The sequence below is a fragment of the Bufo bufo genome, chromosome 3 (genome assembly GCF_905171765.1).
Source record: "Bufo bufo chromosome 3, aBufBuf1.1, whole genome shotgun sequence".
NCBI classification, from domain to species: domain Eukaryota; kingdom Metazoa; phylum Chordata; class Amphibia; order Anura; family Bufonidae; genus Bufo; species Bufo bufo.
The window spans coordinates 45,523,505-45,595,593 of NC_053391.1; the positions used below are offsets into that span (position 1 = coordinate 45,523,505).

General features: G+C 46.2%; 1 long non-coding RNA gene across 1 annotated transcript; it reads right to left on the minus strand.

The window, feature by feature from the left end:
• Nucleotides 1–31,090: 31,090 nt before the first annotated feature.
• Nucleotides 31,091–53,827, minus strand: LOC120993207. Its single transcript, XR_005777164.1, has 3 exons — nt 53,817–53,827; nt 47,750–47,755; nt 31,091–31,262 (listed from the first exon to the last, which is right to left on the minus strand). It is a non-coding gene; the product is annotated as an uncharacterized LOC120993207 (long non-coding RNA).
• Between the last annotated feature and the right edge of the window lie 18,262 nt (nt 53,828–72,089).

Below are 72,089 nucleotides of genomic sequence, written 5' to 3' on the forward strand. Positions count from 1 at the left end.
ATCCCTCTTCCTCCTCCTCTTCCTCCAGTGAGGCTGGACACTTGAGGGGGGCCGACATGAGGGCTTTTGGGTGCCAGGGCCGGAAAAGAAGGGGTTACTGCGGTGTTAGTGGGGCAGGCGTTTAGGAGGGCGGGGTATAGTTTATAAAAGGGGGCGTGCGCATGCAGGGCGGCGCCATTTTGCAGGGGAGAGAAAGAAGTGCAGACATCTCCCGCCCACCCTCCCTCTTGTTTGCTATAAGGAGGTGATTGGTGTTTTTTGAGATGTCGCGGCAGTCGAGGCGGGGGAAGGTCATAGAAGCTGGTGGTCTTGGATGGTGTGGAAAATGGGAGGGCCTCCAGGAGGGGGGCTGGACTCTCATAGTTGGGGAATTTTTTGGTTCGTTCAGAGAGGTGTCCATCAGTTGGTGTCTCCGAGCTGGAGTTTTGTGGCTGGAGGCAAGATGGAAGTGCCGGGTTGGCGTGTTTATACATATATGTTGAGGAATTTGGGGCTTCTATGACCTCCCTCGTCAGGGGGTATCAATGTCATTGTTATATATATATTTATATATGTTATGTATTTATTTATTTTATTAATAAAACGGCTGCCGTGGCCGATTTAATCCAACCCAGTCTGTGAGTGTTCCTTTTGGGTAAGAAGGGGTTGGGGTATAGGTTATCTTCTTAAGTGGGGCAGTAGGCCCTGGCGAATAACCAATAACCCAGTCATGTGCCACATCCTCTTCCATCATCGCCTGAAGTGTTTTTTTCAAGGAGACATAGAAGTGGGATAGTAACGCTGAGGACTGCGTCATCGGCACTGGCTATATTGGTGGGGTACTCGAAACAGCGCAACACGGCACATACATCCCGCATGGAGGCCCACTCGGTGGTGAAGTGGTGCTGTTCCGCAGAGCGACTCACCTGTGTGTGCTGCAGCTGAAACTCCATTATCGCCTGCTGCTGCTCGCACAGTCTCTCCAGCATGTGCAAGGTGGAGTTCCACCTTGTGGGTACGTTGCATATAAGGCGGTGACTGGGAAGGCCAAAGTTATGCTGCAGGGCAGATAGGCGAGCAGCAGCAGGGTGAGAATGCCGAAAGCGCGCACAGACGGCCCACACTTTCTGCTGCAGCTCTGACATGTCGGGATAATTTTTCAGGAACTTCTACACCACCAAATTCAGCACATGCGCCACACAAGGGATGTGCGTCATAACGGCTAGCTCCAGAGCTGCTACGAGATTTCGCCCGTTATCGCACACAACCAGGCTAGGCTTGAGGCTAAGCAGCACCAACCACTCATCGGTCTGTTGTTCCATGCCCGTCCACAGCTCCTGCGCGGTGTGTTTTTTTTCCCCACAAACAGATGAGTTTCAAAACAGCCTGCTGTAGTTTCCCCCCGGCTGTGCTGAAGTTGGTGGTGCAGGTGTTACGCTGTCCGGATGAGGAGGTAGTAGAGGAGGAAGCAGAGTAGGAGGAGGAGGCAACGAGAAATCTCCTGCAATCCACGGTGGCGGTAAGACATGCACCAAACTGCTATCCGCGCAGGCCCAGCCGCCACTGCATTTACCCAGTCTGCAGTTAGGGAGATATAAAGTCTCTGCCCATGCTTACTGGTCCACGTATCGGTAGTTATGTGGACCTTGCCACAGATGGCGTTGCGCAGTGCACACCTGATTTTGTCCGCCATTTGGTTGGGCAGGGACGGCTCGCCTGAAAAAGTAGTGGCAGCTGGGAACCACGTACTGTGGGACAGCCACTGCCATAAGGTTTTTAAAAGTCTCTGTCTCCACCAGATGGAATGAGAGCATTTCAAAGGCCAGGAATTTTGAAATGCTTGCATTCAGGGCCAGGGATCGCGGGTGGGTAGGGGGGTACTTCCTCTTTCTCTCTAGTATTTGGGGAATAGACAGCTGAACGCTTCCATGGGACAGTGTGGACATGCTGGGTGACGGTGGTGGAGGTGTTGCTGCCACATCATCTGTTTGCAGGGTGGCAGGTGCCACTGTCACTCCAGAGGGGGAGTAAGAGGCCGAGACTTCAGCAGAAGAGGGAGCAAGAGGAGCCTGGGATCTTTTGAGTTTTTTTTAGGTGTGTACTCCACTGCAGCTCGTGCTTTGCATTTAGATGCCTGATCATGCAGGTGGTGCTCAGGTTTAGAACATTTATAACGTCCATATTAAAATTCCAGCTTACCTTTTGTAGATTCAATCAACCCCTGGTGCACGGAACAGGTAAAGGAGTCCTTTGGTAGCAAAACAATAATAAATGATGTTCCAGCACTGTAAAGTAATTATTGTGTTGCTTGTCTCTTTATTCGTGTTAGCTATCACGATGCGCTCTGTGCGTGGTTCCAGGGGGCGGAGACATCAGCGCACCCGGCGTCGCCCATTCCCATGGGAACCACACTGGGGCTGTATGGGCTGCATTGGAACTCAGGAGTCATGTGACGCTGGCCACGTCACATGACTCCACTAGTGCACTATTTAAACAGGCAATCTGCTGGCCACAGATTGCCTGTTATCGAGGTCCTTCCTGCATGATACTCACCTGGTTTGTTTGTTCCTGCTTGGCTTCTGATTTCCCGTCTGTCTCATACTCTGGTCTTGACGTGCTCTCCTGGTTTGACTTTGGCTTGTTCTGACGATTCTCTGCTTGCTCCTCCGGTACCTTTTCTGCTCTCTTGGTTTTGACGCAGCTTGTTTGACCTTTCTGTTTATTTGTAGTTTGTCTTCCTTGCACTATCCTAGCTAAGGGTTTGTCGACCAGTTGATTCTTGTCGCTAGGACTTGCGAGGCAAGTAGGCAGGGACAGGGGTGAGGGTGGAGTTCAGTGGTCACTACCCCACCCCCTGTGTGTGTGACAGTAGCAAAATTACAGCATGTGGATCAAACCTCACACTCAAACACCAGTTGACGCGTTTCAGACACCTAGTCAGTTATGGAGTGTGAGGTTTGATCCACATGCTGTAATTTTGCTACCTCGAATAAAGAGACAAGCGACACAACAATTACTTTGCAGTGCAGGAACTTCATTTATTATTGTTTCAGAACATTTATGCCTCACTTCAGGCTCTGAGTGCAAACCACTCGCGTCTTGTCGTCAGCACATTATCTGAAGAACTGCCACACCAGGGAACTCCTTGGAGCTGGCTTTGGTGTGCTCCATCCCTGGGTGCGGTGGGCAGTAGCAGGCATACTGACTAGGGGACGGCCACTCTGCTTTTGCACCCTGCTCCCTCTTTTGCTGTGCGGCTGGTGCTGTGTGACCACCACCTCTTCCTCCGAACTGCACACGTCACTCACATGACCTTGATTCCATGTGGGGTCTAGGACCTCATCATCTTCCACCCACTCTTCACCCCTGCCTTCCTTGCCGGTCTGCACATGGCAGAAAGACGTAGCAGTTGGCACCTATTTTTCGTCATCATCATCAGAGACGTGCTGCGGTGGTCCTCCCATGTCCACCTCCTGAAACATAAGTGATTGGGCATCAGTACACTCAATCTCTTCCACTTCTGGGGCAGGGCTAGGTGGATGGCCCACGGAAACCCTGCCAGCAGAGTCATCAAAAAGCATAAGAGACTGCTGCATGACTTGGGGCTCAGACTGCTTGGCTGATTTGCAAGGGGGTGAGGTGAAAGACAGATGCTCATGGGCTGCAGGTGCCAACTCTGCACTTTCAGCAGGGGACCGGGTGGGAGACAATGTGAAGGAACTGGAGGCACTGTCAGCCATCCAATCTACTACCGCCTCTACATGTTCTGGCCTCACCATTCGCACACTGGTAATCAGGTCTACAAAATGACGCTGAACGTTCTGTCGCCTACGTGCATCTGAGGAAGGTGTTTCATTTGGGCGTGTAGCTGGCACAGATTGACCACGTCCTCTCCCTGCAACAGGAGCACCAGCAGCACCACGACCAGGGTCACATCCCTTATTCTATGCTCTCCTCATTCTTTGAGGTCACCCACTGAACTAACAGACAGACCTCAGATCTGAACCCCAATCTTCATCACACCCCAAATCAGACCACAAATCTTCATCAGACCTCAGATCAGGACCCCGATGCTCATCAGACCACAAATCTTCATCAGACCCCCAGTCTGACCTCAGATCGGACACACAATCTTCATCATACCTCATATCAGACCTCAGATAAGACCCCCAGTCTTCATCAGACCTCAGATCAGACCCCCAGTCTTCATCAGACCTCAGATCAGACCCCCAATCTTCATCAAATCTCAGATCTGAACCCCAATCCTTATCACACACCCAAATCAGACCTCAGTTCAAAACCCCACTCCTCATCAAACCCCCAAATCAGACCACAAATCTTCATCAGGCCCCCAGTCTGACCTCAGATCAGACCCGTAATCTTCATCAGACCTCAGACCCTCAATTTTCATCAGACCCCCAAATAAAACACCCAATCTTCATCAGACCTCAGAATTCGCGGAAATCTAGAATATAGTGCCATATATTAGTAATCGTGAATATTCTAGATTTTTTTTTCATCAGTAACCTCCCTTCTTGCTTGTGGGCCAATGAGAAGGCTGCGATATCTTTGTCAGAGCTTAGCAACATCCCTAGCAACCAATAGGAAAGTTGCCTACCCCTTACTGTATAAGAACCTCCCCAGCAGTCATTTTCTGCAGTTTTCTTGCAGTTCTGAGAGAGCAGTGACATTGCTGTGCTCTGTGCTTTCATCTGGTTCCTATTCCTTATCCAATTACATTAGATAGTTAGTTAGCTCATATATATATAATGCAGATAGTTAGTGTGAGATAGTCAGTGTAGGTTAGATAGTGATATAGTGTAATATCTACTCAGACCTAATAAAATGTGAAGTTGCATGTATTGCACAAAAAATATGCGCATCATTAGTGCCGATTTGCGCAATTGCTAAAATAATGACTGGAGATCACGAATTCTAGAATTTGCGAACTTATTGCGAATATTATGCAAAGAATTAGCGAAATATCACGAAAACGAATATTGACTATGCCGCTCTTCACTACCTCAGATCAGACCCGTCAATTTTCATCAAACTATAGATCAGACCCCCAGTCTTCATCAAACCCTCAAACCAGACCAGAAATCTTCATCAGACCTCAGGTCAGACAAAAAATAAAACAGCCTACCTCTCCTGCTCCTGATGTCACCACCACTCAAGAGATCCATCGTGCTCCTCCTGCTGCCCTGCACTGTGACCTGATGCTTTATGCAGTCAGGACACAGCACAACATAGCGCCAGGCAGAAGACCAGGGAGTGGCCAGCACTAGCGGCGCAACACTCCCCACACCTTCTGTGTACTAATGGGCACTTCCAAAATGGAAGTACTCATGAACATTCACTTCATAAGATGAACTGCTATTTTCCCCCTTTTGGGGGAAAAATTGCACCATATAAAACGAATGCGGTATATTTTTTCTTAATATATGTATGTTCTCCACCAATACACATTTAGGGCTCATTCACACAACCGTATCCGTTTTGTAAATTACGTGATGTACTTTGGTTGATATACATAAAAAAATGAGTGGTATAGCTTTAAATGCTGCTGCAGAACTGATTGAATGTGACAGTGACTCCTGTCCTGTCCCTCTCTGTCTGTCAATTAACCACTTCCCGTCCGCCCATAGGATATAAACGTCCTATGGGTGGACGTCTATCTCCTAATGCACGTTTTAAAACGTCTTTTTAGAAACAGCAGCTGCACGCTAATCGTGCAGCTGCTGATCGGGTTGCCCGCTGTCAGTGACAGCAGGGCAACCCTAAGACAAGGCAGGGACAGTTCCCAGGTGTCCCTGCCTTCCGGATCGCTGCAGACACAGCGCTCACCGAGCGCTGTGTCTGCAGAGAAGGAAGCGCTGTGCGCTTCCTGTTCCGGCCCGGCGGTCATGTGACCGCCGTGACCGGAGTGTGCAGGAGCTGTGTGAGGTCTCTCAGAGACCTCGATCAGCCCTGCACTGAGGCTGTACAGCGCTGGATTGCTGCTGTACAGCCTCTCTAGGGGTGCATTTGTCCTGTAACTGGGGCTACTATGTCAGCCCCAGTTACAGGAGAAATCAACTGTGAAAAAAAAATGAAAAAGTGAAGTAAATGTCCCCCAGAGGTCTTGTATGACCTTATGGGGGACGAAAAGTGTAAAATAAAATAAAAATAAAATAAAGGGTTGAAAAAATAAAATAAAAAAAAGTTTCACATGTAAAAAAAAATAAAATTCCCAAGTAAGGAATAAAAAAAAAAATTAAAAATAGAAAAAATAAAATAGACATATTTAGTATTGCCGCGTCCGTAAAAACCAGCTCTATAAAAATATCACATGACCTAACCCCTCCGGTGAACACCGTAAAAAAAAAAAAAAAAAAACTGTGTCAAAACAAGCAACTTTTGTCACCTTGCACCACAAAAGGTGCAACACCAAGTGATCAAAAACGCGTATGTCCCACAAAATAGTACCAATAAAACCGTCACCTCATCCCGCAAAAAATGAGCCCCTACATAATAAAATCTCTCAAAAAATAAAAAAACTATAGCTCTTAGAACATGGAGACACTAAAACATCATTTTTTTGGTTTCAAAAATGCTATTATTGTGTTAAAGTGAAACAAATTTAAAAAAGTATATATATTAGGTATTGCCGCATCCGTAAAAACCAGCTCTAGAAAAATATCACATGACCTAACCCCTCGGGTGAACACCGTAAAAAAAATAAAAAAAAAAACGGTGTCAAAACAAGCAATTTTTGTCACCTTGCATCACAAAAGGTGCAACACCAAGTGATCAAAAACGCGTATGTCCCACAAAATAGTACCAATAAAACCGTCACCTCATCCCGCAAAAAATGAGCCCCTACATAATAAAATCTCTCAAAAAATAAAAAAACTATAGCTCTTAGAACATGGAGACACTAAAACATCATTTTTTTGGTTTCAAAAATGCTATTATTGTGTTAAAGTGAAACAAATTTAAAAAAGTATATATATTAGGTATTGCCGCATCCGTAAAAACCAGCTCTAGAAAAATATCACATGACCTAACCCCTCGGGTGAACACCGTAAAAAAAAAAAAAAAAAAAACGGTGTCAAAACAAGCAATTTTTGTCACCTTGCATCACAAAAGGTGCAACACCAAGTGATCAAAAACGCGTATGTCCCACAAAATGGTACCAATAAAACCGTCACCTCATCCCGCAAAAAATGAGCCCCTACATAAGAAAATCTCTCAAAAAATAAAAAAACTATAGCTCTCAGAACATGGACACATTAAAACATATTTTTTTGGTTTCAAAAATGCTATTATTGTGTAAAACTTTAATAAATGAGAAAAAGTATACATATTAGGTATCGCCACGTCCGTAACAATCTGCTCTATAAAAATGTCACTTGACTGAACCCCTCAGGTGAACGCTGTAAAAATAAATAAATAGAAACTGTGCTAAAACAACCAATTTTTTGGTCACCTTGCCCCATAAAGTGTTATAATGAATGATCAAAAAATCATATGTACCCAAAAATAGTACTAATAAAACTGGCACCTTATCCCCTAGTTTCCAAAATGGGGTCACTTCTTGGGAGTTTCTACTGTAAGGGTGCATCAGGGGGCTTCAAATGGGACATGGCATCTAAAAACCATGTGGAGTTCCTTTTCTTCTGCGCCCTGCCGTGTGCCCATACAGCAGTTTATGACCACATGTGGGGTGTTTCTGTAAACCGCAGAATCTGGGTAATAAATATTGAGTTTTGTTTGGCTGTTAACCATCGATGTGTTAAAGAAAAAAATTGATTAAAATGGAAAATCTGCCAAAAAAGGGAAATTTAAAAATTTGATCTCCATTTTCCTTTAATTCTTGTGGAACGCCTAAAGGGTTAACAAAGTTTGTAAAATCGGTTTTGAATACCTTGAGGGGTGTAGTTTCTACAATGGGGTCATTTATGGGGGTATCCACTATGTAGGCCCCACAAAGTGACTTCACACCTGAACTGGTCCTTAAAAAGTGGGTTTTGGCAATTTTCTTAAAAATTTGAAGAATTGCTTCTAAACTTCTAAGCCTTCTAATGTCCTAAAAAAATAAAATGACATTTCCAAAATGATGCCAACATAAAGTAGACATATGGGGAATGTTAAATAATAAATATTTTATGAGGTATCACTTTCTGTTTTAAAAGCAGAGAAATTGAAATTTAGAAAATTGCGAATTTTTCAAATTTTTGGGTAAATTTGGGATTTTTTCATAAATAAAGGTGAAATATTTTGACTCAAATTTATGACTATCATGAAGTACAATGTGTCACGAGAAAACAATCTCTGAATGACTTGGATAAATAAAGGCGTTCCAAAGTTATTACCACATAAAGTGAGATATGTCAGTTTTGCAAAATTTGGCCTGGTCAGGAAGGGGGCAAAGGGCCCAGATGGGAAGTGGTTAATGAACCCCTTCAGGACCAGGCCATTTTCATTTTTTTTGTTTTGGTTTTTAAACTCCCAGACTTCCCAGAGCCATAGGTTTTTTTTATTTTTCCATTCACATATCCATATGAGGGCTTGTTTTTTTTTGGTACAAGTTGTACTTTCTACTTGCACTATTTACGATGTAGTGGAAAAAAATGAAAATGGGGTGGAAAAAAATAAATAAAAAATTCTGACCCATTTATATAGTTTTTACTTCATTTTAATACTGGAAAGAAAAAAAAAACTTTGGAAATTTGTTTTTCTTTGCATCCCAACATTAGGACCCCCATTTTATTTTGATGTGTACAGAGATGTGTAAGAGCTCATTTATTGCGGGACAATCTGTAGTTTTTATTGATACCATTTTGGAGTGTTTATGACTTTTTGATCACCTTTTTTCATTTTTTTGGGGAAGGTGAATTGGAAATTTTGGTTATTTTTTGCTGTATGGGAAAAATATTTTGATATATTAATAGTATGGGCGTTTTCACACGTGGCGATGCCTATGATTTTTATTTTTTTATTTTAAATAAAGGGGGGTGTTTTACTAGCAGAAGAACCCGGCGTCGCACGGGTATATTTCATCTATTTCATACTGTATAATGTTTGTGTGTGTCATTAAAAGGTATCGACAGTATCCACTATAACAGTGACATCTACAGTACCTCGCCCCCTTTAACAGTGACCTCCACAGCGGCTTGCCCCCTTAACAGTAACATCCACAGTACCCCATCTCGTTAATAGTGATTTCCACAAAAACCCGCCCCCTTAACAGTGACCTACACAGAGCTCCATTCCCTTAAAATGTGACCTCCACAACACCCCACCCCCTTAACAGTGACCTCTACAGCACTCCGCCCCTTAACAGAGACCTCCACAGCGCCTGCCCCCTTAACAGTGACCTCCACAGCAGCCTGCCACTTTAACAGTGACCTCCACAGCGCCCGCCCCCTTAACAGTGACCTCCACAGCAGCCTGCCACTTTAACAGTGACCTCCACAGCCTCCTGCCTCTTAACAGTGACCTCCAGAGTAGCCCGCCCCTTTAACAGTGGCCTCTACAGCAATCTGCACCTTAACACTGACCTCCACAGCGGGCCGTCCCCTTAACTGTGAACTCCACAGCAGCCTGCCCCTAGGGTGGACAGAGGTCCGGTTTTAGGCCGGACAGTCCGGCTTTCAGACTCCCTGTCCTCCATCCGGCGCAGGACCTGGACGGACACAGGGATGTCCTTTTGACCAGCTCACTCTCAGACAGCAACACTGTATTGTCTGAGTGTGAGCTGCAGGGAGAAAGTCACCCTCCCTCCCACCCCTGCAGCTGACAGAAGTTGATTTTTACCTTCATTTTTTCAATCCCCTTTGGCTGCGGAGTGGGAGGGCGTGTGGCCTCACCGGATCGGGCGTGGCTTAGCGGGACCTGGGGGCGCCATGAACTGTGACCTCCACAGCACTCCGCTTCCTTAACAGTGTCATCCACAGCGCCCTGCCCCTTTTAAAGCTGACCTATAGCAGTTAAGAAAAATTGCTGGGTTTTTATGGAAACCTGGTGTAAAACTGTGTGTATGTGGAGACTAAGGGCCTGCGAGCTTCTATTGGCTGATAAGGGTCATGTGACCAGGCTTCTATTGGCTAATGCATTTTTTGGGAATATCTCAGGATCGGTATGTGCTAGAGAGCTGAGACCTGTGTGCCAAATTTCGTGATTGTAAATGCGATGGTGCGGATTCCTTTAGCGGACATACACACACACATACATATTCTCAGCTTTATATTATATATATATATATATATATATATATATATATATATATATATACATATACAGGGATTTTTTTCTGGCGGAACGCACCGGAACGGCGTTCCGCCACCTTTTGACATCGCAGCCTGCCATGCTCCAGCATGGCAGGCTGCGATGTATCAGCGGGGAGGGACTGGGAGGAGGAGCTGGGGGTCGGTGTGTTCACTGTGCTCCGGCTCCGCTGCTCCAGTACAGTTATAAAATGTGTAATTCAATTAATAATGATTCATGCTGCCCCCTCTGTAGTATAACATTCAATATATTGTACTCACAGGGCTACTGTTATATCGTAATGCAGGCCGGCCGGGCAGATCAGCGGCAGAGTGACTGACTGACGTCACGTGCCTGCCCGGCCTACTTTATGAATGAAGCAGACGCAGGCAGCGCAGGCACGTGACGTCAGTCAGTGACGCTGCCGCTCGTCTGCCCGGCCGGCCTGCATTACGATATAACAGTAGCCCTGTGAGTACAATATATTGAATGTTATACTACAGAGGGGGCAGCATGAATCATTATTAATTTAATTACACATTTTAGAACTGTACTGGAGCGGCAATGGGGGGTCTGTGGATGACACTGTTAAGGGGTGGGGGGGTCTGTGGATGGCACTCTTAAGGGGGGGGGGTCTGTGGATGGCAGTATTATGGGGGGGGTCTGTGGATGGCACTGTTATGGGGTGGGGGAGTCTGTGGATGGCACTGTTATGGGGTGGGGGGGTCTGTGGATGGCACTGTTATGGGGTGGGGGGGTCTGTGGATGGCACTGTTAAGGGGTGGGGGGGTCTGTGGATGGCACTCTTAAGGGGGGGGTCTGTGGATGGCACTATTATGGGGGGGGTCTGTAGATGGCACTGTTATGGGGTGGGGGGGTCTGTAGATGGCACTGTTATGGGGTGGGGGGGTCTGTGGATGGCACTGTTATGGGGTGGGGGGGTCTGTGGATGGCACTGTTATGGGGTGGGGGGGGGTCTGTGGATGGCACTGTTAAGGGGGGGTCTGTGGACGGCACTGTTATGGGGTGGGGGGGGTCTGTGGATGGCACTGTTATAGGATGGGGGGGGGGTCTGTGGATGGCACTGTTATAGGATGAGGGATTTGTGGATGCCATCCACAGATCCCCCATAATAGTGCCATCCACAGATCCCCCATTAACAGTGCCATCCCCATCTGGGGGGTTTCTTTGCTGAGCTGGACTTTTATAGCCCATCCAAATTTTACTTGCATCCCTGTTCTCTAAAGGGGCGGTTTTAGGGGGTGGTCCTAGGGGTGGGTAGGGGCGTGGCCAAGGGAGGGGGGGGGTGAGTTCCACCACCTTCTCTCTGAGAAAAAAAGCCCTGTATATATATATCCAGAAAATCACAGGGCAGCACTCCTAGCTTCAAGCAGTTCAGGTGCCAGCGTTATCCCCTTGGTCCTGGGGTCCAAACACAATCCAGATAAATATAACACAGCACTCCTTGGATAAAAAAGTGAAAATATGTGATATTTATTCAACACATGTTACAGGCAACGTTTCAGCTCTCTCACAGAGCCATTATCAAGCCAAGTGAAACATACAATAAAGTGACATCTATAGAGACATTGCAGGAAGTAATCAGTGCTAATTTCCTGATTAGTTACACACTGGTGCATATAAAAACTAAGTAAAAAGACTATTCATTCTCATGTGACAATTCATGGTGTAGCAGCCTTCTGACGCTCTCAGGTAAAGTGAATCACATATCCGTGATTATCTTCAATTTCTTAGTGCTTCATGTAAAGTGCAATCGTGCTTCACCCAATAGTGATAGTAGTTAAAACATCCATGGCTCGCTCAATCACAATTCACACCTGTAAGAAAACCGCAGATCACAGGAGTCCATAAGCTTCAGTTACCTTGTGCTCTCGCTCCATCTCGGCATGTCACTCTGCTTACTGCGCCTGCGTTACCCTCGTGGCGTAGTGCACCATAACCCCGGCGCTCGGGGCGGGTCAGTATCGCAACATGCGAATGTTTGACTCCGCCTCCCACCCTGTGTGTTTCTGTGTATCACAGGACGAATCATTAGAGAGGCATTATAGTCGCCGCCTGTGGACATCTGGCCAATTGCCAGTGTCCCATCCTGTAGCGACTCCATGCCATCCATCACTGTATACATTAAATCCACGCAGCCAGGCGCTACTTGCACTGAAGACAACAGTAACTACTTTGCAAAGACACAAGCCTAGGGTATGAAATCATTGTAATCGTTACCTATATTCTATTGAGGACTAAAAATAATCGTAATCACTATCTATATCGCCCACCCGGATTATTTCCCAGTGTATTTAGCAAATAGGCACTTGCATCCATATACTCACACATTAAAGTCGCTCTGTAATAATGGTGACAATTAATATTATAAGGTAACTGAAAAGGATAAAACCTGGGTAAGCGATCTCTCCTGTAGGTGTCCACAACTCACCATGAGTAACTGCGGAATATAAAAAATACCAAAATGAAGTAACACAATCCTTATATCATAAGTATCATGTACACTAACTCTAATGTCGCCAGAAGCCTGGGTCGCGGCATATTGCGGGCCACCTCCTGCATCCCTCAATTTATCATTCCAGAGGTCATCCTAAATTCTAGATTTAACCCTTTGGGTTTAAGTGTTTCCAAACGATGGATCCACCTAAGTTCGCATTTCTTTAGGAGGGAGACTCTATCTCCCCCCCTCCTCGGCATGGCAACATGATCAAGTATCATAAACCTCAGTTCTTGTTCTTTATGTTTATACTCACTGAAATGTTTGGATACCGGAAGGTCTTTCCTCTCATTTCTAATACTGAATCTGTGGTTGTTCAAAGAGTTTACAAAGAATGGTGTGAAAAGGGAAAAACATCCAGTATGCGGCAGTCCTGTGGGCACAAATGCCTTGTGGATGCTAGAGGTCAGAGGAGAATGGGCCGACTGATTCAAGCTGATAGAAGAGCAACGTTGACTGAAATAGCCACTCGTTACAACCGAGGTATGCAGCAAAGCATTTGTGAAGCCACAACACGCACAACCTTGAGGCGAATGGGCTACAACAGCAGAAGACCCCACCGGGTACCACTCATCTCCACTACAAATAGGAAAAAAAGGCTACAATTTGCACGAGCTCACCAAAATTGGACTGTTGAAGACTGGAAAAATGTTGCCTGGTCTGATGAGTCTCGATTTCTGTTGAGACATTCAAATGGTAGAGTCCGAATTTGGCGTAAACAGAATGAGAACATGTATCCATCCTCTGATGGCTACTTCCAGCAGGATAATGTGCAGCACGCCAGACCTGCAGGGTATAGCAACAGTGAGGTCATGGTATGGGCAATCGAGGGTTACTCACTTTTCTGAGGAGAACCCTGGGCAGGCCTGCAACAGTGAAAGGGGAGGCAGACACTAGTTCCTCTAGGGCACACTCTGTAGATAGGGACCAGGCCTGATGGTGTGTGAGGTGCCCTGGATGTTGTAGGTGTTTTGAGTGCCTTAGGCAAGGTCCCTTTAAGATTCGTGATGCCAGTGCCTGTAACGGTGGCACACCGATTTGTAGGAGGGTTGATAGAGTACGCAGTTGGTAAACCAAACGTTGCTTTACTTGGTGAAACAGTCCAACTTTTTACATACAGTTGCAGTGGTATATAATGCAGTCCTTTACAATATAAAATGCACAGCAGGTTTACTTCACAGCAGGTTTAAATCTTGCAAGATACTTGGAGGGCAAACAATTAATACTTTGCAGTGCAATGCTGCTCTATCCCCTCAGCTATTCTAGCTGGCTGGATCCCAAGGCCCGGATGCCTAAGTGCTGGCTTAAATCCTTGGTATAAAATCCTTCCTCCAGTATTGGCACTTGCTTAAGGTTACAATACCTTCTTTTCCTAGCTGTCTTCACTGCTGCATTTGAAAGGTGGCTGCTGGTTTCTCCCAGGAGGTGCTGTCCTACTACTGGGGTATCTCATCTGTGTTGGTTGGATTACTGATCTCCAGGCAGGCTGTACTCTTCCTAGCCTCCTAGTGCAACTAGAAACCAGGACTGTCTAGCTGCATGTCAGGAGGAGGCCCTCAGCATATCTCGGGCTGGTGCCTTCTCACTTTTGTCTCCACAGACTCCTGACTATGACCTAACTCCTCCCTGTCTGGGCCTGAACATTTATACTAGGGGCTCCCTATCTCCCTCTAGTGTCTAGGATGCCTAACTACACCCTAATAGGCCTGCTATGCATAACACAGGGGAAACATTGCATGTAAAAACACATAGAAAAATACATTAAATGCATAGTCAAATATAATATTACTGTCCCTTGTGAGCAGAAGTAACACGTGAACCAATTGACCCTTGTGTAGTGCCCACGCCTACCTAGTGGGACACTACATACCTCCACGCTATGACGTTGCCCGTCCTCGGCGCAACATGAAGGGGCCCTGCCCAGCTGGATACTGCATCTGAAAGACAATAACAATGCAAAGCAGGAAAATACATCTACATTTGCAAAATACATTATGTATACATCAGGCAGTTCCACTGGCTCAGGAGCAAGTACGGTGAAAAGGGGGGGCCTTCTCTTCTCTCAGGATAATGTAAGGGAACAGGGCGCTGACTTGGTGCAGCATATCAATAATACCAGGATAGTCCATATTAATATTTTAAGTGCAAATTGTCCATAATAAAACAGTAGAAAAATGCAAAACAATTAAAAGTTCTTGGAGGCTCAAAGAACAAACATGAGTCCGTACCCAGGTTCCTTTCTTATTCATAGCAAGTGTTTCAAATCCAGCAGTGGCGAAGGTATAAGATCACAGAGGCTCGCATACAGTGGAGGCACATTTCTTTTAAATAGCAATATCTCAGAGGCTCATGTGCATTTGAGTCTATCCCTGGGCACATTTCCTTGGACTTTATGTTGCATAATAAAATGACAGCACATAAAAATAGTCCACATTATTCCAATGGCATATATAAAAATAAATGCTGCAATACCCCTTAATCAACCTGAAAAGGGGGTTAAAAAGGGTTAAAGGTGCAAACAGAAATGAGCACAACTTGGCTTGCAGAATACTTGAAGCAGGCAGGAGGTCCTGTAAACAATATGGCCTTGCTGCATTTGGGATTTCAGTGGTTTACCGCCTCCACTGAGCCGTGGTGTCACGGAACCATGAACCAGACTTACAACAAGGGATAAGTGAAAATAAGAAGGCTTAATTGAAAATAAAGCTGTAAAGCAAAAGTCCAAACGGATGGCGAAACCGAAGCAGAGTCTTTGCGAAGCCAGAGTTCAGGAACCAGAAGGGTAGTCAGACGAAGCCAGGATCAGGAACCAGCAGGGTAGTCGGACGAAACCAGGATCAGGAACCAGCAGGGTAGTCGGACGAAACCAGGATCAGGAACCAGAAGCAGCAGCAGTCTAGAAGCATGTGAACACAGGAGGACCAAGCAGGGAACTGAAGCCACAGACCTCCTATATATATGAGCTAGGCATCCAGCTCCTCCCAGTGGGAAGGAGGAGCCGCAGGGTGGGAGGCTACAAGAAACCCAGAAACCAAGATGGCCGCCAGCACATGTCAAACGAAGGAGAACAGCAAGAAGGTAAGACCATGACAGTACCTCCCCCTCAAGGGCCCCTCCTCCGCGGAGTAAAGAACGGTTTCTGAGGGAAGCGTGCGTGGAAGGCTCGGAGCAAGGCAGGAGCATGGACATCTGCGGAGGGAACCCAGGAACGCTCCTCTGGACCATAACCACGCCAATGGACCAAAAACTGCACCCGACCGCGGACCAGGCGTGAGTCCAGGATATTGCTCACCTCATACTCCTCATGATTACCCACTTGGACCGGACGAGGCCGAGGAACCGAGGAAGTGAAACGATTACACACCAGTGGCTTCAACAGGGAGACATGAAACACGTTGGAGATCCGCATGCCAGGAGGAAGCGCAAGGGCATAGGCTACCGGGTTTACCCTGCGAAGCACTCGGAAGGGACCAACAAAGCGAGGCGCCAGCTTGGGAGTGGGCACTCGAAGGTTGAGGGTGCGGGTGGACAACCATACACGGTCTCCGACCTGGTAGGAAGGAGCAGGCGCTCGTCTGCGATCAGCCTGGAGTCTCTGGCGCTGCGCAGAGACCTCAAGGGACTTCTGGATCAGTACCCAAGAAGCACGTAGGACGGAAAGGTGATCCTCCACAGCCGGAATATCCTGGGGAGAGAATACCTCGGGTAACACGGCAGGTTGGAACCCATAATTGGCCATGAAGGGAGACGTCCCAGAGGAAGAGTTCACCGCCGTGTTCCTGGCAAACTCAGCCCAAGGCAGGAGGTCAACCCAATTGTCTTGGTGATCGGAGACATAGCAACGAAGGAATTGCTCCAAGGCCTGATTGGATCGTTCTGCGGCCCCATTGGACTGAGGGTGGTAGGCCGAGGAGAAGGAGAGATGAATCCCCAACTGGGAGCAAAAGGCGCGCCAGAACCTGGACACAAACTGACTCCCCCGATCCGACACAATCTCCTTGGGCAAACCGTGCAACCGGAAGACCTCCCTGGCAAAAATCGTGGCCAACTCTTGTGCAGAGGGTAACTTCTTGAGAGGAACACAGTGGCACATTTTGGAAAACCGATCCACAATCATGAGAATGACCGTATGGCCTCGGGATGCAGGGAGGTCCACAATGAAATCCATCCCCAGGTGTGACCATGGGCGCTCCCCGGTGGCTATGGGTTGCAGAAGGCCCAACGGAAGGTGCCGAGGGGACTTACTCTGGGCACAAACGGAGCATGCCGCTACATATGTCGGAACGTAGGGAAGGCCACCAGAACAGACGTGAAACAGCCCAGGACAGCTGATTCTTTCCAGGATGCCCCGCGGTCTTGGAGTTATGGTAGGTTCGCAACAACCGAGTGCGCAACTCCTCAGGCACAAAACATCTGCCGTTGGGTCTCCCAGAGGGAGCACCAGATTGAGCCGCCAAAATCTGCTCACCCAGGGGAGAGGTCAGGCTGGTGCGAATGGCGGCCAAGATCTGATTCGGAGGTATGACCGAAGTCGGAATCGACTCCTCCCTGGACAGCTCGGAGTACTGCCGTGATAAGGCATCCGCCCTGATGTTCTTGGAACCGGGTAGGTAGGAGACCACGTAATTAAAACGTGACAAGAACAGAGCCCATCTGGCCTGACGTGGTGTCAATCTCTTGGCCTCAGAAAGGTAGGTCAGATTCTTGTGGTCCGTCAGGATGAGGACCGGAACCACCGAACCCTCGAGCAAGTGCCTCCATTCTTTAAGGGCCTGCACGATGGCCAATAACTCCCTGTCACCAATCTGATAGTTGCACTCCGCGGAAGACAGTTTCCGGGAGTAAAACCCACAAGGAAGCAGAGGACCCTCTGGTGTTCTACGCTGAGACAGAAGGGCGCCTACTCCCGTCTCAGACGCGTCCACCTCGAGGACAAAGGGCAACCCAGGGTTGGGATGCGACAGAATCGGAGCCGACACAAAGGCGGACTTTAGAGCCTCAAAAGCTCGGATGGCCTCGAGCGGCCAGACCTGGGAATTACTGCCCTTCCTGGTCAGATCCGTGAGAGGCTTGGCTAGCATGGAAAAGTCCCTGATGAACTTCCGATAATAATTGGCGAAGCCCAAAAAGCGCTGCAGGGAACGAAGACCACTAGGCTGGGGCCACTGTAAGACAGCCGAAACCTTCTCAGGATCCATGGAGAACCCCTCAGCGGAAATGATGTAACCTAAGAAGGTTACCTGGGATCGGTGAAATTCGCATTTCTCAAGCTTACCGAACAGCTTGTTCTCTCGTAACCGTTGCAACACTCGTCTGACATCCAGAATGTGGGCCTCCATGGATTCAGAATATACCAAGATGTCATCCAAATAGACCACCACACACTGCTGCAACAGGTCACGGAAAACATCGTTGATGAATTCCTGAAAGACTGCGGGCGCATTGCACAACCCAAAGGGCATAACCAAGGATTCATAATGACCGGTCCTGGTGTTAAACGCGGTCTTCCACTCATCGCCCGCCTTGATCCTTACCAGGTTATATGCCGCCCTCAGGTCAAGTTTGGTAAAGACCGTGGCCCCTTTAAGGCGATCGAACAGCTCGGAAATCAAGGGTATCGGGTAAGCGTTCTTGATCGTGATGCGATTGAGACCCCTGTAATCGATGCAAGGCCTCAACTCACCGCCCTTCTTTTTCACAAAGAAAAATCCAGCCCCTGCCGGGGACGAGGATTTGCGAATGTGTCCGCGTGAAAGCGCCTCCCTCACGTACTCCTCCATGGCCTCATTCTCCGCTACCGACAGTGGATAGACTTTGCCACGAGGAGGAACGGCACCAGATTGTAACTCTATGGCACAATCGTATGGGCGGTGCGGAGGTAGGGCAACCGCGCGCACCTTATCGAATACATCCCGGTACTCCTCGTATTCAGGAGGCAACAGAGAGTCCGAGGAAGTACACAGCAACTTGACAGACCCATGGATGCAACTAGCCCCACACTGCGGTGACCACGAGAGGATCTCGGCCGATCTCCAATCGAAAGTCGGATTATGCTTCCGGAGCCAGGGGTACCCCAAGACCACCGAGTAGTGTGGAGACGAAATAACCTGGAGGCAGACCGACTCTCTGTGAACGGCACCAATGGCTATCCCCACTGGAAGGGTCTCATGAGTCACGTGTGGCGGCAGAAGGGGTCTGCCGTCTATCGCCTCAAGAGCCAGTGGGGAACCTCGAGCCTGCAGAGGAATGGAATTGGCGGCAGCGAACACATTATCAATGAACAAACCACCAGCACCAGAGTCAACCAACGCCTGGGTCGTCACCGAGCCCCCGACCCAGGAGAGGACAACAGTGATCAGTGGTTTGTCAACACGGGAAACCGGGGACGAGGAGACTCCACCCAAGATCTGCCCCCGACAGGATCTCAGGTGCGAGCGTTTCCCGGACGGTTCGGACATGCCAACCGAAAATGCCCACCGAGACCACAGTACATGCATCGGCCCTCGCGTCTCCGGAGTACCCTCTCCCCCTCGGACAGGCGAGCAAACCCCAGCTGCATGGGTTCACCCCCAGACAAGTCATCCCCAGGAGGCGTGGGAGGAGAGGGAGGCACGGGTGGGACAGCAAACGTAGGCGCCAATCTGTTAGAAAACCTCCGCAGGCTCTCCTTAAAGGAAGGTCTCTCCCTGAGTCTGGTGTCAATCAAAATCAGGAAAGAAATAAGAGACTCGAGCTCCACTGGTAGGTCCTTAGCTGCAACCTCATCCTTCAAGACATCCGAGAGACCATGAGAGAAAGCAGCGACCAGAGCCTCATTATTCCAGCCCACCTCTGCTGCCAGGGTACGAAACTCAATGGCGTATTCAGCTACGGATCGTGAACCCTGTCTGATGGACATAAGGAGCTTCGCAGCAGAGGCAGCACGAGCCGGCACATCGAATACCTTCCGAAGAGAAGCAACAAAACCGGAAAACTCGGCAACCACCGGATTGTTGTTCTCCCATAAAGGGCTGGCCCAGGCCAAGGCCTTGTCCGAGAGCAGCGAGATCAAGAAGCCCACCTTTGATCTCTCAGTGGGAAAGGCATGTGGCAGCAACTCGAAATAAATGCCCACCTGGTTAAGGAAACCTCGGCACTGAGTTGGCTCTCCCCCAAAGCGCTGTGGAAGAGGGGCAGAACCGGTCATACCCCGAAACACCGCAGGTGCAACAACAGGTGTCGGGGTAGACTCTGGCGCAACAACCGGAGCGGCAGTAGGAGCGGGCCCAGGAGCGACAACCGACCCATCGGCAACGGGAGCGAAATGAGCCGTGCGTTCAAGCAGGGTTTGCAACGCCACAGCGAACCGACCCAACAGGTGATCCTGCTGATCAAGTCTGGCAACCAGCGTGGGTAGCGAGGATGGCCCTGTATCATCAGAATTCATGGCTTGGTCCTAATGTCACGGAACAATGAACCAGACGTACAACAAGGGATAAGTGAAAATAAGAAGGCTTTATTGAAAATAAAGCTGTAAAGCAAAAGTCCAAACGGATGGCGAAACCGAAGCAGAGTCTTTGCGAAGCCAGAGGTCAGGAACCAGAAGGGTAGTCAGACGAAGCCAGGATCAGGAACCAGCAGGGTAGTCGGACGAAACCAGGATCAGGAACCAGCAGGGTAGTCGGACGAAACCAGGATCAGGAACCAGAAGTAGCAGCAGTCTAGAAGCATGTGAACACAGGAGGACCAAGCAAGGAACTGAAGCCACAGACCTCCTATATATATGAGCTAGGCATCCAGCTCCTCCCAGTGGGAAGGAGGAGCCGCAGGGTGGGAGGCTACAAGAAACCCAGAAACCAAGATGGCCGCCAGCACATGTCAAACGAAGGAGAACAGCAAGAAGGTAAGACCATGACACGTGGGTAACTGGCAGCAGCAACAGAGGACCAAAACAATGGACTCCTGTCCTGGAAGGGTTAAATCCTCTTTTAGTAAGGTCCCTTGATGAAAGAAAAACAAATCAATGGCCTAGCAGGCCAATTCACAGGGGCATATCAAATCCACTTGGCATCACAGTGGTGCTCCCTGGCTCCATTTGTAGATTGGGCCTGTAGTGAGCGTCGACAGGCGGATGTGCCCACAACACAGTATTGGGAGGCAACTGCAGCATGAAAGGACCCCTAATTGGTATTGGCCCCATAGGCCTAGGGGTAATCACGGTTGCTGACCGCACCGGTGCAGGCATGACAATTGTGGGCTGCTGCACTGGCCTGGGTACCGCTGCTGCAAGCGGTCCGGTGGGTTCCGGGACAACTGGCTCTGCGCGTCGGTGCACAGCATAGGAGGGCCTCACCGCAGGTGCTGATACTAAAGGTGGCCGGCTGGCAGGGACAGGTACTCTCACCTCAGACCCGGAGACGTCCGAGTCCTTAAGTCCACTTTCCTTCTGGTTAGGTGGAGTCTGGATCCTGGCGGAGGCAATCTGGCGCAGCTCACGTAACTGCTTCTCCAGCCGCACGATCTGGTCGTCCAGGCTTTCGGATTCGGGATCGCTGTCCTCCGATGTCGCCGCCGGCACTTGTGAAATAGAGGGCGCATCCTGCGCAGCCGCTGCAGGTTCAGGTGGGGCGTCCGCTCTCTTTCCTTTTCGGATGTTGTCCAGGGCAGCATGGAATCTTTCCACATCTTCTAATTCTCGGATGGTCTTTTCTCTGCGAGGCAGCTCAGGGGACGGATATGGGCTCACCCACTTCTCCACCACTGTCGGCTGCCAGAAGACGTTTGGGCCAATGAAGGAGCCCCGCTCTTGAAAAGCATTATGGGCAGGTTCTGGAGAGCGCTCAGGTTCGCGCTCGCAACCAGCATAGTCCTCATCGTTTTCCAAGTCCTCCGGTTTTTCCTTTGGCCGGGTCACAGCAGTGGCATATGGGCCTCGCAGGCCCTCGGCAGGGGTGAATTCCACCTCCTCTCCCTCGCGGAGGTTGTGCATATGCTCCGGGAGGTAGCTCCGCTTGACGGACCTCCGGTTAACATAGAGGTCTCTGCCGGTAGTATAGTCTTTGATAATGAAAGCGACGGAATGAGGCGCAGACATAATGGAGTGCGGAATGACTTAGGGGGAAGACCGCAGGATAGTAAAGGGTTAATGTCTGTTTGCTTGGGTAGGGGTTGGTCTAAGGGAGGAAGGGGAGGTTGAGCAGTTTGGCGGGCAGTATATATTGGGAGGAGGAGGGGCGTCAGTCAGTGGCTAGTGTAGAGCAAGTGCTTTTAGGAGTGTGGCAAGATGTCGTCGCTGGAAGATTTATTGGAGGCGGTTAGGGCGGCTGTACAGGTACATGGAGCGGCTCGTTTACAGGAGACCATGCAGTCGGTCCTGAACCCCCCGTCTGCGTCTGTTGAGGCCGTGCGTCCTGGCCGGGCTAGGCGTTCTGTTCCCCCGGAACGCTTGAGCCCTGAGTCGACTCCGAGATTGCGCCGGCGAATGCGGAGCCCTCCCAGAAACCCTCCGCTGCAGCCTGCGATGCCTGTTCCTGACTCTGTTCGCAGACGCAGCGGGAGGACGGCGACAGGAGATGGCAGGCCGGCAGGAGAGGGACAGTCTGGTGCGGGTCCCGTCTCCCGGTCTATGAGAGGAAGAAGGCAGGCGCGTGCGGCTGTCTCCCCGCGGGAGGCCTTGCGGGGGGGTCGAGTCAGGGCAGTCGTACCTGCGGACGGTGGCGGTGTTTCTGCGGTCGGGTCGCTTCGCAGCCTGGGCCTCCTGGACGGCGGTGAGAGGATTTTGCCTGCGTCGCGGTCAGTCTCTTCTGATCGGCGACGTAATCATGGTGGGCCTGAGGCGCGGAGTGATGGGGCTGGAAGGGAGAGTGCGTCGCGACCCCTGGCGGTGGGCCGGCGACATGGTGCATTAGCTGGAGGTGCGGTGGTGGATGAGCCCCCTGAACTACGGCGTGAGACTGCGGCTCACGGTGCCTCTGCTGTGAAGCCTGCTTTACTGGGAGTCGCCGGGAGGAGAGGTGTGCGGCCAGGTGTGAGGGCCTCTGCTTCACAAGGGGCTGCGGATGTCAGCCCTATGCAACCGGAGTCTGAAGAGGAGTTGTCGCAGCTGGAGGAAGGCGAAGTTGATCCAGGAGAAGAGTCTGCGGCTGGCGGTATGGACGACGCTGGGCCATCTGGGAGTGACGTCTCGTTTCTGATACCTGAAGGGAGGTCTGCGGCTGCCGGCGACATCGTCCGGGGACGGCCAGGTGAGAGAACGGCGTGTCAGTTTCCTGTTGGGGGGGTTGGGGATTCAGTGTTACATAGTGGGGGGGGTTCTGAGGCTTTGGTGAGGGATGTGTTGTCGGGTATGCTTGCTTTGCTATCACGGTTGGGCCCGGGTGCTGTGGGGTCCCCGGCGGCTGTGTGGTCTCCGGCTCCGGATTTGGCGCTGGTTCCAGGGGCGGCGCAGGGCTTACTGCGGGAGAGTGGGGGTGTGGCGGCCGGTGGACAGGCATGTGGTTCTGGGCTGGCAGCGGGGGAAAAAGGTGATGTGGGGGACGGTGTTAGGTTGGCGGATTCAGCTAAGGGCGAGATTTACGTATGTTTTGAGGGGCCGTTGGGGGCTCATTTGAAGCAGGAGGTCAGGGAGAAGATATGGAAGGATGAATATGTGGAGATTTTCTCGTTGCTTCCTTTGGAAAAATTTAATTTGGAGAGGGGTAAGCTGGACGAAAGTAAGAAGGAGGAGGAAGAAAGGAGGAGGTTTAGGTTGATTCCGCGCACTTATGGTTGCAGGCCTTTGCAATTTTTGCCAGCGTCATTGGGGAGAAGACGCCAGAGCACTGCTCGGCTCTTTTCTGTTATATGGATGCCATTGGGGAGGCTCATCGGACGTATGGGGGTGTGGCTTGGCTCAGGTACGATGAGCAGTTCCGACAGCGGAAGGCGGTCAGGCCTAGCATTCGTTGGGACCATAAGGATATTGGTCTGTGGATGCGGTTGATGGCGGCACCCCGAGGTGGGGGGTCTCAGCCCTTTCGTGGAGCGGCCGGGGGTGCCTCGGCTGCGGAGTCTCAGGTTGGGGGCAGAAAGGGTTATCGCTGGCAATTCAACGAAGGACATTGCCGGTTCTCGTCCGACTGTAGGTTTAAGCATGAGTGCTCCAGTTGCGGAGGTTCGCATAGCCTGTCCCGGTGCTTCCGGAGGGGGAAGGGTAAGGGATCCGAGGTTATGCAAAAGAGGGGTGACACCGGTGAGGGTGGAAGAGATGGAGCCGTATTTAAGGATGTACCCAAATAGGGAGGCGGCTCGGTTGTTGTTGGAGGGGTTTACCGTGGGATTTGTTATCCCGTGTAGTTTGGTCGGGACGCGGGTTGCTTCCCGGAATTTGACTTCAGCTTTGCGCTACCCTGATGTGGTGAGGGATAAAATTGTGAAGGAGGTTGCGGCTGGGAGAGTGGTCGGCCCCTTTTCGGAGTGTCCTTTGCCGGATTTATGGGTATCCCCGTTGGGTTTAGTTCCTAAGAAGGAGCCCAATAAGTTCAGGCTCATTCATAATTTGTCCTATCCGCTTGGGGGGTCGGTGAATGATGGGATAGCAGACGAGTTATGCTCTGTGTCATACACGTCTTTTGATGAGGCAGTACGTTGGGTGCTTGCTAAGACTGATATTGAGGCTGCGTTTCGATTGTTGCCCATTCACCCTGACAGTTTGCATTTGCTTGGTTTTCAGTGGGAGGGTTGTTTCTATGTTGATTGTTGTCTGCCTATGGGGTGCGCGATCTCGTGCTCTTTGTTTGAATCGTTTAGTTGTTTTTTAGAATGGGTGGTGAAACAGGAGGCGGGATGGAGCTCGGTCTTGCACTACCTGGATGATTTTTTGTTTTTGGGTCCGGCTGGACCTAGGGTGTGCGCGGTTTTGCTGCATACAATGGAAAGGGTGGCGGCGCGTTTTGGAATCCCGTTGGCAGCGGATAAGACGGAAGGCCCGGCCACGGTCATTAAGTTCTTAGGTATTGAGATCGACAGTTTGGCTATGGAGTGTCGTTTGCCTGAGGATAAGGTGCTTGATCTCTTGCAGGAGGTGGTGTTTTTAAGGAAGGCTAAGAAGGTGCAACTTAAGCGGGTTCAATCGGTTTTGGGAAAATTGAATTTTGCTTGTCGCATCTTGCCAATGGGGCGGGTTTTTTGCCGTCGCTTGGCTTTAGCGACTGCTGGCATTACTGCGCCTTTTCATCACTTACGGTTGCCGATGGCCGTGAAGGATGATTTGGTGGTGTGGGAGAATTTTTTGTTGGATTATAATGGTCGGTCGGTGTGGATGGAAGCGGTGGTTAGTAATGTGGACTTGGAGTTGTTTTCAGATGCGTCTGGTTCGTGTGGGTATGGTGTTTTTTGTAGGGGTCAATGGAGTGCAGGGGTTTGGCAGGCTGAATGGAGGCAGGCTGGTTTCCTTTCTAACTTGGTGTTGTTGGAACTTTTTCCTATTGTTCTGGCTACTGAGTTGTGGGGGGGCTGGCTTAGGAATCGGCGGGTGCGTTTTTACTGTGATAACATGGGTGTTGTTCAAGCGATTAACAGTCAGTCGGCGAATTCACCGCCTGTGTTGAATTTGCTGAGGCACTTGGTGTTGAGGGGTTTGCGATTGAATGCTTGTTTTGTTGCGGAGCATGTCCCGGGAGTGGATAACTCACTTGCCGATTCCCTTTCTCGTTTTCAGTGGGAGCGTTTCCGCGGCTTGGCGCCGGGAGCCGAAATTCGGGGGTTGCCCTGTCCTCAGTGGCTCTGGAGCGTGGCCTTGGGGTGTCAGCGGGCCTGATTAGGCAGTCACTTAGTAACGGTACGTGGGCTGCTTACTCTTCTGTGTGGTCTTTGTGGGAGGATTTGATCGAGCAGGTGGGAGGTTGTAGCTCGCTTGAGGATTTTTGGACGTTATTGGTCTTTTGGTTAGGAACGTTTTATGCTGCAGGTTTATCTTTTTCGGTGGCGTCAAAGAGGTTAGCGGCTGTCGCCTTTTGGTTGCGGTTGCGAGCCATGGCCGATGTGTCTCAGTGTTTTATGGTGCGGCAGGCATTGAAGGGCTATCGCCGATGCGGGGTACGGAGGGACACTCGCAGGCCGGTTTCGTTTGCGGTGTTGCAGAAGTTGTGGGCAGAGGCGGGGTCGGTTTGTATGTCGGCATTTGAAGTGTGTTTGTTTAGGGCGGCTTTTTCTCTGGCCTTTTTTGGAGCGTTTCGCATCTCAGAGTTGGTGGCAGCGAGTCGCACGAGCAATGGAGGGTTGTTATGGGAAGATGTTGGTTTGGTGGATGGTGTTTTGCGGTGTTGCATTTTTTTTTTTTTTTTTTTTTCGAATTTCAAATTTTTATTGCGAATATAGGTACTTCGAAAGTTCGCGAATATTTCTAATATAGTGATATATATTCGTAATTTCGAATATTCGTTTTTTTTTTTTGTTTTTTTTTATATTAACAATTTTTATTGTTTTTATTGTAACAAACATACATAGCATTGGTCAGATAAATAGCACAGATGATCTTATTTGTACATTCTCGTTGGACCAAGTAATTAGACCTTCCAGTCTATGTTAAAATAGAGTAGAGCAATTAAAGAACATAAACGAGGATAAAATAACTCATAAAAAGGACCAAGGTCCTAAAGGATAGGTAAAACAAATTCAAGAACCTCTATTTAGGTGTATTGCATAAGTGTCTCTGCATCGGAGGGCGTTAATGTGTAAATAGTTGTAGGTCAGGAGCAGCAAATATGTCATATGATTTATGTACCAAACGTGTGTGAACTAGGTATTGTGGAGTAGGTTTCAGATTTTAAGTGAATTTTCTGTATTTTCTCCAGGGGGCCCAAATTTGGAGAAAGACATTTCTAGTACGTAGTTCCCAGTGTGAGATCTCTTCCAAGCGATATATTTGATCCATTCTATTGATCCAGTGTTCTAGACTAGGGACCTCTGTTGACAACCAGAGTTTGGGAATCAGTAGTCTGGCAGCTACTATCATGAAAGAGAAGAGAGTGTTGTTTTGCGGGATTTGGTTATCCTCATACCTAGGCTAAGTAATGACAATTCAGGGTGCAGGGGAAGGAGGTTTGACATATATGGTTGCTGAGTTTAATGATCTCAGACCACCAAGGCTGAATTAATTCACACGTCCACCAAATGTGGTAGAAAGAGCCCCTTTCTTTACAACATCTCCAACAAGTGTCAGTGTAATGAGGATTATAGAGGCAGGTCTTATCTGGGGTCTTGTACCAACGCATCAGTATTTTGTAGCTGTTCTCTTGAATAAGAATACATCTAGATATCTTATGTGGTGTTATCAAGATCTTTAGTATGTCAGAAGGAGACAATGTACATTGCAAATCCCTTTCCCAGAGCCCAATTGCGGCAGGTTTAATAGCGGAAGGGGGAGATTTAAGTTGCTTGTAAATACTAGATATGGCTTTGGGGGGATAAAGAGAAGCTCCAATCATCTTATCAAACCAAAGAAGATCTTGAGCTGGTGAGGTTTCTTTAGCAATAAGGAGTGATTCCCTTCTAATAAAGCTTAAAAGAAAAGGGTTTTTGGTTGTAACCTTAAGAAGGTCACAGATATCCTGATCCGAAAGGATACCTCCATCTTTGTCAAATAGTTTTGAAACCTCCAATTCTGTTTTTTCAAGAACAGAGGGGCAGCTGTCTCTTAGTTCTTTGGGAGCAAGGGTAATAATATCCTTTATGGAGATGAAAGGAGAAGGTAAAGTCAAAGCCCCCATGTTGGCCGAGAACCACCCCCAGACCTTTAGGGTGTTTCTGATCAAGGGGTTCAGTATGGTGTTGAGGGCCGGGGGGGGGGGGGTCTGTTAGCCAAAATGAGGGCTCTAATAGGGGAAGTTTTGCGGTGTTGCATTCGTAGGTCGAAAACGGATCAGGAGGGAAAAGGGGTTGTTTTGTGGTTGAGGCCGTTAGGAGGGTCAGTGCTTTGTCCTGTGCGTTGTGTGGAGGATTTCTTGGAAGTGCGGCCGAGCGGCAAGGGGACATTGTTGGTTCATCAGGATGGTTCGCGGTTGTCTCGTTTTCAATTTGTCGCTGTTTTCAGGAAGTGCTTGTTGGCTGCTGGTTTGCCCGCTGTGGAGTATGCATCTCACTCTTTTCGTATAGGGGCCGCAACTGAGGCGGCTAGGTGGGGCCTAGGGGAGGAGGTTATTCGGCGTATCGGACGCTGGGAGTCAGATTGTTTTCGGTCATATATACGGCCTCATTTGTTGTGAATGTCTGGTTAGGGGCTGAGTATGGGTGGGATGTTGCTGAATTATCTGACAATTTTGGATGTGGTTTTTTAATTGTGTTTGTTTTGTTGCAGGGTCGGTGCCTTGTTTGGCTTGGATATTCGGGCACTCGTATGTCCATTGGGGGGCCTTGCGTGCGGACGTCAGGCGGAACGGACGCCAGTTGGGTTTTTCGGCGGAGGACATGCAGATTAGGTGGATTGGTTTGCGGGGGCTTCTTTGGGGGAGAGTTTTGCCTGAGATTCATTTGAATGTTCGGTTGGATCGTCCGCCGGATGTGTTGGTTCTTCATGTCGGCGGAAATGATTTGGGGGTCCGTCGGTCTCGGGATGTGATCCGGGATATTAAGCTGGATGTATTGCGTTTGCTGGCGGATTTTCCTGAAATTTTGTTGGTTTGGTCGGAGGTGGTGGCTAGAAGTAGTTGGAGGTTTGCCAGGTCTGTGGAGCGGATTAACAAGGCGCGGTCTAAATTGAACAAGGAGGTTGGGCGCTTTGTTCGCAGGCAAGGTGGGATAGTTGTGCGCCATCGGGAATTGGAGGCGGCATCGCCTCAGTTCTTGAGAGCCGATGGAGTGCACCTTAACGATGTTGGTATTGACATGTGGGCTTTGAGCATTCAGGAGGGTCTGGAGACGGCTCTGAGGGTTTGGCGGGACGCCCACAGGTGAGGTGTCACCTGTGGTCTTCTCGTGGCTGATTGTTATGGGATCCTGGGGGAGCGATTCAATGGTTAAGAGATGCGGGACATGTTGGAGCCTGCATCTCATGTGGTTTGTGAATGCCGAGGATGGGGGCTCCTGTTTGGGCTAAAAGGCCTACAGGAGGAGATACGTGGATACTTCAAGGAGTTGGTGCTCTTGGGTCGGTGAGTGCGGCCGAGGGTAAGCTTGAAGTACAAGGTGAGACGGTTAAGGAAGATGCCGCTGGTTTGGGTTGCCCTCCAGGATCCTTGTTACTGTGCAGTGGGGCATAACGTTAAAGGTTGTGTTAAAGTGTCGGTTGTTATTATTATTGTTATTATTTTATTATTATTATATGTGAATAATAAAGTTCGGCCATCATGGTCAATTTCTCCAAAACAAGAAGGTGTCGGTGTGGTTTATTGAAAGGGCAGGTTAGTGGTATAGACGGAGGAGATTCTTCCATCCTATTAAGTCATGAAAGCGACGGAATGAGGCGCAGACATAATGGAGTGCGGATTGACTTAGGGGGAAGACCGCAGGATAGTAAAGGGTTAATGTCTGTTTGCTTGGGTAGGGGTTGGTCTAAGGGAGGAAGGGGAGGTTGAGCAGTTTGGCGGGCAGTATATATTGGGAGGAGGAGGGGCGTCAGTCAGTGGCTAGTGTAGAGCAAGTGCTTTTCCCACCCTCCCACCCTCTTTTAGGTGGTTTTTTGGATTGCGTCTGGTGGGGCTGATTGTTATGGGATCCTGGGGGAGCGATTCAATGGTTAAGAGATGCGGGACATGTTGGAGCCTGCATCTCATGTGGTTTGTGAATGCCGAGGATGGGGTCTCCTGTTTGGGCTAAAAGGCCTACAGGAGGAGATACGTGGATACTTCAAGGAGTTGGTGCTCTTGGGTCGGTGAGTGCGGCCGAGGGTAAGCTTGAAGTACAAGGTGAGACGGTTAAGGAAGATGCCGCTGGTTTGGGTTGCCCTCCAGGATCCTTGTTACTGTGCAGTGGGGCATAACGTTAAAGGTTGTGTTAAAGTGTCGGTTGTTATTATTATTGTTATTATTTTATTATTATTATATGTGAATAATAAAGTTCGGCCATCATGGTCAATTTCTCCAAAACAAGAAAGTGTCGGTGTGGTTTATTGAAGGGGCAGGTTAGTGGTATAGACGGAGAAGATTCTTCCATCCTATTAAGTCAAGCCGAAGCCTCGTGCCTTGTCAAAAGCCACTACCAACCCCTTTCTCCTTTCCAGGTGGGGTTGGTTGTCCGTGTGGCGCTCATGAACGGTCTTTGCCAGTTCCTCGAAGTAGATCTTAGTCTTAGTTGTCTTCTTGATTGCGGCCTACCGGATCTCTGCCATTAGCGCCGACCATTTGAACGAGGGCTGATAGAAGTCTCTCCATGAGCCGTAATAGGGCTCAGGCTGCATCCTCGGTGGCGGGCAGGTGGGTCTCTCCGGTCCCGGAGAGTAGGCCGGTGGAGCGTCCTCTTGCTCCATAGTATTAGGATCCATTTGTAATCCAACAGGTGCCGACATAATAACAGAGCAGTCCTCACTCTTCAACATGCTTGATCCTTCTCTGGAGAGCGACAGGGCGGCACCAATAATTGAAGACAGATCCTCCCATTGCTCTGAGAGGCCGCCCCCCAGGTACTCCAGTATGGGGGAGGCGGAGTCCATCATGGCAGACATGCAAATGTCCAGACAGGGCTGTGGCGCAGACATATAGCCTTTCCCGCCAGCAAAGTATGAAGATGACGCAGCAGTTAAATCCAAGCAAGCTAAGCGGCCATCTTGAGCAAAACGCTGTCTATTCACTGACAGCAAGCGGTGGCTTTACAACAGCAAAACAGTCCACAAAAAGCACAGTTTCACACCGCAAATTATTACAGTTCTTTGGCCCAGCAATTTTTCAATAAAGCAATAAGGGCTTGGTCACTTTAAGTCAAATAGCGGCACACAGTTTTTGTATCCGCAATGGCGCAGGAATGATCGTATCCTGTTCGTGACGCCAATTTATGCAGCACGTCAGACCTGCAGGGTATAGCGACAGTGAGGTCACGGTATGGGCAATCGAGGGTTACTCACTTTTCTGAGGAGAACCCTGGGCAGGCATGCAATAGTGAAAGGAGAGGCAGACACTAGTTCCTCTGGGGCACACTCTGTAGATAGGGACCAGGCCTGATGGTGTGTGAGGTGCCCTGGATGTTGTAGGTGTTTTGAGTGCCTTAGGTAAGGTCCCTTAAGGATCGTGACGCCAGTGCCTGTAACGGTGGCACACCGATTTGTAGGAGGATTAATAGAGTACGCAGTTGGTAAACCAAACATTGCTTTACTTGGTGAAACAGTCCAACTTTTTATATACAGTTGCAGTGGTATATAATGCAGTCCTTTATCATACAAAATGCACAGCAGGTTTACTTCACAGCAGGTTTAAATCTTGCAAGATACTTGGAGGGCAAACAATTAATACTTTGCAGTGCAATGCTGCTCTATCCCCTCAGCTATTTTAGCTGGCTGGATCCCAAGGCCCGGATGACTAAGTGCTGGCTTAAAATTGGTATAAAATCCTTCCTCCAGTATTGGCACTTGCTTAAGGTTACAATACCTTCTTTTCCTAGCTGTCTTCACTGCTGCATTTGAAAGGTGGCTGCAGGTTTCTCCCAGGAGGTGCTGTCCTACTACTGGGGTATCTCATCTGTGTTGGCTGGATGACTGGTCTCCAGGCAGGCTGTACTCTTCCTAGCCTCCTAGTGCAACTAGAAACCAGGACTATCTAGCTGCATGTCAGGAGGAGGCCCTCAGCATATCTCGGGCTGGTGCCTTCTCACTTCTGTCTCCACAGACTCCTGACTATGACCTAACTCCTCCCTGTCTGGGCCTGAACATTTATACTAGGGGCTCCCTATCTCCCTCTAGTGTCTAGGATGCCTAACTACACCCTAATAGGCCTGCTATGCATAACACAGGGGAAACATTGCATGTAAAAACACATAGAAAAATACATTAAATGCATAGTCAAATATAATATTACTGTCCCTTGCGAGCAGAAGTAACACGTGAACCAATTGACCCTTGTGTAGTGCCCACGCCTACCTAGTGGGACACTACAAATTCACCATGTCACAAAGCTCGAATCATTTCAAATTGGTTTCTTGAACATGACAATGAGTTCACTGTACTAAAATGGCCCCCACAGTCACCAGATCTCAACCCAATAGAGCATCTTTGGGATGTGGTGGAACGGAAGCTTCGTGCCCTGGATGTGCATCCCTCAAATCTCCATCAACTGCAAGATGCTATCCTATCAATATGGGCCAACATTTCTAAAGAATGCCATCAGCACCTTGTTGAATCAATGCCACGTAGAATTAAGGCAGTTCTGAAGGCAAAAGGGGGTCCAACACCGTATTAGTATAGTGTTCCTAATAATTCTTTAGGTGAGTGTATTTACCACCGCGTTATGTGAACTTATTTATTTTTCTGCATTTTGGAAGTCATTTGTCTGTGGACGTTGTGGCTTGTTTCTTCCGGGATCGATGGCGACGACATCCTCCCCTCCTTGTGCGATTTCCGTGGGGGGACAACTTTCCCCTAAAAAAGGAACATCAACCCTTTTGTTGGTAGATGGCTCATTTTCCTCCTGCTGACCCCTTGTATCTCTCCTGGATTCCTGAAACCTCTTATAGGTCTTTTTTGGATATGTCTTTGCATTATTCTTTGCCTCCTCCCATATACAGTACAGACCAAAAGTTTGGACACACCTTCTCATTCAAAGAGTTTTCTTTATTTTCATGACTATGAAGGCATCAAAACTATGAATTAACACATGTGGAATTATATACATAACAAACGAGTGTGAAAAAACTGAAAATATGTCATAGTCTAGGTTCTTCAAAGTAGCCACCTTTTGCTTTGATTACTGCTTTGCACACTCTTGGCATTCTCTTGATGAGCTTCAAGAGGTAGTCCCCTGAAAAGGTCTTCCAACAGTCTTGAAGGAGTTCCCAGAGATGCTTAGCACTTGTTGGCCCTTTTGCCTTCACTCTGCGGTCCAGCTCACCCCAAACCATCTCGATTGGGTTCAGGTCCAGTGACTGTGGAGGCCAGGTCATCTGGCGCAGCACCCCATCACTCTCCTTCATGGTCAAATAGCCCTTACTTTCAAAGTTTTCCCAATTTTTCGGCTGACTTACTGACCTTCATTTCTTAAAGTAATGATGGCCACTCGTTTTTCTTTACTTAGCTTCTTTTTTCTTGACATAATACAAATTCTAACAGTCTATTCAGTAGGACTATCAGCTGTGTATCCACCTGACTTCTCCTCAACCAACTGATGGTCCCAACCCCATTTATAAGGCAAGAAATCCCACTTATTAAACCTGACAGGGCACACCTGTGAAGTGAAAACCATTTCAGGGGACTACCTCTTGAAGCTCATCAAGAGAATGCCAAGAGTATGCAAAGCAGTAATCAAAGCAAAAGGTGGCTACTTTGAATAACCTAGAATATGACATATTTTCAGTTGTTTCCCACTTGTTTGTTATGTATATAATTCCACATGTGTTAATTCATAGTTTTGATGCCTTTAGTATGAATCTACAATTTTCATAGTCATGAAAATAAAGAAAACTCTTTGAATGAGAAGGTGTGTCCAAACTTTTGGTCTGTACTGTATATACTCGTCCGCTCTTGTAATCCTGTTCGTCCCAATACCATTTTGCACGTTTTTTATCCTCCACTTCATTACGCATCTTAGACAGAAAAGACTGTTGCTTTTGCAAAAAGGCCACCCACTCATCTGATGTCATACTGGTTCTCAATGAGTTTTCAAGGTCTTGCATCCTGTCTTTAGATGCCGACACATCTTTCTGCAGGTATTCAATATTAAGGAGAATAATGTCAAGTGCATATTTATTGGATATAGCTTCAAATTTAGCACGAAATTCAGCATCTTGCGTAAACATATTAGGTTTCAACCGAGTCCTTATCCCCCTTGGGATCCGGTTATGCTTATGGTACTGTGCCAATGTTAGTAAATGTAGTTCAAGCGAAAGGTTCTTTTTTGTTACATTTTCATAGTCCCTTTTGGGATTGGTCACCGAGGGGACATTCAAAAAGATGGCCTCACCCTCTACTGCTCCCATAATCCATTCATGGTGTAGCAGCCTTCATGGTGTAACGCAGGCGCAGTAAGCAGAGTGACACGCCGAGATGGAGCGATGCTTCATCTTTGATATAGCGCGGCGAGAGCACAAGGTAACTGAAGCTTATGGACTCCTGTGATCTGCGGTTTTCTTACAGGTGTGAATTGTGATTGAGCGAGCCATGGATGTTTTAACTACTATCACTATTGGGTGAAGCACGATTGCACTTTACATGAAGCACTAAGAAATTGAAGATAATCACGGATATGTGATGCACTTTACCTGAGAGCGTCAGAAGGCTGCTACACCATGAATTGTCACATGAGAATGAATAGTCTTTTTACTGAGTTTTTATATGCACCAGTGTGTAACTAATCAGGAAATTAGCACTGATTACTTCCTGCAATGTCTCTATATATGCACAGTCACTTTATTGTATGTTTCACTTGGCTTGACAATGGCTCTGGAGCGTGGCCTTGGGGTTTCAGCGGACCTGATTAGGCGGTCGCTTAGTAGCGGTACGTGGTCAGCTTACTCTTCAGTGTGGTCTTTGTGGGAGGATTTGATTGAGCAGGTGGGTGGTTGTAGCTCGTTGGATGATTTTCGGACGTTATTGTTTTTTTGGGTGGGCACGTTTTATGCTGCGGGTTTGTCCTTTTCGGTGGCGTCAAAGAGAGTAGCGGCGGTCGCCTTCTGGTTGCGCCTGCGGGGCATTGCCGATGTGTCTAGGTGTTTTATGGTGCGGCAGGCATTAAAGGGTTACCGCCGTTGTGGGATACGGAGGGACACTCGTAGGCCGGTTTCGTTTGCGATGTTGCAGATGTTGTGGACAGAGGCGGGATCGGTTTGTGTGTCAGCATTTGAAGTGTGTCTGTTTAGGGAAGCATTTGCACTAGCCTTTTTCGGAGCATTTCGTATATCAGAGTTGGTGGCAGCGAGTCGCACGGGCGAAGGGGGTTTGTTACGGGAAGACGTAGGGCTGGTGGATGGTGTTTTGCAGTGTTTAATTCGCAGGTCTAAGACTGATCAGGAAGGTAAGGGTGTTGTTTTGTGGCTGAGGCCGATGGGGGGGGGGTCAGTGCTTTGTCCTGTGCGCTGTGTGGAGGAGTTTTTGGAGGTGCGGCCCGGTGGCGTGGGTACATTACTGATTCATCAGGATGGTTTGCGGTTTTCTCGTTTTCAATTTTTCTCTGTTTTCAGGAAGTGCTTGTTGGCCGCAGGTTTGCCCGCTAAGGAGTATGCCTCTTACTCGTTTCGGATTGGGGCCGCAACCGAGGCGGCCAGGTGGGGCCTAGGGGAAGAGGTTATTCGGCGTATCGGGCGCTGGGAGTCGGATTGTTTTCGATCTTATATTAGGCCTCATCTGTTGTGAATGGCGGGGGGAGGGGTTGCGAGGGGTGATGTGAATTATTTGGCGTTGGTGGATGTGGTTTAATTTTGTTTGTTTTGTTTCAGGGGCGGCGCCTTGTTTGGCATGGATATTCGGGCACTCGTACGTTCATTGGGGGCGTTGCGAGCGGACGTCAGGCGGAACGGACGCCAATTGGGCTTCCCGGCGGAGGAGTTGCAGATTAGGTGGATTGGTTTGAGGGGGCTTCTTTGGGGGCGGGTTTTGCCTGAGATTCATTTGAATGTCATGTTAGATCGGCCGCCCGACATTTTAGTGCTTCATGTTGGTGGCAACGATTTGGGGGTTCGTCGGTCCCGTGACGTAATCCGGGATATTAAGTTGGATGTGTTGCGTTTGTTGTCGGATTTTCCTGATCTGTTGTTGGTGTGGTCGGAGGTGGTGGCGAGAAGTAGTTGGAGGTTTGCCAGGTTGGTGGAGCGGATTAACAAGGCTCCGGCGAAATTGAACAAGGAGGTGGGGCGTTTTGTTCGCAGACAAGGTAGTGTAGTTGTGCGTCATCGGGAATTGGAGGCGGCGTCGCCTCAATTCTTGAAAGCCGATGGAGTGCATCTTAATGATGTGGGGATTGACATGTGGGCCTTGGGTATTCAGGAGGGTTTGGAGACGGCCCTGAAGGTGTGGCAGGACGTCCACAGGTGAGGTGTCACCGGTGGTCTTCTGGTGGCTGATTGATATGGGATCCTGGGGAGCAATACAATGGTTAAGAGATGCGGGACATGTTGGAGCCTGCATCTCATGTTTGTGAATGCCGAGGATGGGGCTCCTGTTTGGGCTAAAAGGCCTACAGGAGGAGATACTTGTATACTTCAAGGATTTGGTGCCCTTGGGTCGGTGAGTGCGGCCAAGGGTAAGCTTGAAGTATAAGGTGAGACGGTTAAGGAAGATACCGCTTGTTTGGCTTGCTCTCCAGGATCCTTGTTACGGTGCAGTGGGTCATAACGTTGAAGGTTGTGTTAAAGTGCCTGTTGTTATTATTATTGTTATTATTATTGTGTGTGAATAATAAAGTTTGGCCGTCATGGTCATTTTCACCAAAGCAAGATGGTGTCGGTGTGGTTATTGAAGGGTACGGGTTAGTTGTGAGTAGCCAGAGGAAATTCTTCCATCCTATTAAGTCATTTTCTTGTGTCAAGAAGCAGCTGCAAAGGGATATCTTTTTTATGTTTGCGAAGATGTCCCTCTCCTCTATAGGTCTATGCTATATGTAATTTGACGACGTATAAACCTTTTTTTTGGTCCACCTTTATACCCTTGACTACTAATGGCTTGTTGAGTCTGTAGACAGTATGGCTACGTGATAACCTCAATATACTCATATAGGAAAAGGTTTAGTATCGTATAATCCTTTCTGTTTATCTGGTGTACATCTAATCCTATGGTATATCTCAGTAAACATCTGGTTACATATATTAATGCCTTCTATGACTTTAGTTCTTCCGCTTGGAATGAAAATCTCATGTTAGGATCTTATGACTACTTTATACTAGCACTGCTGTCATTTTCCATTTCAAAAAAGGTTCATATTAATACATTTTTTTATTATTCTTATCAGCAGCTTGTGTCCGCCACTGTCCCCGCACGGACACTGCTCCACTCACCCTTCTCCTCCTGCACTTGTGGCCGGACCCACCAGCCTTCCTCTTCTCCTTTGTGGCGGGCCTGGCTGCCGAAGCCGTATGTTTCTTCTCCCTAGCGGGCCATAGCTTCCTTCTTGCTGACAAGGCCCACCCCTCTTACTATAAGGTGCACGCACATGCTGATCCCAGCTCTCAAAGGACCAGTGAGCCTACGATAGTCCACACCAGCCAATGGTTGGTCACTTTTGGGTACGTAAAGGGGTTATGCTTGACAGCTCAGAGGGCAGGTCCTTTCTGCTGCAGCTCTCTGCAACTGCCACTTCTAAAAGAACATATGGCTGGTGGCAGATTTAAACTGAGCACGTGTGGCAGATTTAAACTGAGCACGTGTGACCAGCTCAGTGAGAAAAAATAAGGAAAACAACAAACAGCAGGTGGCGCTGTACAGATAAATTTTATTGAATAGCTTACTGGCTATACTAAATGTTAAATTATGTGCAATTACAAATGTATTGAGATCCAGGTGCTGGTGCTTGAAAAACGCAGAATATGACACAACCCCTTTAAGATACCTTTCTCTATGGCAGGGTGCCTGAGCAATAGGTTTCCTAGCTTGCTAGTGTCCTGCATGATCTGACCTCTGCCTAACCTCTGTATTGACCCTTCACTACCTGCCCTAACCCAGGACTGTTTATTGGATTGCTTGTACTCTGCGTACCCTGACCTCAGCCTATGGCCTCATGCACACGACCGTTGCCGAGGGTCAGCTGTCAATAACACAAAGACTACTCCAGGAGGTAGTGGTCTGAAGGTTCCGCTGAAGCAAAGTCCAGATCTCTGTATAGAGATTAAAGAGTGAAAACCAGGAGACTGCCTTGATAACACCCTTAGGAGTAGCCCAAAGCCAAATTTTTTGATTGGCACAGTTGTTCCACACAAACTGATCTAACAACATGAATATCCAAAGAGAACAATTTGAGTCGTCTCATTTTGATTAGAGAGTGAGGAATTTATTAAATATAATTGCCCTATTGTACTACCATCAGAGTAGCTAAGACAGGTTAGAAGCTTGTGTGTTTGTGCTGAAAAGAAAGGGATGCAAATGAGCTCTTAACAAGCTTTGGGTCTAATGCCACCAGATGTAAGGCAGCTATCCTAGAAGTCAATGCAAATCAACCCTTTAAATAGGCCTTGAGACATGACTTGGATAGTAACTAAGCCAGCACCTCATCTGCAGACAGCTGTTTCGGGGTGATTGCCCCTCATCAGTGAAGAGCAGAGACTACTGGCTTAACTGGATGAGAGACCTAAGTCAGGATTTGGGAGTTACTATCTCTCCTTGGGGAGAGAACACATGTATGGCCAATATGTCTCCTCACGCAGATTAAGGCGCTGTCTGCAGATGAGGCACTGGCTTATTTAATATCCGAGGATAGCTGCCTCAAAGATTGACTTATAGGATAGCTGCCTTATATCTGGTGGCATTAGAGGCAGAGCTCACTTGCATCACTTTCTTCCCAGAATTCCAGAGGAGCATGTATGGCCTATAAGTCTGCTCACTCTGACTAAGGTTCTCTCTCTTCCCAAGGAGAGATAGTACCCCCCAAATGCCTTGCAATATGCAGTCCCACATGGTTTTAATGAAGCCTGGTAATTACAACCTATTTTAGGACTCTCTTCTATTGACTATAGTAGAGAACTGCTGCAAAGAGTATCTGGAGGACCCAGCACATCTGTGTATTGCATAGGCAACTCACTGGTTTCAGTGGCCTTTGTGTAATGCCTCATTTCGCCTGTAGTGGCGCTGCAGAGAAACTGAACACTTACTGCTGTGTCTCTTCACATAGGGATCCTAGCGATCGGGTTAAAGTCAGAGACACTTTTTGACAATAAAAATGTTCTTAATAGGGTTGTCTGATTTAGAGATTTGTAAAATGCACACTACCCCTTTAAGAACACTACAAGTGTCTCTGTATTACATTTAGGCCAAACTATGAATATGAATGGATGAAATTACATGATTAGTATTTTGCTCTAACATATTCAGGACCATTGACTGTGAAGCATTTTCTGCCGTATCTCCTGCTCACAATAGATTGTAGCCTCGGGTCTTGCTGCAAAAATGATGATAAAAATTCAATGGATTCAATTGATTTGAAGTGCTGCATGTATCTGACATTATCAGGAGCCTTCTGCCGAGATTCTGCTGATGTGAAAATTAATATGATCTGCTGCATACAGCATGGATAATTGAACAGCTAATGGAAATACAATATAGATTTTTTTTACATTTGCGCCTGTAGTGATGATAGCTAAAGCTTTACAGCTGATATGTTTTATTCCTCTCTTTCATGTTGTTTTCCTGCAGTTAAAGGGATTGCCCCACAATTAAATATTCATTTACTCTACTACATCACACAAAATGTAACAATATTTCAACTGGAATCATTTAAAAAAGTTGTTTGTGTTTAGGGATTGCTGTTGGATATCTGTTATGGCGTCTGATGTCTATTTGAATCCCTCCCAGAATGTCCACCTAATGTGTCTAGGTGGTCACTAGGGTTGAGTGAACCCGAACTGTAAAGTTCGGGTTCGTACCAAACTTTAGGATTTTTGGACCCCGGACCCGAACCCGAACATTTCTGCAAAAGTTCAGGTTCGGTCTTCGGCGATTTCCTGGCGCTTTTTGAAAGGCTGCAGAGCAGCCAATCAACAAGTGTTTAACTGTGTGCCCTTAGAAGCCATCACAGCCATGCCTACTAATGGCATGTCTGTGATTGCCCAGAGCAGCATGTGACCCAGCCTCTACAGTATATAAGCTGGAGTCACGTAGCGCCGCACGTCACTCTGCTGTGCTTAGTGTAGGGATAGGATGCTGCTGCTGTGAGGGAGAGAATAGGAAAGAAACTTTAATCAGAACTCCAATTGAACTCAGCGATCTACATAGATTTAGTTTTGTGGGTGCAGTGCACAATCTTTTTACCCTGCCCTGGGCCCAGTGACAGAGAAAAAGAACTTTTATCCGTCTGTTAGTTAGGTGGGCGTCGGCGGCCATTTTATGCAAGCTCAGTGCACCAGCACAGCATATGTGCATTTGTGACATTGAAATCCAAGCTTGAAATACTACAATAATAATCTGGTTTTAAAAAAAACACCCTTTTTGGGAAAAATATACAAATTTACAGCCCTTGCTTTTTTGGCAATATCCTACATCTGGAGCCTTTGCAGCATTAGTTAGTGTGCAATTTAAGCTAGAAATACAGCTATAATTTTCTGGGTTTTAAAAAACACCCTTTTTGGGCAAAATATACAATTTTACAGCCCTTGCTGCATCTGCACGTGTGAAATTTAACCGTTATATATTGCTGTCATATTCTGTTAGTAAAATAACACCCTTTTTGGGCAAAATACTTAATATTGCAGCCTTTTTCATGCATCTGTTATTGTTAAAAACAAGCTTGAAATACTTCAATAATTTTCTGGCTTTGAAAAAAACACCCATTTTTTTGCAACACCCTCCTTTTGTGGCCTTTGCTTCATTAGTCAGTGTGCATTTTAAGCTATAAATACATAAAAAATGAATACACCGCAGCACTTCCAGTAGGTGAAAATAGTGGGATCCTTTTATTCACATGTGCAAAGTTTCGGTCCACTTGCTGGGACCATTTTCAAAATGGTCCCAGCAAGTGGACCGAAACGTTGCACGGGTGAATAAAAGGATCCCACTATTTTCACCTACTGGAAGTGCTGCGGTGTATTCATTTTTTTTATTGATTATCACCTTGGTAAGGTGCAATACCGCTGGCACCCCTTGCTACTGTTTGTTTCACCAGGTGTGCTGCCCTGAACTTTTATATCTTCTAAGCTATAAATACAGCTATAATTTTCTGGGTTTTAAAAAACACCCTTTTTGGGCAAAATACACAATTTTACATCCCTTGCTGCATCTGCACGTGTGAAATTCAAGCGTTATATACAGCTGTCATATTCTGTTAGTAAAAAAACAACCTTTTTGAGCAAAATACTTTATATTGCAGCCTTTGCTGCATCTGTGATTGTTAAAAACAAGTTTGAAATACTTCAATAATTTTCTGGCTTTGAAAAAACACCAATTCTTGGCATTAACCTTCATCTGGGGCCTCTGCCGCATTAGTCAGTGTGCAATTTAAACTAGAAATACAGCTATAATTTTCTGGGTTTTAAAAAACACCCTTTTTGGGCAAAATATACAATTTTACAGCCCTTGCTGCATCTGCACGTGTGAAATTCAAGCGTTATAGACTGCTGTCATATTCTGTTAGTACAAAAACACCCTTTTTGGGCAAAAATCTTAATATTGCAGCCTTTGCTGCATATGTCATTGTGAGATACACCCTTTACATACTGTTGTTCTATTCTGCTATTAAAAAAAAAAACATTTAGGGCAAAAATCTTAAATTATGGCCTAGTCTGCATCTGCACGTGTGAGATACACCCTATAGATACTGTGGTTCTATTCTGCTATTAGAAAAACACCCATTTTTGGCAAAAATCTTAAATTGCAGCCTAGTCTGCATCTGTACGTGTGAGATACACCCTATAGATACTGTGGTTCTATTCTGCTATTAGAAAAACACTCATTTTGGGCAAAAATCTTAAATTGCGGCCTAGTCTACATCTGTACGTGTGAGATACACCATTTAGATACTGTAGATCTATTCTGCTATTAAAAAACACCCATTTTGGGCCAAAAACTTAATTTTGCAGCCTTTGCTGCATATATCATTGTGAGATACACCCTTTAGATACTGTGGTTCTATTCTGCTATTAGAAAAACACCCATTTTGGGCAAAAATCTTAAATTGATGCCTAGTCTGCATCTGTAAGTGTGAGATACACCCTTTAGATGCTGTGGTTCTATTCTGCTATTAGAAAAACACCCATTTTGGGCAAAAATATTAAATTACAGCCTAGTTTGCATCTGTACGTGTGAGATACACCCTATAGATACTGTGGTTCTATTCTGCTATTAGAAAAACACCCATTTTGGGCAAAAATATTAAATTGCAGCCTAGTCTGCATCTGTATGTGTGAGATACACCCTATAGATACTGTGGTTCTATTCTACTATTAAAAAAACACCCATTTTGGGCAAAAATATTAAATTGCAGCCTAGTCTGCATCTGTATGTGTGAGATACACCCTATATATACTGTGGTTCTATTCTGCTATTAGAAAAACACCCATTTTGGGCAAAAATATTAAATTGCAGCCTAGTCTGCATCTGTATGTGTGAGATACACCCTTTAGATACTGTGGTTCTATTCTGCTATTATGAGGAGAGCGTCAAATAAGGGACGTGGCCCCGGTCGTGGTGCTGCTGGTGGAGCTCCTGTTGCAGGGAGATGACGTGGTCGATCTGTGCCAGCTACACGCACAAGTGAAAACCCTTCCTCAGGTGCGAGTAGGCGACAGAACCTGCAGCGGTATTTTGTCGGGCCTAATGCGGCTCTCCGAATGGTGAGGCCAGAACAAGTACAGGCGATAGTAGATTGGGTTGCTGACAGTGCCTCCAGTTCCTTCACATTGTCTCCCACCCAGTCTCCTGCTGAAAGATCAGAGTTGGCACCTGCAGCCGATTTCCATCAGTCTTACACCTCACCCCCTTGCAAATCAGCCAAGCAGTCTGAGCCCCAAGTCATGCAGCAGTCTCTTCTGCTTTTTGATGACTCTGTTAGCAGGGTTTCCCAGGGCCCACCTAGCCCTGCCCCAGAAGTGGAAGAGATTGAGTGCACCGATGCCAAACCACTTATGTTTCAAGATGGGAGGACCATCGCAGCACGTCTCGGATGATGACGAAACACAGGTGCCAACTGCTGGGGCTTTCGAAAGTGTGCAGACTGACAAGGAGGGCAGGGGTGAAGACTGGGTGGAAGATGATGTGGAGGACGATGAGGTCCTCGACCCCACATGGAATCAAGGTCATGCGAGTGACCTGTGTAGTTCGGAGGAAGAGGCGGTGGTCGCACAGAGCCACCAGCACAGCAGAAGAGGGAGCAGGGTGCTAAAAGCAGAGCGGCCATCCTCTAGACAGTACGCTTGCTACTGCCCACCGCAGCAAGTGACCGAGCACACCAAAGCCAGCTCCAAGGAGTTCCCTGCCGTTGTAGTTCTTCAGACAATGTGCTGACGACAAGACACGAGTGGTTTGCATGCTATGCAATCCGAACCTGAAGCGAGGCATAAACGTTCTCAACCTGAGCAACCTGCATGGCAAGGCATTTAAGTGCAAAGCACGAGCTGCAGTGGAGTAGACACCTCAAAAACCAAGAATGGTCTCTGGCTCCTCCTGCTTTCTCTTCTGCCCCAGTCTTGGCCTCTTCATCCACCTCTGGAGTGACAGTGCCACCTGCCACCCCGCAAACAGGGGATCTGCCAGCAACACCACATCTGGGTGTCACCGCCAGCTCTCTGAGAAGGTCTGGCAGACGTTCTTCTGTACCTCTTGCATGATGTTCTTTGTTTTGGTTTCACTTTGTCATCTCCTTTCCTTCTCTCAGCTGTCACCTATTCACACTAATTGCCTCCCTTTATATTCCCTCCCATACTGCCTCACTTTGCGGTTTTTACTACTTCCTGGATTGGTGTTCACTGCTGGAGACTTCTGTTCCTGCCTGTTCAGATAAGTCCTTTCATGTATTGTGTTTTCTTGCTGGCTTGATTCTAGGTGACCCTGACTCCCTCCATATTAAGTGCAGGGAGCCGGTGGTCGTGTCCCCTCCCTATTATAGGGTTTTCAGGTGTCACACAGTCTAGGTACGAGGCCATGCAATCGTCTACCTCTGTATGGGCTTAGCAGTCAGGGTGAGCTCTTAGGGTTTTACTGGGGTCACCATTATGCTCCTTATTTTGGGATCAAGCCAGTCGGATGTTTATCCATACCTTCCAGCTATCTGCAACATCATCCGTGACACTGGGTCACCAAGCATCTCCACAATGTCTCACGGAAGAGTTAAGCTCTCCATCTCCCAAACACTGGAGCGGAAGAGAAAGTACCCCCTTACCCACCCGCAATACCTGGCCCTGAATGCCAGCATTTCAAAATGCTGTCATTCCGTCTGGTGGAGACAGAGAGTTTTAAAAACCTTATGGCGGTGGCTGTCCCACAGTACGTCGTGCCCAGCCGCCACAATTTTTCCAGGCGTGCCTAAAGCGTGAGAAGTAGTTTGGAATCCAAATGCGTAAAAAATGCCCTGTGAAATCGTAAAGATACTCTTTGGAATTTGGGCCCCTTTGCGCACCTAGGCTGCAAAAAAGTGTCACACATGTGGTATCGCCGTACTCAGGAGAAGTAGGGCAATGTGTTTTGGGGTGTCTTTTTACATATACCCATGCTGGGTGAGATAAATATCTCTGTAAAAGACAACTTTTCCCATTTTTTTTTATACAAAGTTGTCATTTTAGAGAGATATTTCTCTCACTCAGCATGGGTATATGTCAAAAGACACCCCAAAACACATTGCCCTACTTCTCCTGAGTACGGCAATACCACATGTGTGACCCTTTTCTGCAGCCTAGGTGCGCAAAGGGGCCCAAATTCCAAAGAGTATCTTTATGATTTCACAGGGCATTTTTTACGCATTTGGATTCCAAACTACTTCTCACGCTTTAGGTCCCCTAAAATGCCAGGGCAGTATAAATACCCCACAAGTGACCCCATTTTGGAAAGAAAACACCCCAAGGTATTCTGTGAGGGACATGGCGAGTTCCTAGAATATTATGTTTTTTGGCACAAGTTAGCGGAAAATTATTATTATTATCATTATTATTATTTTTCTTACAAAGTCTCATATTCCACTAACTTGTGACAAAAAATAAAATTTTACATGAACTCACCATACCCCTCACGGAATACCTTGGGGTGTCTTCTTTCCAAAATGGGGTCACTTGTGGGGTATTTATACTGCCCTGGCATTTTAGGGGACCTAAAGCGTGAGAAGTAGTTTGGAATCCAAATGCGTAATAAATGCCCTGTGAAATCGTAAAGATACTCTTTGGAATTTGGGCCCCTTTGCGCACCTAGGCTGCAAAAAAGTGTCACACATGTGGTATCGCCGTACTCAGGAGAAGTAGGGCAATGTGTTTTGGGGTGTCTTTTTACATATACCCATGCTGGGTGAGATAAATATCTCTGTGAAAGACAACTTTTCCCATTTTTTTTTTATACAAAGTTGTCATTTTAGAGAGATATTTCTCTCACCCAGCATGGGTATATGTCAAAAGACACCCCAAAACACATTGCCCTACTTCTCCTGAGTACGGCAATACCACATGTGTGACCCTTTTCTCCAGCCTAGGTGCGCAAAGGGGCCCAAATTCCAAAGAGTATCTTTATGATTTCACAGGGCATTTTTTACGCATTTGGATTCCAAACTACTTCTCACGCTTTAGGTCCCCTAAAATGCCAGGGCAGTATAAATACCCCACAAGTGACCCCATTTTGGAAAGAAGACACCCCAAGGTATTCTGTGAGGGACATGGAGAGTTCCTAGAATATTATGTTTTTTGGCACAAGTTAGCGGAAAATGATTATTATTATTATTATTTTTCTTACAAAGTCTCATATTCCACTAACTTGTGACAAAAAATTAAATTTTACATGAACTCATCATACCCCTCACGGAATACCTTGGGGTGTCTTCTTTCCAAAATGGGGTCACTTGTGGGGTATTTATACTGCCCTGGCATTTTAGGGGCCCTAAAGCGTGAGAAGAAGTCTGGAATCCAAATGCGTAAAAAATGCCCTGTGAAATTGTAAAGATACTCTTTGGAATGTGGGCCCCTTTGCCCACCTAGGCTGCAAAAAAGTGTCACACATGTGGTATCGCCGTACTCAGGAGAAGTAGGGCAATGTGTTTTGGGGTTTATTTTTACATATACCCATACTGTGTGAGATAAATATCTCAGTAAAAGACAACTTTTCCCATTTTTTTATACAAAGTTGTCATTTTACAGAGATATTTCTCTCACCCAGCATGGGTATATGTAAAAAGACACCCCAAAACACATTGCCCTACTTCTCCTGAGTATGGCGATACCATATGTGTGACACTTTTTTGCAGCCTAGGTGCGCAAAGGGGCCCAAATTCCAATGAGTACCTTTTAGGAGGGCATTTTTAGGCATTTTGATTCCAGACTTCTTCTCACGCTTTAGGGCCCCTAAAATGCCAGGGCAGTATAAATACCCCACAAGTGACCCCATTTTGGAAAGAAGACACCCCAAGGTATTCCGTGAGGGGCATGGCGAGTTCATAGAATTTTTTTTTTTTTGGCACAAGTTAGCGGAAATTGATTTTTTTTTGTTTTTTCTCACAAAGTCTCCCTTTCCGCTAACTTGTGACAAAAAGTTCAATCTTTCATGGACTCAATATGCCCCTCAGCAAATACCTTGGGGTGTCTACTTTCCGAAATGGGGTCATTTGTGGGGTGTGTTTACTGTTCTGGCATTTTGGGCGGGGCTAAATTGTGGGCAACCCTGTAAAGCCTAAAGGTACTCGTTGGACTTTTGGCCCCTTTACGCACCTAGGCTGCAAAAATGAGGGCTCGCAAATGCCCAGGGGCGGCGTTACACTCGGCATCACAGTAACTATTGCGCATGCGCCGGCTAACTGCGCGAAGACGGCGCATGCGCATTAATTACTCTGAAGCCGTACAAGGAATGGGCATCACAGTGCGCATGCGCAGGCTGACGGACTGACTGCGCAGGCACGGGATCTCGGCGAAACAACAAGTTAGTAGATAGGTGGTCAGAGGGAAAGGATGGGCGGGTGGAGGGAAGGAAGGGGCGGGGGGAAGCGAAGAAAAGGCTGAGCTAGCAGGGCACCTATGAGCGTAACGCCGCCCCTGGGCACTTGCGAGCCCTCATTTGCATATGCCACAAAGATGTTTTTTGACGGTTTTATGAGTCCAGGATTGATGCTAAAGGTAAAGTTTTTATTAACTGTAAGCATGCTTGAAAGCTATGGGAAGGGTTACAAACGTGAAATGCTGATGACAGACTCCCTTTAATAACTTGTCCCACATTTCCGCTTCATCCCATTGCAGCCATTCACCTCCCTTGGATGTGGTCGCTCTTTCTCAAGCTCCTTCTCCGGCATGTAACCCTGATTCGCCGATAACCGTGATCAACATGGTAGGCACAGAAAAGAACATCGAAAGTTGATAAAGAAGATATCCAAATGGATGGTGGACGTCACAGGGACGTGCGATCAGGCAGAAGTTATCTAGAGTCAACAAAGCGGCAGCAGGACCTCTCCTGTCTAACGTTTCTAAATCCAAAATACCCCAGTGACATTCCCTATAATTTTTTATTAATCATTCCAATAACAGGGCATCTTAAGAGTCTTGTATTGTTATTTATCATCACTACCTCCCCGAGTCGGGAGTGGGTAATTGCCGCGCGCCCCCTCCTTTCCTTTGATTCTTCTGCTTTAATAACTTTTCCCACATTTCCGCTCGATCACAATTAAATTTCATCTATTGATCTCCCTTGGATGTGGTCTCTCTTTCTCACACTCCCTCTCCGGCCTGGAACCCTGATTCCCCGCCACCCGTGATCACCATGGTAGGCGCTGAAAAGAACATCGAAAGTTGATAGAGCAGTTTTCCAATTGGATTGTGAACATCACGGGGACGTGCGACATGGTGGGGCAGTAAGTTTGCACAAGCCTACACAAACTGACTGACGGGGGTCAGCCCCTGTAACTTCTGGGTCTCCAAATTGGGCACATGGCCTGAGCTTGCCCTTTACCCCTTGGAGGTGCTGTCCTGCCCTGCAGCCGGTGTATTGTCTGAACGTGTTTAGCTGGAGGGGGTTATCACAGGTTATATTTCCCAATGTTTTGGGGTGTACCCTAATTTAAAAAAATAAAAATAAATGTAAAACCAAAAACCATTGTAGGCTACCTCCTCCTACACCGCCACATCCACCGCCTCCTCAACCTCCTACTCCATATGGACCTTGTCCTCCTAGATCAAGATTATTATTTTTTATTTTATGTTATTTAAAGTCATTTCCCTATCCACATTTGTTTGCAGAACAGTTGCCATGCTCTTAACCACATTTTGATGCTATTTGCAGCCCTCTAGCCTTCTCCATGAAATTCTTACAGCCATTTTAGTGCTCAAAAGTTCGGGTCCCCATTGACTTCAATGAGATTCGGGTTCGGGGTCAAGTTCGGGTCCTGAACTCAAACTTTTTTGTGAAATTCGGCCGAACCCGTCGAACCCAAACATCCAGGTGTCCGCTCGACTCTAGTGGTCACACATGCTCAGTTATTGGTCCCACCATTTGGAAGTGGCTTCTTCTTACGGTGCTGGACATTCTCAGTGGGAGTCAAAAGAACAGCAGGGAGCGCCACAAGTATGTAACAGCAATATCTACACAGGATAATATATATATATTTTTTTTAAAGAAAATTCAATTCTGAAATGATGTGTGATCTAATCACACATCTAATCTGTAATCATGGGGAAACCCCTTTAAAGATGAGCTGTCACCCTCCTGACCTGTCTGTCTTGTATTCTCCATGTAATAACAATTCTGGAGCATCTATTCTCATGACTATGTTTTGTCATCCCTCTAGAATTTTATAAATGAATTTCCAGCAGTCTTTTATAAAGCTCCTAGTGGGGGTTACCAGTGTGGGTGTGTCCGTGCCCAGTCTGGCACAGGTAGCTCCGATCGGATAGTGTCAGACTGTACAGGGACCCCCCCCCCCCAACTGGTAACACCCAGCTACAGTCTTGTGAAAAAATTAGGACACCCTTTGAAAGCATGTGGTTTTTTGTAACATTTTTAATAAATGGTTATTTCATCTCCGTTTCAACAATACAGAGAGATTAAAGTAATCCGACTAAACAAAGAAAACTGAAGAAAAGTCTTTTCAAGATCTTCTGTAAATGTCATTCTACAAAAATGCCTATTCTAACTGAGGAAAAAGATAGGACACCCTTGCCCCTAATAGCGAGTGCTACCTCCTTTGGCTGAAATAACTGCAGTGAGACGGTTCTTGTAGCCATCTACCAGTCTTCGACATCGGTCTGAGGAAATTTTACCCCACTCCTCAATGCAGAACTTTTTCAGCTGTGAGATGTTTGAGGGGTTTCTTGCACGTACAGCCCTTTTCAAGTCACCCCACAGCATCTCAATGGGATTCAAATCTGGACTTTGACTTGGCCATTCCAGGACTCTCCATTTCTTCTTTTTCAGCCAATCTTTGGTTGATTTACTAGTATGTTTTGGGTCATTGTCATGTTGCATGGTCCAGTTCCGCTTCAGCTTTAATTTTCTAACTGATGGTCTCACATGTTCTTCAAGCACCTTCTGATACACAGTAGAATTCATCGTGGATTCTATGATGGTGAGCTGACCAGGTCCTGCTGCAGCAAAGCAGCCCCAAACCATGACACTTCCACCTCCATGCTTCACAGTTGGTATGAGGTTCTTTTCTTGGAATGCTGTGTTTGGTTTACGCCAAACATGTCCTCTGCTGTTGTGTCCAAATAATTCAATTTTGGACTCATCTGTCCAAAGAACATTATTCCAGAAGTCCTGGTCTTTGTCAACTTTATCGCTGGCAAATGTCAGTCTGGCCTCGATGTTTCTCTTGGAAAGCAAAGGTTTCCTCCTTGCACACCTCCCATGCAAGTTAAACTTGTACAGTCTCTTTCTGATTGTAGAGGCATGTACTTCTACATCAACAGTAGCCAGAGCCTGCTGTAGTTCTCGAGATGACACTTTAGGGTTTTTGGATACCTCTTTTAGCATCTTGCGGTCTGCTCTTGGGGTGAACTTGCTGGGGCGACCAGTCCTGGGCATGTTGGCAGTTGTTTTGAAAGCCCTCCACTTGTAGACTATCTTCCGGACAGTGGAATGGCTGATTTCAAAATCTTTTGAGATCTTTTTAAATCCCTTCCCAGACTCATAGGCTGCTACAATCTTTTTTTCTGAAGTCCTCTGACAGCTCTTTTGCTCTCACCATGGTGCTCACTCTCACTTCAACAGTCAGGAGCACACCAAACTAAATGTCTGAGGTTTAAATAGGGCAAGCCTCATTCAACATGCAGAGTAACGATCTACTAATTATGTGCACCTGGTGTGATATACCTGTGTGAGATCTGAGCCAATTTAAGAGGGAATACATGTGAGGGTGTCCTATCTTTTTCCTCAGTTAGAATAGGCATTTTTGTAGAATGACATTTACAGAAGATCTTGAAAAGACTTTTCTTCAGTTTTCTTTGTTTAGTTGGATTACTTTAATCTCTCTGTATTGTTGAAACGGAGATGAAATAACCATTTATTAAAAATGTTACAAAAAACCACATGCTTTCAAAGGGTGTCCTAATTTTTTCACATGACTGTAGACTGCTGGCAATTCATTCATAAGCTTCTGGAAGGAATAATAGAAGACATGGCACAACATAGAGTCATAAGAATAGATGCTTCAGAATCTATCTGTCTATCTATCTATCTATCTATCTATCTATCTATCTATCTATCTATCTATCTATCTATCTATCCATCTATTATCTGTCTATCTATCTATTTTATCCATCTATCTATCTCATCTGTTTCTGTTCATATTCTATGTATCTGCTTATCTATATATTATCTATTTGTGTATGTATCAAGCCCATTTAAAGTTTACAACCCTTACTAAGAACATTATTTTAGTTGGCATATTTTTTAATACAAATCTTTTTATACAAATCTGAAAAAGCAGACCTGCAGTATAAAGCATGGTAAAGGGATAAACCAAAAGCCCATGGCTGACCATATGCAATACTGTAATGTCACTTGAACCTACTTGTTTCTTTGGGGCCTCCTGACTCTCCCCTGAAGGCAAATGTTCGGAAAAAGAAAGAATGATCAGTAAGATTTCAACATGCCTGATCCTTTTGTCCTTAAGGAGACAGGTCACCATCAGAGGAGTCTGGAAGCGGCCTACTCGTCTCTTCCCTTTCTGAACACATGCATGGCGGATCTGAGAGAGATACAGTAGCTGTCGGCTGGCTGCTATCTAAAATGTATGGTCATCTTAAAGAGGTTTTAAGCTCATTTCTGCCGGAGTCCAGCACCCAGCACCCAGCACCCCTGCTGATTAGCTCTTTTAACCCCTTCCCAACTGCCCACTGGGTATATACGTCCTATCTGCACATGCCCCGTGCAGACAGCACATATATATAAACGTTCAGGCAGTGTTTGGATTAAAGCTTCTCCAATCTAGCAGGATCAGGTCGGGTCCTGGCTGTGAGACACAGCGGGGACCCTGAGGAGAAGACAGGAGCGGTTTATTACCGGTTCTGCCTTCTCCTGTGCCGGGAGGAGAGCGCTGCACAAGCGCAGGAGGAGAGAGCAGGAGGAGGCAGAGCCGCTTCCACTGTTAGGCCCCTTTCATACGGGCGAGTATTCTGCGCGGATGCGATGCACCCGCACTGAATCCTGACCCATTCATTTCTATGGGGCTGTGCACATGAGCGGTGATTTTCACGCATCACTTGTGCGTTGAGTGAAAATCGCAGCATGCTCCTCTTTGTGCGTTTTTTACGTAACGCAGGCCCCATAGAAATAAATGGGGTTGCGTGAAAATCGCAAGCATCCGCAAGCAAGTGCGGATGCGGTGCGATTTTCACGCACGGTTGCTAGGAGACGATCGGGATGGGGACCCGATCATTATTATTTCCCCTTATAACATGGTTATAAGGGAAAATAATAGCATTCTGAATACAGCGCTGGAGGGGTTAAAAAAAAAATAAAAAAATTTAAACTCACCTTAATCCACTTGTTCGCGCAGCCGGCATCTCCTTCTGTCTTTAACTGTGAGCAATAGGACCTTTGATGACGTCACTACGCTCATCACATGATCCATCACCATGGTCATCAAAGGTCCTATTGCTCACAGTTAAAGACAGAAGAGATGCCGGCTGCGCGAACAAGTGGATTAAGGTGAGTTTAATTTTTTTTTATTTTTTTTTAACCCCTCCAGCGCTATTGTACGATGCATTCTGTATTCAGAATGCTATTATTTTCCCTTATAACCATGTTATAAGGGGAAATAATACAATCTACACTACAACTAACCCAAACCTGAACTTCTGTGAAGAAGTTCGGGTCTGGGTACCACAGTCTGTTTTTTATCACGCGCGTGCAAAACACATTGCACACGCACGATAAAAACTGAACATCGGAACGAAATTGCAGTCAAAACTGACTGCAATTGCATTCCTACTCGCGCGGGTTTGCCGCAATGCACCGGATCGCATCCGGACCTAATCCGGACACGCCCGTGTGAAAGAGGCCTTAGGCTGGGTTCACACCTGAGCGTTTTACAGCGCGTTCTTACGCACTGTAAAACGCTCAACATTCAAAAAACAATGTTTCCCTATGGGCATGGTTCACACCTGAGCGTTTTACAGTGCGTACGAACGCGCTGTAAAACGCCCTACGCCCCAAGAAGTACAGGAGCTTCTTTGGGGCGTATTGTCGCGCGTTCCCGCCCATAGACTTCAGCGGGAACGCGCCTAAATGGGCGTTTGCTTGTTTCCGCCCATTAAAAACGCCCGATACAAACGCCCAATAAAAACGCCTGTAAAAAGCGCTTATCGAATACGCTCAGGTGTGAACCCAGCCTAAGTCCTTGCGGTCATGTGACCACCGGGTGTCTCAGGGCAGGAGCAGAGCTGCTCTGCCTGGGTGTTATGCCCCCACAGGGGGCTGATTTCCCCTATAACTGGGGCTCCTGTGGATGCCCCAATTACAGTGGAAACAGTGAAAAAGTAAAAAAAAAGCCAGTGTCTTCCAGAGGTCTTTTCATGACCTCCTGAGGGACATATTATGTGCCAAAAATAAATTAAAATATAAGTAAAAATAAAATAAAAAATACAAATAAAAAAAATAGAAAATAAAAATAAAAATGAAAATGCAGTCGCTAACAGAAACCATCACCGTAGTTGCCCCGTTCGTTCAAATCTATACATGTTATAGGTTATGTTAAAAATTGCAAAAAAAATTTTGGTAGTAGTCAAACAAATAAAAAAGCTAGGGTCACTAAACCATCACGTGCACGAAATCGCAAAAAGTTACCTGGACATTCAGACCTTTTTTGGGCCCGGTCATGAACGGGTTAAGGAGGACGAGTGCTGCGGCCTCTTCATAGTATACCAAGCGCGGCGCCATACGTCGTATAATGGCTGTGATTGGTACTGCAGCTCAATCCCGTTCAATTGAGCTGCAGAATGGTTGTGACGTCACCGCCCCAGAAAGATGTCTCAGCCCTCATCCTAGCACCATGGCCCCTTCCAACGGCTGATCGGTGGTAGCACCAGGAGTCGGACCCCCCCACTGATCAGATATCGATGACCTATCCTGTGATGACAGTTCCTGATGATGCCTTTCAAATAAAAACAGGATAAAGTGGGATCAGTGAGAAAATACATAGCAAATGGATGTCTGATGTCTATGCCTCCTACATTTCCCTCTCGGATAGATCTGTCTACAGGAGTCTATGGAAGGTGACCTTCCGAAGTTTGGGGATGGCCTCCATGAAATCAGGCTGTTATTTTGTAATATTTAGCATAGTGTCTTCCTCGGTATAGCAGAGGGAATTGTGTTAATAAAACGCGCCTTTAATGATTTTGACCTTGGTTGGCATTGGCTGTGAAATCCCTCCTGTTCAGTTCTATTAGAATTAATTATCCTATAGGGGACTGTGTAATCCATGTGTTAAGCCAAGCTGTCAGATGCAGTCCTGGGCCTTCAGGTGGCACGCTGCTTATACCAGGCATAGGAATGAGATAAGCAGAGACGTCGGCCTCCAGTATCCACTGGAAATGAACTGGTATTATATTCACGAAGCAGGAGGCTCTAGATCCCTGATATTCTCCAGCTGTTGCAAAACTACAACTCCCAGCATGCTTGACATGTGCACAACTGTTTAATTTAATTTAATCTGAACAGGTCCAGGACTGTTACATTTTATAGTGGTCAAAGCTCCTTTTTTTATGATTTTATCATTAGAATTTATCAAGCCTTATTATACTGGTTTCTCCTCTCGCTGATCTGCTGCGGACGATTCTGCAACCTGTGACGTTACATCCATCGGTTGCGTGGCCTTTGTACAGCTCAGTCCTATTCAAGTGAATGTGGTTGAGTTGCAATACCAAACACTGCCACAATATAATATGCAGCGCTGTGCGTGCCTGGTATGCAATGAAGAGGCCACAGTGCTCACCCTTGCTGGGGATTAGGAGAGTTAGACCCCCACCAGTCTGGTATTGATGAACTATTTTAACGATAGGCCATTATTCAATATTTCATTTCTGGAAAACCATTTTAAATGCTAACATTCTTGCTGCCTACAGCCACCACTAGGGGGAGCTGAATAGCCGACCATAAACAGCTTACAGTCAAATAAACATTAATGTGTATTTCCATCTAAGAGTATGATGGCACATAGCTTGGGAGTGTGACCTTCACGGCCCCCATAATGCCTAAAACAAGGGGGCAGTTCTACACAGGCAGAACAGCAGCACAGCATCATTCAATTTCAGGGCGCTCTGTTGTAGTTTCCTACACAGGATGCTCCCCGAGCAGGGAAAATCAGTGGTGTAACAGCGCTTGAGTGAATTCTGAAGATATATGGCAGCCCGGGATCTCATAACTTCCAATATTGCCAGCCAGCATTTTTATCAGCTGGGGAAATTTTGCTACAGCGCCACCACAGGGAGAATGAAGCATTACACAGTCACCACTCAAATCATTCGAATGTGCAGTGTGCCGTCATCAGACTTCATAAGGGTTTAATGAAATGTCAATCTTGCACTATGTATAGTACCCCAGACCTGGGGGGTACTAAAGTATATAGTTTTTTTTATTGTTTTATGTGGCTATAACCACCAAGATATGGATCACAAGGGCTAACCAGGAACAGAGCTAACCACCCTGTTGTTCACCTCTTGGTAGGAGAGTTCCTGTGAGGACTTAGTGGGGAGAGGAAGCATAAGTCAGAGCTCCTGCTCCCGGAGAAGATTGTCGAAAGAGATCAATCATGTTTCTGCCACAAGTGGATCCTTGAGAAGACAGACATCAAATCGAACTGCTATAATCAGCATCTATAGACACTGCTGTGAGGTGAGGGACTACGGCTAAGACACCTATCACCAGACTACCACTATGCCAGTACTACATACTGTTAAACTGCAGCCCTCCAACCTGCCTCCATATCCTTACTGGTGTCACAGAACTTCTCTTGGAAACTGCTACTATTGAATGCATTTGAAGTTCTACGTTGCATTTAGTAAAAAAGACTCTGTTACGTTTGATTCTGGTCTCATCCTTTAATACCACATTTCCACTGCACAAACCCCCAGGGAGCAACAGCCTAAGGCTACTTTCACACTAGCGTTCGGGTGTCCGCTCGTGCGCACCGTTTGAAGGGGCTCACGAGCGGCCCCGAACGCATCCGTCTGGCCCCAATGCATTCTCAGTGGAGGCGGATCCACTGAGAATGCATCCGCCTGCCAGCGTTCAGCCTCCGCTCCGCTCAGTGAGCGGACACCAGAACGCTGCTTGCAGCGTTCGGGTGTCCGCCTGGCCGTGCGGAGGCGAGCGGATCCGTCCAGACTTATAATGTAAGTCAATGGGGACGGATCCGCTTGAAGATGACACTATATGGCTCAATCTTCAAGCGGATCCGTTCCCCATTGACTTTCAATGTAAAGTCTGAACGGATCCGCTCAGGCTACTTTCAGACTTAGAAAATTTTCTAAGTAATAATGCAGACGGATCCGTTCTGAACGGATGCAAACGTCTGCATTATCGGAGCGGATCCGTCTGATGAAACATCAGACGGATCCGCTCCGAACGCTAGTGTGAAAGTAGCCTAAGGGAGTACACTGTGACACAACACTTCATCAGAGCCACTAGCACTCCCATCCTCTGCATTGGCTCCTACGGGGCTCGCTGCATATGTGTGCGGGGAGTAGGCAGTTACCTAGCCGGCCAGCCTCTTGGTTACTTGGTGTAGACTGGCTCCATCCGTTCCTCTTGTGAGAAGCAGTTGAACTGATGTAGGCTGTGTATGCAGCCTTAAAACTAATGTGGGAATTGTCTACAGTACCCGTGAGAGAGTTATTGAGCCTAAAAGAAGGATTAATGGCCATACAAAGGGAAAATGCAGAATACCTGTCAGAAAAAATAAAGTCTGTATTTGGGCTATAGACTTCCCTGCTATATTAAAGGGAGTCTGCCAGCAGATAAACTGCTAACAGCACTAGTTAGTTTCTTGGAAGAGCTGTAGAACCATTCCTTTTGTGGATCTTTCATCATTAAGAGTAGTGTGAATATGAACATGTATTCTGCCAGATTCTACTTCTTCACGTTTCCAGAAGACACAAGATCCATGCTTGAGACGGTTTTGGCGGTTTATAATGTCACGGATGGTGTAACAGAAAACTAGAAGACACAAATGAAGATCCGACTGACTTGATCCAAAACTAAGTAACCAACGGGTAAGCCCTGTAAGCCCTAGCTCTCTCCCTTAGCTGCTCAGCCTATGCAAAAATCTCAATGGTAGAAATTTGCATACCCTCGTTCCTCGAATGTATGACACCTGAACACCGTATAATAGTGAGGGGACACGACCACCGGCTCCCTACACTTAATAGGGAGGGAGTCAGGGTCACCTCGGATCAAGCAAACAGGAAAACAAAGATAAATGAACAGACTTATCTGTAGCAGCATCAGTTGTAGCATCCAGCATGCACACATTCCAGGAAGTTGTATAAACCGCAAAGTGATGCAGTATGGGAGATTTAAAGGGATGCAATCAGTGCAACTAGATAACAGCTGAAAGAGGGAAACGAGATGACAAAACGAAAGCAAAACAAAAGAACCTCAAGCAGGAGGTTCTAAAGAACGTCTGTCAGAGCTTCACAGATGTCTGGCGGTGACACTTTGTTAGCTGCTACTACAGCCATTCAGACTTTACTGCTGTCATGGACACCATTAAGACACCCTTCACACATCCTGACCAGACAAGCCTCTAAAACTCTATATCCTGCAGTGGACATTACAGTCATTATTGTCAAGATACTGTTGCCAGCCATAGGTTTTACTGAAAAAGACGTTAGCAAGATAGTGTACAAAGAGGGTCATAACTCCCATCCTTGTCTACATTCATACATTGCTATCTGGGAGAGAATTGCACTATGTACAAAATTATCCCATATGCCAAGCATTGCACTCCCCCCTGCCTTGCAATCATACAGATACTTAAGATCTCAGGCACCCCAACTACCATCAGGCTGGAGCCCCAGATTGGAAGAGCCACTACCACTACCATCCTCCGCTCTGGCCCCTCATGGGGTGCTGCAGTTACGCATAGCCATCTTCAGTATGTAGTACATGGGCACTTATTGACACTCGGAGTGTTGATAAAAAATATATTACAGGCTGTTTTCTAATAAAAAAAAAAACATTTCCCTAACAAAATATATTACAAAAATGATTAAAATCATTGTCCCTACACAATATTAAAAGAATTGAAATGAGTTTAATGATTGCTGACTCCTGCGGGAGTTCTTAGCCTTTCTGTTTGGTGCTTGTGAATTCAATCAAGAATATTTTTCTCTTTTTTTGCCTTTATTGTTCATTTTAATAGTCATTAAATTTTATTTTAAATTTTAATGAACTTTTCAATGTCATCTTCGAAACAATGAGACCTTTTGTAAGGATCATAGAATTAGATATTTTTTTTCAAAGCTTTTTTTTGCGAAAAGTTCAACGTCTTGATGACGTTTTTTTATTTGTTGTTGCCTTGGATGTGATTGATTCTGTAACTCAGTATGTAAGGGGATTCACGTTTTCAATCAAGTGTGATTTATGTGTTGTGATTAATATGCTAGCCCCATGGAATGTGCCGTCATACATATTAATAATACATATTATCCATGGATAATTTTTGATTTACAGAGTTAATTATTGCCATTTATTAAGCAGTAAATTTACTGATGAGCGACACGTCCCCTGAATTTTACTGTATCTGAAGTTCTCTTTTTAATGACTATCCAGTGGTCAGAAAGACTGGATTTTATCTGATTTTAGGCAGTAGAGGTCATTTACAACAAGAAAGCACACAGTGTAATACAAGTCAGCCTAGGGTTCTTTGGAGCCACCAATGGAAGGATTCTGAAGGTCCATCCTCCATCTATACAAAACTTGTGGACGTACATACATATCATATTTCCCCATTGTAAAACTCAGTGTGGGCCCCCATGCCCACCCAGTCTCCGACAATTGCTCCAAGGCAATGGAAAGAACAACGCTCCAGATTTCTAGAAATTTTTTATTTTGTTTAGTTTTTTTCAAGCAGAAGAATGGCACTCATTCTGACTGCCATATTTCCCAAGGTATTTATATCACACAACAGGCAAAAATACATTGCTGGCTTCTATTACAAAGCTGTCTGTCTGCAGCCACCACTAGGTGGAGCTCAGTGCATTGGAATTTATACAGTTACCATTTCCTGGAATGGAAGATGAAATAATATCTTTCCATTGACCTCCTCCTAGTAGTGAATTCATGAAAGTGATGAAAAGGCAGCATTTCCTTCCCAAGAAAAGAAGTTCGGCGCCACCCCACCCGTCCGCCTGGGCAGCTACGTGGTCTGCCTCCATTAAAGGTACACCTTTGAGAACATGTCATGTTCACTTATCACATTGTTATCCTTGTTCTTTTCACTGTACACACAGGACATATAATGCATACGGTCTAACAGGTTATTTGTGACCCACCCCATAAGAAATAGATCCTAGAGGCAAGTGATTGGCCCCAAAGTCCCCTCCAAATGGGGTTGTCTTCTGCTGGAACTTTAGCACCCATTACTGTGTCAGAACCAGTGGCGTACAAACCAGGCCCTCCACACAGGACAGAAGGGTTTCTGCCTAAACCCCTTCCAATGACCATTGGGCCATTTTTCCACTGCCTCATTTGCTTAAAGTTATTCCTTTAGAGGGTAGAGTCCTGACCAAGTTTTCACCTCCAGTAGAAGAGGAGATAATCCCAACTAAGACTGGGCCGCCTCTTGCCCTGGGCCCCATAGCAGTCGCATAGTCTGCCACTATGGTAGTTACGCCCCTGGTCAGAACCTGTGTCCTGGAGGATTCTCTTACTCCCTGATGAGCCAGTCCAACCATGACCGACTTATTTATATGTATGCACTTTTTAGATAAAAGTTAAAAAAACTATTTGCCCCCTTTTTTGATTTTTGATTTTTTGCATATTTATAAAAGTGTAACATAAGACAAAGAGAACCCAAGAAAACACAAAATACACAGTTTATTTTTTCCCCTTTAACCCTATGTTAAAAAGTTAATTTCTCTCTTTGGTAATGATGGTACTGAAGCAATTCGAAGCTGACCCTAAAGTCACCTTTACATGGCCCAATGTAGCAAGCGATTCTCAAGAAGGAAGCTTTCTTTCCTGACAATCGTCTGCTCGTCAGTGAAGGAGAAAGCTGCATTTATATGCAGTGATCTTCTCCACAGTGTGTGGAGTAGCGATCTCTAAGGCCGTGGCTCGTCCCAATACAGAATGATTGTTTGCCGGCAGCAGAGGCTGTTTAGACGGCACGATCTGCTGCCGACAAACGATGATTTAGAAGGTGACCGCACCAATGATCTATTACCTGATGAACGAGCAAAACGCTCATTCACCGGGTAATCGGCTCCACCTTTACAAAGGCAGATTATCACCAATAAGCGTTCATACAAACGCTCGTTAGTGAAAATCTGCCCGAACATCGGTCAATCTGAAGGGCCCTTTAGATTTCTGCCATAGATTTGCAGTTGGATCTCAATGCAGATTACCCCATTCAGTGCGTTAATCCGTGTGCTGCGATTTCCATGCGGATTTCAAATGGAAATATTTGATACTATACAAGCTTTAGCAGGGATTCCTATAGAAGTCGATGGGATGCAGATTTTGTATCGGAATATGCACTGAAGTCGTGCAAACATGGCCTTAGGTTGAGTTTATACACAATGTGGCTGAAAACTTCAACGTCATGCACTTTTACAGCAAATCAACACAAGTTCAGGTTAATTGATATTAGCGAGAGCAAGACGGACTGAAGACTTGAGATTAATAAAAGATACTCTTACTAGTAGACTATGCAGCTCATCCTCATCTCCTGGAATCGGCTGAGATGCAATACCACACATGGCCCATGTACAGGGGGGGTGCTGTTTGCAGAAAGAAAATGGAAAAACCTATAAAGGAAGACTCCACTCATTCACCTGTATATTTTTGTAGCTCTGACCACCTCAGACTGGGCAAGGTCAGCAGAAACCTTGTTTCAGAAATACATTCATGTCCTGGAGGTAGGACCAGACATATATGCCATCATTTTTTAGATAGAAATAACCTTTTAATTGCAGGTTAGCCCATGGAAACCAATTTTTTTTAAAAATAACTAGCCCCCAATAAGGATCAAAAAGACAGACCAAAAAAGTCATCTATGCATCACAATATATAAATAGACATGGTTGCCATCAGAATCCTACCAGGGACAACATCTTTTTGAAGGCTATATGTTCTCCACATGCTTGTATGAATATAAGCATATTATGGGGCTCTCTCATAACCGTATTTATAGTGTTATTATGTTGGCCATGTATAAAGTGCATGCAGTTACTATTAGTATTAGTAAAATGGCTCATAAAAGATTTTTTTTTCCGTCATTCTGTTCACTTGGATAACTACTTAATCTTTCAGTTAAGAAATTCTCATGTTTTAGCTGAAGACAAATTCAAAAATGTATTTCGCTTTTTATTATTCACTCTAAATGTTTTTATTCTGCCGGCTTTTATTGAGAAGCCCATCGACATGGAACAAAGCCAGCCTACAGAGAAAATACTATTATTTTTCATATGTTCTAGCAGAATCTGTTTCAACCATAACATTACGTTTCTATTTTCCCTTATAATTTCCAACTGCAATAACCTTCGACTCCACAACTGAAAAATGAAAGCCTTCCAGGAATATGCTCAATTATGAATGTGCGGACGTGGACCATTCACATCTAAGTATTTCTATTCACTAGTCATATAACAGAATTTACATGCCCGGGATCGAAAACAACTAAGGTGCTATAAATGCTTCACATTTAGTATGACCTACCAATAGTTATTTGATGAAGAGGATGTATCATCAGGTTAGTGGAGGTCCCTAAGAAAAAATTTGGTTGGGGTCACCATTCTTCTTCTTGCACCCCCAGTTGGGTTTCCAGATTCAGTTGTGATTTTAATTGGCCTGGGCATGGTTGAAGAGTGGATGGTGAAGGTACTCTACGTCTCCTGGGTGGTGAAGAACTGGGGCCCTTCCTATAGTCCAGCTCTGCATATAACAAAGCAAACTTATCTCCAGTTGATGGCTTGCCCATATAAACATCAGGTTCTTGTTCTCCCAAATAGCAGATGGTTATGCCAGTACATATGGCACATGATCCCTTGAGGCCACTGATTGACTGCCAGAGTATTGTACCGATACAACACACCAAGAGAAGTCCCTACATCTGTTCTACTAAATCAGAAATCTTGGACAACCCAACATTTTTGTTGGAAATACAGTTTTTTAGAAACCATGCCCCCACGTTACACCTTTAAGTCACCCTAAGTATAATGCTCTTGAGTCATAAAGACTCCAAAATGAAAATAGTTATCCAGCAGGTAAAAAACTAAACAGGCAGCAGCATGGAAAAAAACAAAAAAACTAATTCTCACCTGTTACATCCCCCACCAGCAGAGATGGTGTGCCATACTCGCTGCTACCATGTAAAGAAACACTAGCGAGGAATGACTAGAGCATCATCCTGGAGCCGAGAAAGATTTAACAGATATATTTTTTAAACTCCTGGACAGTCCCTTTCATTAAGACCCCTTCATCAGACCCAAAAATTTATCCAAGCCCAGTCCCACGCATGTATAGTTTTGCAATATGTGTACTGACAATCTCAGACAAGGTTCCCAACCATCCTGAATGGGCGCATTTTTGGGGGCTTCATACTATGTGGGACATTTATGGTGGCCTCATAATGTATGGGGGCACTACACTGTGTGGAAGGCACTAATGGAGACCTCATACTGTGTGAGGGGCATTATGGGGGCCTTGCACTGTGCAAGGATACTTATGGGGGCATCATACTACTGTATGTGAGTGCATTTATGGAGGCATCACTTTGTGTGGGGGCACAGGCAGCACAAAACACCAGGCTCTGATTGACCCACAGGGGAACAGGTGAATCCCCCGGTGGGCCCCTGAGCAAGGTGTCACATAGCACAGTAGACTTACTGCACTACATACATATACTCAATGTACAGCACCTTGACCAGCCTCTGTTCATATAAAAAAACTTGCTAGATTATTAAAGAAGCTCCCAGTTTAATATTATGGACAGGATCAGAGCTGAGATGACGTCTAGGTAGAGCGGAAAGCTGCCAGTGTCCTCTTCTCTCCAGGACCTACCTTCTCAAAGTTGCTGCAGGGACCCCCATATTCAATCATCTGGTAGCAACTTGCTGTTGTATGAGCAGGTAATATTTGAATGTATCCGTACGGTGGGCCCCTAAAATAAATTTTACTGTTGGGCCCCAGGCACCCCAGTCTGACAATGCGAAACACCATACGTGATACGTGAATGACCTCCCATTTCTGTATCTTGCATCTGGATATTAACTGCAAGTCCACAGCAGTTGCTCTCAAAGTCTATTCCAGGTAGGTAGCCTGGGAACTCACTGCCCTAAAAATCCATATCCCCGTGAAGATACAAAATCTCCGCATCTTAGTTTATCCAACAGCCAAATCCAATAGTGACCCAGAAGATGGAGCCTAGTTGTCCAGTCACATTGTGTTTGTGCCAATGTTATGGTGCAGGTGGCTTGATATATTTCCTGTAGGTTTTATGAAGATACTAACCTTCCCTTGTTGCAATCTAGAAATCATACTGTAACAGGAATGAGGCAAACAATAAAACTTGGTTCCCATCAGCATCAAGGTTCTGTGTTGAGCTTCCACTGCAGATTTGCTGCACTGGTTTCTCCAGTAAAACGTAGGGAACCCTGACAGAACCGTGTGGAACCTGTTGTAGGTCAGTAGGGTCCATCAGGACCTATAATTTCCGTCCTATGATGAATCTGTCACAGAGTTGACAGATTCTATTTTTCTGCTCCTATGACGGAACAGAAAAAACAAAGCTCTCCACAGGTGTGAACCCAGCCCAAGCCTTTGCCTACAAGCACGATGTGATGGTCGATCTTTCATATCATTGACTGAAGGTTAATGTCCAGCAGAAAGTTGATACATGGTTGAAACACGGTATTGGTGAATGGACTGCACACCGTAAGCTAGTGTAAATAAGTGGGATTTCAGTGTGGCCTCATTTTAAGAGCACATGCAATTAGCTTTATACAATTGAGGGACGTTTCAGCCTTTGTTGTTGTAAATCACTCATTAGGAATTGCACGCTCAATGAAATGCTAGTGATTGTTTACTCAGGAGGATTCAGTTCTTGGTTATTTTTTATTTTAGCCCTAAAACAGGACTAGATCCCAAATGAGAAATAACCTTTGGAGATCTTTAACTCTGGAGGTACTTAGTACAGCCCATTGATTTCAATGAGAGTGGTAATGCTGGAGCAAGGGTACTTTGGAGTATGGATCTTTGTAGACATTTGCCCCTATTTCTACTACGCAAAGCCATCAACTCACTAGTTTAGTGCACTTGGAAGGATTAACTTGCACTGTGATTTATGCCATTGTTTACACTTATGCTGTTTTATAATGTTGAACTGCATTTTTGGAATATATCCTGACCATTTGCACTTGCACTATTGCACTGTTTCTCCACTGCACTGTGGAAAGGGTCAATGCACAGCCAGCTCAGCTAATAATGAGAAACTTTGAGAATTTCTACCTATGCACCGAGAAGTTAGAAATCCTCCACGGTTATAGTAAGGAACTATGCAAAGTTTTTGGAGTGGAAAAACAGACACATTGACCTCTTTACTGTCTGGTTTAGTTTTGTTGTTTAGGGCCCTATTACAGGGGCAGATAGAGCAGGTGACTGGAGGGAGGGAAGCGTTCCCTCAATCCATTTTGTGAATCGCCTGATCGTTACAGGAGGAGACCAGGGGCAGATTGGCAACTTAAAGTGGCCCTGGAAAACAAAAACAAAAAAGTGCCCATCCAAATTGACAGAAGGTGGGAGCAATACAAGCTCAGCCATACCATATGCAATACAGGCCACAGACGGGGAGAACATCAGCGGAGCAGGAAGCCATGAGGATCCTGTGCCCAATGCCGTATTGAACTGAATATGTGGGACCCAGCTGGGTATATAAGTACTCGTTCCAATTAATGTTGAGGGCATCAGATTGTTACATACCCAGCAGCCTGAGGGGAGCTTGAGTGGCCCCCATGGGCATCAGCCCACCGAGAAATTTCCCTGTAGGGTCTATGGCCAGCCCCCCCCCCCCCCCCCTCCCCAAGGAAACCGCTGCTATTACATGCAGCGATCTTTTCCTCAATAGAAGGACAAGTGATCGCTAATGCATCACTCATTCCTATACTGTCTCATTGTTTGCCGGCAGCAGAGCGCCTATTACATGCTGCGATCTGCCACTGGCAAATATGTTAAAAGATTTTGATTACCCATTGAACAAGTGTTTGCTCTTTCATCGGGTAATCGGTGACAGTATTACACTCTTAGGCCTCATGCACACGGCCGTTGTTTGGGTCCGAATCCGAGCCGCCATTTTGATGGCTCACATGCGGACCCATTCACTTCAATAGGGCCGCAAAAGATGCGGACAGCACTCCATGTGCTGTCCGCATCCGTTGCTCCATTCCGTGGCCCCGCAAAAAAAATAGAACATGTCCTATTCTTGTCCGTTTTGCGGACAAGAATAGGCATTTCTACAATGGGTCACCAGTTCCATTCCACAAATTGCGGAAGGCACACGGGCGGCTTCCGTTTTTTGCGGATCCGCGGTTTGTGGACCGCAAAAAATGAAATGGTCGCATGCATGAGACCTTAGGCTACTTTCATACCTCTGGTGTGAAACTACGGCATGGCTGTTCTGGCAGACAAGTGGAGAATCAGCCGGACACAAAGCACAGCATACAGATGTCACAGTCTCTCCCTTGACAGGGGTCAGAAGATCTAAGAGACTGGCTGCATGTGATGTGATCTGACAGCCTCTATGGTTTTCACTTGTTTCTGTGTTGTTGCTGGTTATGACCACACCTCTCGTCTCAGGTGTAGCTTAAGTGATCATTCCAACTCCTCTATTTAGTCTGGTCTCACCCATCATGCTATGCAGTTGATAGCTCCTTTCTAGATGTGGAAGCGCTGGTGTTCGGTTCTCCATTAAGTTCCTGCTCGTCCGTGTACTTTGGAGTTAGGTGTCCTTTTCTTTTTTCTACTTTGTTGTTTTCCCCTATCTTTTGGTATTGAGCTGGGAAGGAACAGGTCATCTTTTCCCCTGACACTATTTCCAGGGCCCTTTAGGGTCAGATAGGGCTCTAGGTTCCAGCGTATGAACATTCCTACCATTGAGGTCTGTTCATGCGGATAGCAGTCAGGACTCGGTTTAGGGATTCACTAGGTGGTGACCTTTTCCCCTCTCCCTAGTTTCCAGGCCTAGTACCTCTTCCTTTCTCTCCTGTGTTCAGCAGAGGTTGGTGTCCGGCTGGGTCTCCACTTGTCTGCAGAAATGCGTACAGATCTCCATTAGACCCAATTATACTTAATAAGGCCAGCGGACATTCTATCCACATCTGGCAGCACCGGTTCTGGAGAATTCTGGCAGTCTGTTCTCTGACGCAACAACCTGACGGAATTCAAACTGGAGGCATAAAATTGCCCTTCTCAAAGACTTGTATTGAAACTCTATACAAGTCTATGACAGACTGAAATTGCAACAAAGTTCTTTGCTAGGCTGTTACTCTCCACTCCGCCCCTCCCACTGGAAGGTTCTAGTTCAGTTAGAAACTGTATATAAGGAGGGCAGTTAGAGCTCTTAATTGTCTTCAAATAGGGACCGGTGCTCAGTAGGAGATACTCTGCTAGACTGCACCAGTGACCAGAAGAAGATTCTGGGACTGGGACTGGCATACTATGAGTCACCAGCCTTTTAACCAGTTGGATAATTCAGCCACAGACCCTGGGTCACCTGCACCTTTGGCCAGGGTACCAGCCTTCTGAGAGAAAGAGAGGGACACCTAGTTCAGGCTGTTTCCCAGCACAGAACCTTGTTATACCAGGGAGGAGACTGGAGAAGCCAGCCCTATGTCTTGCCCCCATAAGAATGATTTTCCAGGTGGAAAATTGTTTCTATTCCTGCACAAAGCAGTTACTTGCATTAGTGCATATGTTATTGTCTTAGTAGTATAGCTCATTGAACCATCCGTCATCTGTTCTGATTGATGGCGCTCATTTCTGTTGCTCAGAACTGATTGTTTAATCATTATATATTGAAAAGTTCTGCAGAATTTGAATATACTTTTTGTTTCAGTTCTTTACTATTCACATGATCTCTGCTTGCTGTTAGTGAATGTCCTGGTTTCATTGTCCTCTATAGACTTAATAGCCACACAACTGAGAGATGAAAGTAGCAGGGACGGCAACTGGAGCCCTTTTACATAGAGCAATAAGGTACACATGTGAAGAAGGCACAGAACGTGGGGAAGTCTCTGGAATCCCTTGCTCTTCTTTTGAAAGTTACAACAGCTGGTAAGAAGCTCTGGCTGCTGTAACTTCATCCAGACATCAGCTCTTTTGGAACTGACAGAAGACAGCCATCTGCACGAGAGGTAAGTATATGCAATGTGAGTAATTGTATATATGAAATGTGCATTTATGTGTGTGTATATATATATATATAATGTAAGGGATCGCTCTCTCGGCTTGGGGTGGCGATGACAGACTTCTCATCAAACAGGTGGGTTTTCAGACTCACTTGGTACGATGAAACCACAGGCTAAAAGCTATAGGCAGTCTTTGCATGCTGGGAGTTGTAGTTCTGCAACAGCTGGAGAGCCGCAGTTTGCTTATCACTGGGGTAGGAGATAACTGTTGCACCTAGATCACCAAAGATTGCGTAGACTGTATACAACTGTAACAAACCCTCAAGTGTGAGAAAAACACGAACAAAAAAAACATAAACAAGACCCTCCCATTCACTGACGGCAAGCAGAGATCTGTAATATGGTGAGAAATCAAAAAACAAAGTATATTAGAAAGCTGCAGGGCTTTTTATTATACACAGTTTTTGCCGATTTTTGCCCGGGAGTTATGTGTCCGGTCACCTTTAGAAGCATCAGTATTCCGGATAGAGTCAGAGCTTTCTGCTTCGGAATATGATGCATCTGGTGACAGTCGCCATAATTGACATATAATGTATACATTTTGTTTCCGCATTGAAATTCATGCATTATATGGATTTATGCGTGACGCTGGAAGAGACAAATTGATTCATGGTACCAGATGGTATTCTTAATGGATTGAAGAGCATAAAAAGTTTCAGCGATAATACCAGATTATAAGGGGAAGATAACTTATGAAGAATGCATATGGTGTTCCAGAAATATAGTCCATACTAGGCTGAAAAGATTCATTTCACTTGACAATGTCATACCAATTCCCAAGCCTTGCCCTTTGTAAGCTGACAACTTCTTCCTAGATGTAGGGGAAGTAGTCAACACTTTGACTAGTGAATCTCTCGATGTCCAAGGCTTGTTGCCACCTCATATCTTAATATTAATTGTATAGCACAGGGATGGCCAACCTGAGGCTCTCCAGCTGTTACAAAACTACAACTCCCAGCATACCCATCAACCTACAGCAGGGCATGGTGGGAGTTGTAGTTTTACAACAGCTGGAGAGCTGCAGGTTGGCCATCCCTGGTATAGCAGTGATATTAAGACAAGGTGTAGCACTGCTATTAGATTCATTTATAGATGGAGCTGCTATTTGGTTACTGTATGCTGGTATTATTTCATCACTCTGGTGGAGATTGTGCACTTGACCAGAGGCCCTCTTAGATTGTGGATCCTCAGAGGGGCAGCTCCTCTGGTTTGGAGTCCATTGCAACAGGTGACGTGAGTAGCAGCAAAATCAGGAGACGAAATTGGTATTATTTCAGTACCATATGTTGGTGTTATTTCAGTATTGTATGGGGATAATATTATCCTTTTTGTGGGACTCCTACTTAAAAGGCTTGTCTCACTTCAGCAAATAGCATTTATTATGTAGAAGAAGTTAATACAATTCACTTACTAATGTATTCTTATTATCCATATTGCCTCCTTTCCTGGCCGGATTCATTTTTCCATCACATTATACACTGCTCGTTTCCATGGTTACGACCACCTTGCAATTCATCATCAGTGGCCGTGCTTGCACACGATAGGAAAAAGCGTCAGCCTCTCTGGTGGCCGAGACTATGGGACAGCAAATAGGCCGGTGCTTTTTCCTATGGTGGGCAAGCACGGCCACCGCTGCTGGATTGGCAGGGTGGTCATAACCATGGAAACGAGCCGCGTGTAATGTGATGGAAAAAAGAATCGAGACAGCAAAGGAAGCAACATGGATAACAACAATACATTAGGAAGTGGCTTGAATTAACTTACTCTACATGATAACTGCCACTTGGCGAAGTGAGACAACCCCTTTAAGAGACTGCACAGTAGATTATGTTTGCATTGTCTAGCGGTAGAAGCAGTGTATAGGACAGTTATTTATACCACTGTATGGCAGCGTTATTTGGCCATTGTGTATCATTGTCATTTGTTTTTTTGGTATGGTTATTTTCGCAATCTTTGACAGTACACCTTTAAAGAGGACCTTTCACTACAATAGAAAATCTAAACTAAGCATACAGACATGGAGAGCGGCGCCCAGGGATCTCCCTGCACTTACTATTATCCCTGGGCGCCGCTCCGTTCTCCCGGTATAGGCTCCGGTATCTTCATATGTTCGACTCAACTGGGTGGAGCCTGCCGGCGTCTCCTTCTCCCAGGCTGGAGTGCTGGCCAATCGCAGCGCTCAGCTCATAGCCTGAGAGGTTTTTTTTTTTCTCTCAGGCTATGAGCTGAGCGCTGCGATTGGCCAGCACTCCAGCCTGGGAGAAGGAGACGCCGGCAGGCTCCACCCAGTTGAGCCGAACATATGAAGATACCGGAGCCTATACCGGGAGAACGGAGCGGCGCCCAGGCATAATAGTAAGTGCAGGGAGATCCCTGGGCACCGCTCTCCATGTCTGTATGCTTAGTTTAGATTTTTTATTGTAGTGAAAGGTCCTCTTTAAGTCTTAAGATGCAGGAGGTGCCAACAAAAGGTAGGACACAGGGCTCAGTCCAAGGTAAGGTCAACCTTGCGAAAATGGACATAGCATTAAACTGCACGCACAGTATAGTGAATATCAGTAAGACGGTAACAGCATGGTGCACTCACAGCCTAAGAAAATTGCTGTGTCTTAATTCAAGAGCACAGCTCTTAACAACATACTGAACCGCCAGCTGTGCAGGGTTCTCTTTTTTACCTAAGATCAGCTAAATGTACTCCGGCGTTTGAACTATTGATGGGAATCCATGAACTGGGAGATGAAATAAAAAGCTGAAGCCAAAACATATTTTACTAGATTACACCATCCGAGTGTAGTGTTAATGCCACTTTATAACAGATATTAAAATCCCTGCCAAGATATAATGTAATAAAACCTTAACTTTAATTGCTGAAGCCCCGCTGCATACTGATGAGCTCCACAATGGGCATTATACTTCTCCCAATGTCTTCAGAAATGCTCAGTATTCACATGAATGACTCTGTGTTTAGTTTGTGGAGTCCAATATTAGGAGGTTAATTACACTGTCTTAAACATATCCTATGAATTATCTGCTGTACGTAGCACAAGTAACACTCTCCTGTACTAGGCGTGCCTTAAAGGGGTTCTCCGGGAATTAAGAAAATGAAAATACTTAAATATTACTTGATGATACATATATTCCCAAATAGTTTTCATTAGTTGTAATGGCTAGTTTTGTCTAGGGAGCAATCTTTAGGAGAAATAAAATGGCCGCCGTCCTATTAGTACACACAAATGACACAGTAGGACAAGTTACTACAGAACAGCGAGCTAAAGAGCTGCCACATCCTCCGATCCTGAATGCAGCTGATAAGATCTTCAGCTGAATCTCTGTGGGAATGGAGATGATGAGGAGACATGTACAGAGAAGAGGGTGGGAATGTGGCTAATGAGCAGCAGCACTTTTATGCTGTCTCCATTACTCCAGCTCCATATCATCACAGCCTGTCCTGTCCGTCCTCTCTGTACTTCATGTCTCCTTATAAACTCAATTCCCAAGAGATTCAGCTGAAGTTCTTATCAGTTGTATTCAGGATTATAATCTCTGATAAGTAGAACAGAGAGGAGGATGCGGCAGCTCTTTACATCAGTATTGTGAAGTAACTTGTCCTCCTGTGTGATTAGGACAGGTTTGTGTGTACTAATAGGACGGCGGCCATTTTGTTTTTCCTAATGATTGCTCCCTAGACCAAATAAACCATTATAAATAATTAAAGGTATTTGGGAATATATTTATTATAAAGTCATTTTTAAGTTTTTTTTCATTTTCTTAAGTCCTAGAGAACCCTTTTAAGTTGACCATACACACTAGATGAATGCCGCCTAAGCCAGCCAATTTTGATGGGACTGGACAACCATCTAGTGTCCTTGGCGATATCTTGACTTTCACCTGAAGGCAGTTGTTGCTGAGTCGGGCACATTGGCGATGAGCATTTCCAATCCTTTATTATCACAGGGGACAAACTGCCGCCAGAACAGTTTTAAAGGGACTCAGACATTAAAGGCAGAATCTTTTTGGTCCAAAGTGGTATACAGGGCTCTCCACTCAAGGAGAGCCAAAAGAACTAGGCAAATATAGTTGCAAGATATATTTTACTGGCTTCTCGTGGGTTAACAAATTTAATGGTTGCAACGGTATTTTGTCAGGCAACAGGCCTAGTGGTTACAGCTTGCCAAAGCGGGTGTATGCTTAGTCATGGGCAACTGGTTAATTAAGTACACTATCTCTTTAAGTGACAATGAGCTAATTAGGTATACTGGTCTTTTTTTTGTTACAACAGCAAATATAACACAGTCCCTTTAAGAGGTAACTCGTAATTGTAACCCCCATCATTTTGAGAGAAAAACACTCACTGCCTCTCTGGATTGTGTTGCACCCAGCACACAGTGTTGCTTACAGGTTGTCTTCTGTCTGGTCCTGGTTACAGGCGTGTCTCTTAAGCCTCATGCACATGACTGTGGTTTGGGGCTGCAATCGAGCTGCATTTTTTGTGGGTCAGATGCGGGCCCATTCACTTCAATGGGGCATCAAAAGATACGGACAGCACTCTGTGTGCTGTCCGCATCCACATGTCCATTCTACGGTCCGGCCCAAAAAAATAGAACATGTCCTATTCTTGTCCGTATCAGCTGTCCAGGATCCGTGCTTTGGGGATCCGTAATTTGCGGACCAGAAAAACAGACACAGTTGGGTGCATGAGGCCTTATAAAGTCCTTGGTTGCTTCCAGGATGCCCAGAATAAGCAGCTTATTTCTACCAATCAGCTCTATCCTCAACTACCCATAAGGCCCATAAGGCCCTTTCTATGTCCTGAAGTGTTGCATCCTTATAGCTAGTACCAATCACCTCCACTGGTAGTTAGCTACATGCAGGATTAATGCTGGCTATGTTTCCAGGAGCAGTTTCCCAGATCTGTCTCAGTCTCAGGCATTCCTACTTCTGACCATGAGTTCTGCAGAGCACTGCTATGTATCATTTCTGACTTGTGCACTCATACTTAAAGGGGTTGTCTCATATCAGACAATGGGGGCATATCGCTAGGATATGCCCCCATTGTTGTATAGGTGCGGGTCCCACCACCCATATCAAGAAGGGAGCCCTGCAAAGTGTTGGCTGGAGGACTCCGGTCCAACCACCGCCAAGTTCTCTCCTCATAGAAGTGAATGGGAGTGCAGTAGCGCACCGCACATGACTGGCCACTGCTCCCATTCACTTCTATAGCCAACGCTTGCCTTTTTTCCGCGGCCCCATAGAAATGAATGGAGGGGGGCTGTGCATGCGGTGGACCCGCACCTATCAGACAATGGGGGAATATCCTAGCAAT